We start from the raw sequence: 72089 nt of genomic DNA on the forward strand, positions 1-72089 counted from the left end.
TACATGCCATGTTTTTAAAAAGTATATGTAAAAAGATTCAGATAAGACCAACCAGGGTGCAAAATCATTAAAAAAAAAAAAAAAAGACTGGGGATGTTTAACTGAGAGTAGAAAAATATTAGGCAAGACATAATAATCTGTCTTCAAAGTTTGAAGAGCTGTCACATATGAAAGAGATTGAGACTTATCAGTGTGGTGCTATAGGGCAAAATTAGCATGCTTGACTGGAAGTAGGTAGTGCGAGAAGATTTATGTCATTATAAGGAAGGACTCTGTAACCATTTGAGCCAATCCACACTAAAGAAAGGACTGTTTTGGGAGACCATGAATTACCTAACTCTTGACAGGAATATTCCCAAGGAATATCATGTATTTGGGGTGGGAAGGTGGTTAACTAGATCAATGCTTTTCAAACTTGAATTGCATGTGAGTCACCAGGGACTTATTAAAAATTCAGATTCTCATTCAATAGTTCTGGGATGGAGGTTGAGAAACTGAATTTCTCACAAGCTCCAAAGCAATGCCTATCATGCTAATATATGGACCACACTCTGAGAACCAAGGAACTAGATAACTTTTAAGATCACTTTTCACTACTACCATTCTCATAGAAAATGTACTTCTGGAACCTAGAAAGCAGTTCTATCTTGGGCTTTCTATATGAAAGTTTCAGTGGTTGAGAGTATAAAGGAAGCAAAAGCTTGTTTGGAAATGGAACCAGGGATATTCCAAAACTCACTCAGTAATTGCATATTTTAAAAGAACCTACTCTAAAGAAAGAAAAATTGTTAATAAACACTTATATATGACTGTATTCAATTATCTACTTTTACTATAAATGACCCATCATTTTTAAGAATTGGAATCAATAGCATTTATTTCTTCAATGTTAATAATTCAATTCTGTATTAAAGTCAAGACTTTAAGTGTTTGTCTAGTTTCTTCAACAAAAGTCCTTCATAATTATTCATCCATCTCATAGCCTTCCAGTGTACAGTCTTTGCTCCATTATTTTCTTGCCTCCATTTCTATAGATCAGAACTTTCCAAATGGTGTCATTACAGATGTCCCTCAGGATATTTGGTCTTCTCAACTTTTGGGAAGGCCAGGGAAAAGAGCTCTATCCTGGGCTTCTGAGAACAAGACCCAACTGGATTGGCATTTAGGCAATCATAATTAGCACTCATTGGTCTAGTCTCAAGGCTGTGAGCTCAACCTAGCTATGAGTCTATCACCTTAATATCTATGTTAGCAACTTGCTGCAAGCATGTCCCTTTTCATCATGAAAAAGGGATCTGTGGATTTGCTGAAGGAGTGATTAACTAGCATAGCATACCTACCAAAATTTGGCCACAGGAGGACAGATAATGAGAAAGAAAGTTAAGAGTTCTTGTTAGGTGTATCTTTAGGCGTCTTCCCATACATTAAATACTTTTATCAATTTGTGGTAATGTAGGTGCATAGTAACATCTCTAAGGGACATATATTTTCTAATTTAGAACTTCAATATTAATTTTTCAATACTTGACATATAAATTAAGGTAAAATTTCAATCTATAGCACCCTCATGAAATTCCAAGGGTAAATTTGGAAAAGAAAAAAAAAGAGTTGCTATATTTAAAATAAAGTGTTGAAAAAAATAAATAAAATGTTGAAAAAATTTTAATAGCTATAAAAGTTGCTTCAAAATTTTTATTCTCTACTTGTGCAAGTAAAATTTTTTATAGACAGCAGCTATATATAAACTTGAAAAGATCACTGTTAAAATGTTTTGATTAGAAATGATATATAAGTTTTCAAGCACAAAAACTGAAACAAAAAGTAATATCAATGGAAGTATTTTTATATTTCTAAATTTAAACTTATCTACATTCAATTTTAATATCCTTCCTCAAATATTCTAATTTATTTTCTCATCAAAATTGCATCATATAAAGACAATGTAATGAATCTCTTTACTGTGTCCCATACATATGCTCCCAAATTTCTTTAGTGTACCCCAGTACTCCATATAAATGTTGCTATTTTCTATGTCGGGAAACACTGCAATAGGTAGATTTACTTCCACAATATGTTCTGTTACCAAATATTTTCTACTTTAATTGCAAACAAATTAATTGCATACTTATCTTAATATACAGTTACTGTTACTCAAAGGAAACAAGTAAGTTTGCATAACAACGGAAAAATGTTAAACCTAAGTTATTTCCTTACTCCTTCTATGCCCCTTGAAAATACTGGGATATTGTTTTGAAGAACTAGCAATGTTCTTTTTCTTGACCTGAATGGTTACACAGTGTTCACTTTTGATAAATCATAGAGCACATTGTTTTGTGCACTTTAGTGTACATATTTTATTTCACAGTAAAAAAAACACATTAAAAATTTGTTCTCTAAGACTGAAGAGATATGGTGACTATGGTTCTGAGTATATTTTTACTTCCTGCTTATACTAGCCTTGCTTTTATTACTGTCCAAGAAAAGTTAATAAATGATTAACCATATCAACAGGCAGTTGGGAGCAGTCATGAAAGGCATGACACTCACTTGATAATTCATAATAGACACACAGTTTTCTTTAGTTTCTGAATTATCCTGTTTTCTACATAAATTAATAAGATGAATCAAATGCTATTAAAACCAACTTAAGGGAAATAATTTGGTCTTTTAATTCATGGTATAAAATACAACATTGATAGGCCTGGAGGTTATTACCATGATGCACATAGCCGGATTGGGTTAGCACTTGATATGACAAAGATGAATTCTGCATCTATTTGCATGTTTAGCTTTGGCAAACATTCATTTCTTCTGCATCCCACAAATTGTGGCAAATAAGGTCCATGAGATAAAGTGACACAATTTCAAAATAAATTACTGATTATATATATATATATATATATATATATATATATATATATACACACACACACACACACACACACACACAGAGAGAGAGAGAGAGAGAGAGAGAGAGAGTTTGGATGGGGATATTCTGTTTTTGCTGTGAGAATTTAATTTACCGTATTAAGTATATCATCAAATGTTTACTTCAGATCTGTACAGTGCTCCATTTAAGACAAATTCCTCATTATTAGACACTCACTGCCAACACTCTGATTTACTAGATCAATAATAAGAAAGGGGCAAATATGTTCCTGTTCTAACCATACCTACCTTTATTGAATATGTGCCAGGGGTTTCTTTTGCCTTACTAGCACACAGTTAGCATCTGTCTGCTGTGAAAATGAAACACCCTAGAGAGCTTGAGGCCACTCAGGCTGAGATATGAAGGGGGAAAAAAAAGAAAGCTTACCCAGCCATCAACACTCACACATGTGAATTTACAGAACAGGTAGAAGGGCTATTAATCTGAGCCCATTCCACAACATCTTGTGTGAGGATTACACATTATTATTGTACACTTAACTGGATCACATGGCTTATTAACCTTGGCATTTGGCATTTTTGTTGAGAAGCTTTATGTTTAAAGAAATTATCAACTTAGTCTACATTTTTGCAAACATGAGCAAATGAAGAATTAGCACTACTCAGTCTCATCCTCCACCAAGTCTCATTTGCTTTCTGTATAGAGTATCTCTCACTTCCTTTTTCCTCAATCTCCTATGCCTTCTTTCCAATCTTATCCCTTTTCTTCTTCTCCATAATAAGCTGCGCCCCCCGGTGGTTGGGAGCTAAAAAAAAAAAAAAAAAAAAAAAAAAAAACCACACACACGAAAGAAAGAACGGAAAAGAAAAAAATAGAAGAAAAGAGAAGAAAAACCTTTCTCAGACAAGACTTTTAATCCTCCACAATTTTACTTTTGGGTTGAGTTCAACAAGCTTCCCGGAGCTCGACACAAGTAGTCACGATCATGAACCTAACCACGCTTCCCCCCTGCAGTCAATTTCCTATTGTTCTATTTAGAAGAGGGGAAAGATACAGATGAAATGAGAAATAGCTTGATCCTGGCTGGTTGCAAAACGACAGCAGTTTTTGAAGCTCTGAAGGAAGGGTAGCACTGACCACAGACGCGTGTGGCGCTGTCCATTCCTTGGTGCTGAATACTACACACCGGGTCATTTCCAGCCAGCTCAAGCCCTCAATATCAAAATAGGCTCAGCTACGGTAGACTGAATTCATTTCCGGGGGATAGGAGGTGGGGTGGGGTGCGAGGGGGTCATTTAGACTTTTGCTTTTTCTCTTTCCAGGAAAAAAACATTCTTCCACAAAGTGACACTGTGCATTTTATGGAAAAATAATGGCACAGCTTCAGTTCAACACCAAAGTGAAGACCTCTACTGAAGGAAGAAAAAAGGAAAGTTCAGAGTTAATAAACCTGCTTTTTCTCTTCCTGAGTTAACACAACAGGTTTTGGGTTCCTAGACCCCCTTGTTGTTGGATAAATGAAATAATTTTCTGTTAAAAAATCATGTCACTAATCATTTTCAGATAAGCACAGTAAAAAAGGGGTGATGCTAGGCTTTGCAATATCTGGAATAGAATTCTAGAATTCTAGATATTGTTTTACTGAGTTGAGAAACAGAGGAGAGGAGGAAGTAAACTTGCTTTTTAAGGTGGTTTCAATGGTTAAAAAAATATTTTTAAAAGTATCGCTTTAACAATGTCTTCCAGACATGCTCATTTTCTTAGGCAATTTAAATCAGAATCTGGGCAATAGAAGCTTTTCTCCTTTCTGCTCTACCAGCCTCTGTCCAATTTCGGATTTAAGACTGCTGTTCTTCCTAACAAGTGCTGATGTCCAGAGGGCTATTATAAGAATCCACCCCTTGCCCTCCTCCCAACCCATGAGATAATTAAGTAAATATAAAGAAAACGGACAGAAGGGAGGGAAAGTGTGCTTAACTCCCAGCCTTTGGTTCTTAGTAGTTACATTTAAATGGGGGCACTTCTCTTCGAGAAGTGAAGGTGTTTCTCATAGCTACAGAATTTACAGTCAGTCAGGGAGCCGACTTAACTGATCCCAGCAAACGGTTCCTTCCTTTTCTTAATCCTTCGCTGCTTATTTTAGCCGCTTCTCCACCCCGCCGGGAATACCATCCAGATCTTAGTCCAGGTAGATCTGACGTCAAGAGATGGCTTTCGTCGATTTGACGTGTAAACACTCATTTCCATTCCGGCTAGGAAGGGCTGGGGCTCCACTCAGCTGGGAGACCAAAGAGCGCTCGCCACCGCCCAGCCTCTACTCGCGCGCCTCCTATCTCCTAGCAGAGCAACCCCGAGCGAGAAGTGGTCTAGAGTCCGAGGGTGAAAAGGGCGAGTCTTTCTGGCTTTTCTTCTTTCTTGCTTCTTGTCTTGCTTCTTTTCCTCGTCTCCTTCGACTTGTGTGAGAGCGAGTGTGTGAGCCATGGAGCGAAGAGCCTGGACTCTGCAGTGTACTGCTTTCGCTCTCTTTTGCGCTTGGTATGCATTGAACAGTGTAAAAGCTAAGAGGCAGTTTGTGAATGAATGGGCAGCGGAGATCCCCGGGGGACCGGAGGCAGCTTCAGCCATAGCCGAGGAGCTGGGCTATGACCTTTTGGGTCAGGTAAGAGTTTGCACTTTCCAGAAACTTTCTGGGGCCCAAGGGGACTGGCGGGACTGAAGCGCGATCTCCCAAGTGGGAGCCCCAAGTCGCACTCTCCTGAACCCATTGGCAAAGAGCCGGAGCTTCTGCAGCTCTCGCCCCTGGCGCGCTTGGAGAAAGAAGGCTTGCATTATTTATTGTTTGGGCTGGAAGCAGCCAGGCAGAACGAAGCCGCTGCAGCTGGGTAGAGCCTATTCTTGCTGCCATCCGCTTTGGCATTTAAATCCATTCCCGCGTGGTTTGGGAGACAAATCCCTCCACACTTGTTCACCGAACTTGAGATGCACGCGGGCTCTTACCGACCAAGCGCCCCCGGGAGAGGCTTACTGCTCTGCCCCCTGGGACTCAGCTGGTCTCTGCGTCAGGATCCGGCTGTTTCCTTTTTTTCAATATGGCAGCATCAGATCCAAGTCCTGATGCATGGGGTCAAGCAAGCTTGGTGATATCCGCCGGCAGCCTTTCAGGCACGCTCAGGGAGTTGGGAGAGCGCCTGCGGCAGAGACTCGAGACCTAGAGGCTGGGGGCCTGCGGAATAGCCTGGGGAGCCGGTGGGAGAAGAGGTAGGTGAAAGACAGGGGACCAACTCTCCGCGCCTCTACTGGGAGGTCCGAGTCTTCACTGGGAACTTGTAAAGTCCGAGCTTCACAACTTTGCTGGGTCAGTCTCCCTGAAGGGTCAAGCTGCCAAAATGACTGTGGGGAAAGGTTATCTTTTTTTCTTGTTCCTCAGCCAAATGCCTAATAGCTTCCCTGAGGATTTCAGCCTGTGATAAAAACTTGCCTGTCCAAGTGAAAGCTGGTTTAATAGATAGCTGGGGGGAAGGGTAGGGCGTAAAGCATTAAGAGAGTGACAGTTTAGGTGTGGGATTTCCGGGGAATCCCAGGGAGCATGATTTCTAATCTAAGCTTTCATTTTCTTTGGCTTAGAATCAAGCCCTCTCCCCTTGCCTTGGAAGTGTGCTTTCAAAGCGGGGGAGGAGGGAGTTGTAAAACATTTTGGCGCGTTTTTTTTTTTTTTTTTTTTTTTTTTTTCTGGAGGTGGTTTTAGAGAGGCCGCTGAAGTCACGGATGAGTAATCGTAATCGGTGTAGGCGTTGGCGAATCCATAGATCAAATCTCCTGGGGAATACGACTGTCCTTGCCAGAGGCTTCATTCTCCAATTTTATGAGCTAAATTGTCTTTAAAATGCCCAGCAGAAAAGGCAATACGCAGATTGACTTCTCCATGTCCTAGTAGCAGACTAAGACTTTTTGCTTTTGCCCAGACTCTGTTCTAGGCTAGGCTCCATGTTAGGGGCTGAGGAATAATAGGAAAAGAAACTTTCAAAGAATCAAGAATCTAGAGGAGACCGTTTAGGAACAAATAATTGGAACTGCATGTAACTGATGGAGAAGTTACACCTGGATTCTTAACATTTGTTGATGGAGGGATTGAAGATGGAAGGAAATTGGGGAGGAGTGAAAAATGCCCAGTGGAGGAAACATTTTTGAACAGAGTTTAGGAAGACTCAAAAGTTGCCAGGAGAACATGTTGAGATCGGAGAGGCACTCAAGGCATAGAAACCAGATTGTGGCAAACCAAGAAGATACAAATAAAGCAGCTTAGAAGAAACTGCAGGGAATTGTTGGCATCTAAAACAGAGTGCAAGCAGTAGCTGGAATTGTACTGGTAGCTACTGTGGACATTATGGAAATCTTGTGCATCCTGTGGGGGGTAGCTGGGGACTTAATCCTATATCCTCTGGGCAGTTAAAGAGCACTGGTAACTGTGTGGAAAGAGATTGAATAAGAGTAAAAAAACAAAATCCCTTTTTTCTTTACTCACTGTTAGCTCCACACATACATCCTAACCTGGACCATTCATTATGGGAATTGCTTTCAAAATTATAAATCCCAAAACCAGACAACAACAAATCAGCATTCTTGGTAGGATCTCCAAAGAAAGGATGGAATAGTCACAAGAAGCTTTAAGAAATAGAGGGGGGAAGAAATCTACATTTACATATGATTTGCATATGCTATATTTTCTCTAGCCAATTCCAGATAAAATGGTATTACTAATAAACATTTTTAAAAAATAATTCTTTGTGAAAGACAGTGCTTTCTTGATTCTGTTTATTTCTCCCTTTGTTTACAGTAATTTAGCATCACTATCCTAAGCTCCTGAAGGCCTCAGGATAAAGCTAGAATTAAAGAGGTGACCAGAAGCAAAACCAGTTGATAGCAGAAAAAGAGCTAAGCATTGGTGATCTTTTTTTATGGCTACTCTTCCCTCTTCCCAACTCCATATATGGAAAGCCTTGAACTAGTGTAAAGTCAAATAGTCTCCACTAGTAGCTTATAACAATTATGGCTATAGATTCAATAGCTGTATTTTACAACAACAACAAATCATTTTAGCTGGATGTAACACTGACCATATATAGTACTCAAAGGGTTTACCAGATTTCCACAAATTATTCTTCTCTGACAGGATAAATTTGATAAAATGGGTATTTTTTTAAAAAGAAATGTCTATCTACACAATATTGTCTCACACCAAAATAAGTGTAGTTCCTCTGAAATCTGTGAAAAAGGAGTATCACCAGTGCCCAAATATACCATGAGCTCAAGCGATAATATTGTGAGCTCCTCTCACTCAACACAATGACAAGAGAGGGAAGGCTTCTATCAGTGTTTTCCTCATAAAGAAAAAAAAAAGTTAACTTCAAGCACAATGAATGAGCTTAATAAAAATTGCCTGTCTCTAAGTTACTTGGGTTACAAGCTAACCCATATGTACTTATTTTGGAAAGTGAATTTTTATTTTATTTTTCTTTCATAGATTGGATCACTTGAAAATCACTACTTATTCAAACATAAAAACCATCCCCGAAGGTCTCGAAGGAGTGCTTTTCATATTACTAAGAGATTATCTGATGATGATCGTGTAAGTGTTGTGCATTTGTCTTCAAACTGGTAACCTGACTTACCTGTTTTATGATTTCCGACAAGAGCAAAAAGCACTTTGCAAATATGAATATTTTTTATTGTGATCACAAATATTTATCTGTAGTGCTTCTTGTTGTTTCCATAGGGTTATGATTGCACATTATTAAAACTGGATTGGATAGACTGAGTTAAATAAAATTTATGTACTATATATATTTGATATATTACTATATTAAATCGTATTTAATTTTAATTTATTTTAATTTATTTAATTTAATTAATATATATGTTTAAAACACTAACTCACAAATCTAGTCTAAGAGTATGAAAATGAATGGTGAAAATAAGATGGCAGCTCTAATAAAAATGTTTGCCAATACAATTAACAACCTGTTATTATATGCCTATTATGTACCAAGCACTTTGATATCCAATGTGGGGATGCCAAAGAAATGTAATGCATGATCGTTGATTTTAATAACATTTCAGAATAACTGAAAACACATTCTGCCATGTCTTTGATTTCATTATATGGAGAACTAGTGTTTATGAGGGCACTTTAAATCCATGCCTTCATGAGCCAAATGTTTCCACAAGTATTGTATTGTTTCACTGAAAGCATTTGATTTCTTTTTATCCTGGTTTGTATATATATTCAATGATTAGGCAAGAGCAGGAAATGTCTAGAATGAGTCTAGGTAAATAGTGTGAGGATGATTTGAATGTATACCTAATATACCTAATGATTTTTGAAGTCTGTTTTCAAGGTCAGCAAACATATCAATAGAAATGTTGACTATATCAGGAGCATCGAAATTTGCATACAGTGTTGCATTTTCTCAAGAATGTGCCATACTGGTAGAAATGTAACCTGGCTGGCCTGTTTTCTGTTATTATGATATCTGTTGTCTAGGACACTCTAGAGAATTACGGAAGCTTTGTGAGAGATAGAATACATCCTTTCAACTTGCTAGAAAGAAAATATAAGTACAGAAAGGTGATAGAACTGTTGAAAGTACATGGAATTTATAAACCCTGTGAAATAATTTGCTATTTTATTTGTTTTGAAACTGATAGAATTTTAAAAGGAAGAATAAAAAGACAAATTATGAGGGTAAGGAATGACTGGGCCTGGGTTACCAGCAACCACACCTGGGCAAAGAATGCTGTATGAGTACATTGTATAGCGACCCACAGCTCCTATGCACCTAAGGCTAGCCTTTACTAAGGTTAATGGCTAGATGTGTGAGACCAATTCAAAGGCTCAACATTACTTGAAAAGGTTCTTGTCCAGTGAAGTCTTCCTTTTGCCATCCCAGAGCAGATGACTCATTGTATGGGCTCTGTAAAGTAGGACAACTTCCAAGACTCTGGCTAAGCTTAGTCCTTGAGCATAGCAAGAAAGAGATTTCCCTGTCTGCCTAAATGCATGCCTGACATTAATGCACAAGAAGTCAAACTAACTCCCTTCTCATATTCACAGAAGAAAATTGGACAGAGTGGAGCATACCTGTTATTATTACTGTAAATGTCTCACTAAAGTGAACAGATAGCCCAGTTCTATTCTTTAGATATTGTTTAATAGTTGTTTTGGAGGGGAATATCTCAGGAATAATGAAGAAAAGCTAAGAATTTAGTCTGCAATATAACTTCATAAAAAAGGGAGTGTATATAATATTATGAAAAATTATCCACAGAATAAATTTATTTTAGGAAAAATCCTAGAACCCATAGAAGCCAGTAGTGGAAAGTTGGACTAGATGATCTTTAATGCTCTTCCCATATCAAAAAGATTATTTATAATTAAGTACATGATACCTATTATGTAAATAATAGAAAGACACCACCAATTTCTTCTATTCCATTTGTGCTGTTCTTATAGAGATTAATATGGGATTTGGAGTTAATGACATTAATCATAACACTGTTTCCAACAATTGGATGTTTATCTGATCAGATGGCAGAGTACCTCTTCTTATATTCCATTTTTTAAAAATTGCTTTTGATTTTCATTTTATTGCCTTCTTTTTGATGGAGGATAATATTCTTTCAAATTAGCCCTCTGTAATGCAGCAATAGGCTATCGTTACAAGTCTTTTAATGAAATCTCCAACTGTAAGTGACTCTCTTCATCAAAGACTAGTACTTGTTCCCTAGCAGCCAGCTTCCAAAGACCAACTCAGATGACAGGCAGTATATTCCAAGCATTGAAGTATTTTAAACCAAAACAATTAAGCTTGAACATACAGACTCTTTAAAAATAAATCACAGTGACTAATTTCTAGCTTTCAAGTACCTCCCAATATTTATTATAGGTTTGCAGTAGATTTTTCTAATTACAAATTCAGGACAGTCTTAGTGGATAGTTTTATTCTTTAGCTGCAAATTATGGTTTAGTTTTTATTTTTGATTCTGACTCGTGTCAGATTGTTCTCACATTAAAAACATCCCACCAGACACTGGACTATCATCACGTGTATGACAGAGAGAATGTTTTGGGTAGGAAACAGTCATGTTGCCCAGCGAAATAAGAGCATGGTATTACTTCATAATGAATATAACCATAAGGCAGTCCCTCTCCCTCAGGATCTCAAGTATAACAGGATTATGCCATAAATGTGGGAAAGGTAATTTTTGTATTGTCAAATCTCTATGCATAATACATGAGACTAAATTAATGGTAAGTGTGCATGGTCAGTAGTACTCATTCATCACCCTGGATCTGTTTCTCATATTAAATACTCTTAAGCAGGAGGCAGAAGCACAGGGGAGCCAGAGTATCAGATTTGCAAAGACAAAGCACCTTTCTTGTCATGCATAACATTTGCAACTTCTACCTTTTGCATGTAAAGAAAAGAGAAATTAAGCTGTAAGAGCACCTTAACAGCAGTCGCTGGAATCTCTTAGCCTGTTGACTCATTCCATGAAAATGGACAAATTTTCAGCTACAAAACTCTGAGACCTCAATAAAAAATGGGTATTATGGTCCATTTGCTGATGAAAGCAGTCTGAACTTTTACTTCCACTGGAATCACAGCGTAAATAATTTGAGGGAATCATCACTTCACTGACTCCTTCTGACTCCACTGACTCCACTTCACTGACCTCCCCCTAGAGGTACAGTTTACTGTAATAGAGGAAATGTTCATCTCCTACTGCCCAGTGGGCAATCCCGTCTTCTCACTGAGCTGCCAGTGTTATCTGTAGTCAAATGAAAACATTTTAGAGCTGCCTCACCTCTGATGGGGAGGGTACTGTAACTAGTTAAAGGGAAGATGGTTACACAAAGGTGGGTATCTGAGTGCTGATTTTCTTGCTATGAATATTTATTTTACCTCCTTGTAGGTGTTATGGGCTGAACAACAATATGAAAAAGAGAGAACTAAGCGTTCAGTTCTAAGAGACTCAGCACTAAATCTCTTCAATGATCCGATGTGGAATCAGCAGTGGTACTTGGTAAGTACTTCCAAAAAGACTGTATAGGACCTGGGATACTTATTTTATTAAATCTGCACAATAGATTTTTTTGATGATGGAGAATTCATCAGAAGGCTATATTACCTGGAAATTAGGGCTGATGGGAACTTCCATCATCTGGATCTCCTGTTTTACTAGGTGAAAGTGTCTGAAACACAGATATTTAGCTGCTATGAAAGCTATGATCTTTGAAAGCTGCTATGAAAGAGAAGAAAGGTTGCTACTTTCTTCTCTTAAGCTTATCTGGAGTAAATGAAGAATTGTGTCTTGCAAGTTAAGGGTTCAAAAACAGTAATCGTGGCAAAAATCACATTTGGTCAAAGTTACTCTTGAGAACCTTTAAATCATCCAAAAGGTAGAGTGAACATGATTCATTATATATGGTCCTGAGTGGCAATTCTTACATGCTAACAAGTGAGAATTTCTGAGCTAAGCTAAAGGAAAGAATACAAGGAGACAAAAGACATCTACATGCAGATGTATAGACTTATAAACTGTTTTGCTTTTAAGATGCCAAATCTTCATTGGTATGTGAGTGTTGAGTAGAGAAATTTTAAGTGTTCTTTCTTACCTGCTGAATATTCTCCCTTCTGTTTTAATATTAAGATTCTATGGCAGTCATACATATTGATAGAAGTGTTCTTTTGTTGAGTATTATAAAATATAAGTTTTCATGACAACCATAAGCTAAGGTTACACATCCTTTTTGCATAAAAGTTGGGAGAAGGGATCAATTCTTCTTGACATTCTCTTAACCTAGGTAGTACTTGCTCATTGCATTAAAAGAAACTCATTAACATTTGTGTATTGACTATGCCAAATACTATCCTAAGTGTTTGACATGAATTAACTCCTTTAATTCTCACATTATATTGTAGATATGATGCTTATACCCATTTAGCAGATGAAGAAACAGAGACAAGGGCAAGTTGAGTAACTTGCCAAAATCATATGGTTACCAGTGGTGGGGCCATAATTCATGGCTCCAGAGGCCATACTCTTAACGACCACACCGTATGATTGTTCTTGCAATTGACACAGAGGTCTTCTTCTCTGGCTTTGTCCAAAAATCTATCTGTAGTTCCAACCTCCTGTGATTCAGCTTTGTATTGGCCTCGTAAGAGTTTTCCCCTACTTCTTTCTGAGGAGCATCAGCCAGGGCACAATTCATTCAGACATTTTTTGACTATTATTATTTATAAATTTTTTACTGTCCCCTTCACCAGAAACCTGGTACTTTTCTAAAACATCTCCCTTATATGCTTTCCCAAGCTCATATCTCTATTCCCTTGCTGTCCAGCTGTTCTCCCTTATAGTCCCATACACTGTAACGATCAGAAAATTTATCTGAAAAAAGAAAACTCCACATCTCCTCTCATAGATACTCACCCTCTAACTCACTCATACTTGGAAAGAGGCAATTAAATTGCAAGTCCTGGTGAGACAGCAGCCTCCTGGGCATTCCAGGTTCTGCTTTTTCTTTCAGAAAAGTTATTAAAACATCCGTGAATAACTGTCAACCAAACAATGTAAAGTAGGTTCAGTGTGGCAAGGGAAGCTCAGGATTTGGGGAGAGATGGAAATATGGGACATCACATAAAACTTTGGTAGATAAAAAACCTGAGCATATCATTATAAATGAATGAAACTTAGGGATCAACTTCTTAGAAGCCATGTAGCTCAGTGAGAAGGGGCACAGGGTGATTCATCCTTTTGAATGATTTTTCCATTAGAACAATTGGGAAAAGAACAGCACTCTGATGATTCACTTTGCCCTACCATCAACTTTATTTTTTTATTTCACCTAATTGCATTCTTTCTAAAAGTAGAGTGACCCTAGGAAAAAGAAAGATGGGTCTTCGGACTAGAGCTTCAGTTTTCATTTTGCAGTAAGCAAATCATGATTTTACCAATTCTTTGTTTTTCTTTACCAGCAAGATACTAGGATGACTGCAGCCCTGCCCAAGCTGGATCTCCATGTGATACCTGTTTGGCAAAAAGGCATCACAGGCAAAGGAGTTGTTATCACAGTACTGGATGATGGTTTGGAGTGGAATCACACAGACATCTATGCCAATTATGTGAGTCTGGGCCCTCCCATGACTGCAACTTAGGGAGCTGTCTACACAGACACATAGTTAAGGCTTTCCTTTCCTCAAGCGGAAGACTTCTCGGATACTGGCCCTAGGAATTATGGGCCAAGGTTTTGCTATTTCCCTCACCCTCCTGCCAGTACATATGAACTTTTTTTTGTATGAGTAGGCACTTAAAGAATTCAGTGGAGCCAAGGATTGTACAAAAGCTTGTGTGCTGGGTAAGGGGAAGGCACCTATACAAATTAAATTATTAAAAGCCATTCAGACTCTATATCACTCAGTATCTAGGGCATTAAAGCAATCAAAGAAAGAATAATGCCTTAGATCATTTTTCACAGTCTTCTTCCTCACTCACATCCTTTATAGGCGAATATCTCTAACATTGTACAATTATGTGAATGTGATTCCTTCCATGCAAATTCAAATAATGCAAAAATGGCTCTCAGAGAAGAGAAAAGTTTATCTTAAATGGAAAATAAGTAAATGAAAACTATTTACTTAATTGTTAAGTTCTAAGTGATATCTTAGGTCTTTAGATCAGTGTTTCATCTTTAAAATTGTCCCATGTGTTTCTCTCACCCTTTCCATTCATTCAAAATTCTCCAGCTAAAGAGCAAAGGAAAATTAAAGGAAAAGAAAGGAAGAAAAAGATTAGTAGAAAGTAGGAATTATTAAAAGATATGGAAAGTGTAGAGAAGAGGCTATAGTGGTAGAATTCCTCTATGGGAGATGTTTAAGTGTAGCAATCTGATTGGAAAAGGAGGTGGGACCTAGAAGCATGCCTTAAATTTCAAGCACACTTTATTTAAGTTAGATGCTTAGTGTAATTGGGAAGGCTGAAGAGATCACTGTGGACCTGAGCTCCACCCCACGGTCACCTATTTGTACCTGTAATCATAAGAAAGATGAGTATCCAAGTGTTGCTAATTAGCTCTATAGCTTAGTTGTCATTCAACTTCTCTGGGTCTCAATGTTCTCACTTAAAAAATGAGGCAGTTGAAATAAGTTAACTCTGATTCCTTCTGGTTGTAATATACTATGAGCTTAATGAGCTACAGGTTTGGTGACATTCAGTGCTAATTGTATGCTTGCTCACTCTTCTGTGTATATCATCTCTGCCTAGTTTATGGGTATAATGAATGATCAGAAACTGGGTCAGAAATTCTGAAATGCAGACTTTTGAGCTATCAGCCAGGATGGAAGGGGTAGGGGTAGAAGGCTTGGGCGGTGTTAACTTTTTTTAATGATGCTACAGGATTATTTTTTATTCTTTTTAGGATCCAGAGGCTAGTTATGATTTTAACGATAATGACCATGATCCATTTCCCCGTTATGATCCCACAAATGAGAACAAGTGAGTAAACGTGGATGGGGGGGGGGGGGTAGGAGGGGGAAAGTACTTTAAAATGCTTTTATCTCATTTGAGAAAATTATACAATAAATATGAACCATATTTCAGCTCTCAGAAAAGTTTTCATGCATACCAATCCATATCATAATATTTTGTTCCTCTTAAAACAGAAACCAATGCTTCTATTTTTATATTTCTTTTGGCTTACAGGACCATAGTTCAATTAAACTTTCTTCTTATGTTGCAAAATGCTCCCCTCAAATGGCACTGAATAGTTATGGCTTTAGAAAGAATGTTTGGGTCATAAAGAGTAAAATCCTCCAGCCCACCCTCCCTAACCCCATCAATGAATGCTTTACTATTTGCAACATGTTTGATGTTAGTTGTGAAAATAAAAATAGAAGACAAAGATAACAATTCCCCATGACTTCTTTTAGTGGCCACAGCCATGCTCGTCAGTTCCCTCAGAAAAGCATATCAGACAACAAAAGCCAGATATCAGACAACAGAAATACACTCTGAGGCCTGGCTCTCAAATCCAACACGTTTTCTGGGGCATTGGACTAGTCAGTAACCTTTCCCAGAGTTTCTGCTGCAGATTCTAAAGCTAAAGGGAAGAGAAAGACAATTACCTTCTGACTCCTAAAATAATTCTCTGTAGCAGTCACAATGTGATGAGGGAGTCCAAGAGCCAGACCTGCCAAAGCAAGAGGCCAGATAAAACCCAGAGCCAGGAGACTTTCTAACCTTCTTTCCTAGCTGCAAAGAAACTACACCCTCTAGCCACGTGGCCTCAAATGTCCATGCCCATGTGAGAACTCATCTTTGCACATGTTATCTTCATAACTTCAGGAAAACTTTCACACTTTCTTCTTCATTTGCTCCATGGAGAAGAGACTTGCACCAAAATAGATCAAAGCCAAGGCAAAATCAGGGCTTGTTGCTACAAATGGGATGGAAAGATGCTACATAAAGTGGTTCTTTTTTCTCTCTGTATGGCTTTCTTTCTCTCGGACTATTACCCAACTTGGGTCAATTGAGCTCTCTCTCACTTGCTCTCTTTCTCCCTCTTTCCCTCTTCCTTTAGCTCTTATTCTCACTCAGAATTCCTATGTGGCTGGTGCAGTAATGTTGATCTAAAGTTTTTCTTTGGATGATCCCCTTTCCAGAAGTTCAACAAACACCAGGAAGAGAGCTGAGGCTCATGGACTTGGCCTCAACTTCTGGGTGTATATTTCCTCCTTGGAGAAAAGGGGAAACTTGGGGAAGGTTCCAAGATATTGCTTCTTTCAGTACCATTTACTTCCAGAGTTTATTTCTTAAAGATGCTAACTGCAAATAATGCTGAAAAGTTAAAATATTCCCATATCAATACAACAGGAACCACAATGGGTGCCCTCGGAAGAAAGTGAGATATCTCAGGAATTTATGGCAGGGACCCCAGACAAACTCGGAGCTATATTTCTGAGCCAGGACAGTACAGGGCCAGGAGAAATATGTGATCTTTTGGAGCATGATCTTGTAATATTAGCCTGGCTGGTGGTCATTGCTTTGCCAATTATCAGTATAGAAAGTGACCTTTAGGAAATCACTTACCTCTCTCTGCCTCTATTTTGCACTTTTATCTCCCCAAATGGGTGATAATGCACTTGCTCTCCACTCTCCTGAAAGGAACTTCCTGAGGAAATGAACAATAGCTTCTTGGAAGAAAGGGGCACCCTTCTTAGAATGAAGTAAAAATGACAACTCTCCTTCCACCCCCTTGGTCAAGACCAAAAGAGAAATCTTCTCTCAGCCATATGGGTGCAGCTGAGGAGACTGTTAGCTGGAAGTGTCAGCCTTCTTCCTAGGCAGCATATTCTAGGTCTGGCCCCATGATCCAATATGGATGATAAATTGTGTAGTGGCTGCATGATAGCTGAATACTTGGTGAAATGATATTCTCTAGAGTTTCTCTACTCATGAGAAGAGGGACTCAGATTGCCCTTTCCCCTCCCCTACAAAGGAGGAGTCTCATATCCAGCATTTATAATAGCCACATTTCCCCTAATTCATGGAGGTCCAAAGCCTTCAAAGAAGTTGCCCATATGATGGTAATTATTTTATGCCTAAAAACCCGTGAGTTTCTAGAGCATAGCCTGCCATGGACCTCCCACACAGCATAGAGTTAGTGTGACATAGCCAAACAGTTAAGAGCATAGGCTTTGCAGCTGGATTTAGATTAAATATTAGATCTGCCACTTAGTAGTTGGATGGCTTTGAACAAATTACTTAACTTCTTTTGTGCCTCAGTTTTATCATCTATTAAAAAGGGATAATAATAGTATCTACTTTGTTGGGTTATTATGGTGTTTAAATGGGTTTATATAGGTAATTGGCTTGTATAATATCTGGTACATAGAAAAAGTTGTGTTTGTTTTGATGATGATGATGATCAAGTTTTCTCATTTAGCAACTAAGACCTCCTTCCAGTAAGAAATCAACATGACAAGAATAATATCCAAGAGGAGCAGAAGCAGAGACAAGTCAATTTTCTGAGCCAATTCAGGATCTGCTCTTTGAAAATGACACAATAAGTAACTATCTCTCAGGGTCCTCTTGACTATCAACCAAAAAGGTAGCATCCCTATCATTTATCAAGAGGTATAATAAAAAATAGAGTTACCCTTCTAGCATGTTGTCAGAAATAAATCCCTTAGGTTTAGAAAATGAATGGCTCCATTTTGCCTTGGACTTTATAGCATTTAGAGACCTATTATCTCCCAATTCCAAGGGCATTATCTCTCTAAACTATCTGTGTTGCTGCTCTTCTTTATTACTATGTAAATGAGATTAATAGAAGCTGCATTTGAATTCTCCTCTGCAAATCAAAAGAGGAATCACTAAATAATAAAATCCCCAAAGTACAGGTAACTCTTACTATTAAGCTGCCATGAATCTATATTCAGAATTTCAATACCAATTACATATTATTTTTCTAGTTAAATAACATGTGTGACAAGGATGTTTTAACCAGTATAATATTAGTCTTTAAACTATCTTGTGGAATAATTTTTTAAAAATCAATTTGTTTAAACGCCAGTTACTACCATTGTTCTAAGATAATAAAGGGTTCTTTTATCTCAGAGCCTAATTTAAGGAAAGAAAAAAAGCTGCAGGTCTACAAAGAATGACATAGTACCACTTTGATAAAGCCTTCCCTTTTTCTAAAAGTGTGGAGGTGGGAAGTGAGGGCAAGAGGAGGGAAAAACATCTACCCTTTTTGTACCATGATCCTACTGGACCTTTCAAGAAAATAATGTTCAGTACACAAGGAGAGAGAAATAATAGGTGGTGTCACAGTGTATCATTTTTAGGACAGAGGTGCTGTGCTGGGAATGTTTGCCAACAATTGGATTCTATTGGCTCAGGCGAGAGACTTTGCTATCCTGGCCTTATTCCCATTCTGTGTAAATGGAAACACAGGTGGTGGACTTCTAGGAACACACTTGTCAGAAGGTGACAACTCAGTTTCTCCTCCTACAAAAGCAAAGAGGGTTAATCCATCAAAGCATAAGCTTCCTTTTATATGTTCAGTGTGCACACATTTCTCAGAGCATGGGTGGTTGGTCAGGACACTTTCAGTTGCAAGTGAGAGAATCTTAACTCAAAGATTAAGTAAAATGGGCATTTAAAAAAAAAATTACTCAAGGGATGGTCTAGCTTCAGGCATTCCAAGATCTGGGAGCTCAAATAATATGCTGTCAGGACTTCAATCACTGTCTCCATCTCTTAGTCTCTTGCCTCCAATTAGATTCATTCTCAAAAAGTAAAAGAAATCTTGCCTGGCGGCAAGCTCCACATGGCTCACATGGAACTTAAAGCTGAAGAATTTAGAGAAAGACTAGAATTCTCTTCCCTGGAATGTGCAACAATCCTTGAAAGCTGTCTGGGAAGAGGAGCCTCATGAGAGAATCAAAAGGAGTGAGGGAGAGCTCCTTCCCAAAAAGGACAAAATGCTAGGAAAAAAAAAAAAAGTAGCAGATATCTGCTACATTAGGAAAGACCTTGAATTAAAGACAACTACAGGGGCACCAGGGTGGCTCAGTCGGTTAAGTGTGGGACTTTGGCTCAGGTCATGATCTCACGGTTTGTGAGTTTGAGCCCCAAGTTGGGCTCTGTGCTGACAGCTCAGAGCCTAGAGCTTGCTTTATATTCAGTGTCTCCCTCTCTTCTCCCTCTCTCTGCACCTTCCCACCTCACATTCTGTCTCTCTCTGTCTCAAAAATAAATAAAAGTTAAAAAAAAAGATAATTATATTGTTCTGACTTAGGATTCCTATCCAGTATTAACATGAAGAAGCAGAAATATCATTTAGTAAAAGGAGACCAAGAAATGAACTTTGGTACTTTAGAATAAAAGATACATGAAAGATAATTATTTTGGATAGTCAATTTCAAATTTTTATATTCCATGCTGAGCAAAATAGATGTCTACTATAATAGTGTCTAAAAGTAGCTGGTTGACAGAGTTGCTCAGAGCTAACTCTTCCCCTCTTTTCTGTTAGCTCCTCCAAAGTATCAACAGCCTTTACACTGCTTCCAAAATGCAGTAACGTCGTGAAATAAATTCACATTAAAGTTCTCTTGACTTATTGACCCTCCTGAGGTTAGGGTCATGGTGGGAAAGGACGATTATTATCCCCACATTTTCAGAATTGATGTTTTAATGCTAGAATCTGCTCTGTTTTAGAGATTGACATTTCCCTCCAAGTACTCTGAAATCACAAATTATCCTCTTTGCCTGATTACAAAACCAGTCTTCTTCAGGCTTCCAGCCCCAATCAGAGTTACAGGAGACCCCTGGTTTCCCAATTAGCCTGAAGTGTCCTATTAAAATCTCAAACTCCTCTTGGTACCAGAAAACCCTCAGTTGCTTTAGTTTGGTAGTATATGGTTAGAGGAAGGGAAGAGGGCTTAAGAGGAGAATTCTGTTCTACTTACCCTACTAGGACTGGTCAGAATAACCTAATCCAAGGAGGTCACTAGAGATGGAGTGAGGAGCTACTTCACCAAAAAGTATGGAATAGAAACCATGATTTCTAAAAGTGTCAGAATTGCTCACGATAGTATCCATAGCTAACACTTCCTGAATTCTTACATTATACCAGCCACTATTCTAAGTGCTATACATGCAATATCTCACATGTTTGCAACAATACTCTTGAGAACAAATGACTTACCTAAGGTCACACCACTAGTCACTGGTAGAAGCTGGAATTTGAATCACATACTTCAACTCCAGTACCCTTTCATCTGATACCTGCACTTCAACAAATACTGATGGGAAGGAGACCAGCAACAAAGGTTGACAAAAAAGTTAATATGACCATGTACCATGGATTCGTGTGCAAACAACAGTTTGCCCTCACTTTGTTTTATAATATCTATTTTTTAATCTTCAGACATGGGACCAGATGTGCAGGAGAAATTGCCATGCAAGCAAATAATCACAAGTGTGGGGTCGGAGTTGCATACAATTCCAAAGTCGGAGGTAAAGCAGAGGGTTGCTCCTGCAGTTCTGCACTTCAGTTTGACTCTTGCATCACTTGGTGTAAATGAGGTGGGAAGGGGGGCTTTCAACAACCAGAAGAAGAAATGAATTCCAAGTAGAATGTGCTGCAGGATTTGCAAACAAATCAATGGATCTGGATTCCTAAAAAATGATAGCCGAATACAGCCTGTACATCTTTGTGGGGAGAAAAATGGAAATGTTGAAAAGCTTTTGAACCAAATCTAATTTTCTCTGTGTGCTAATTTACAAGGGTTTGTTATTGAGTACTTGCTAAGGGAACAGAAAGAGGAGGTAAATTTAGGAAAAGACTTTCCCTGCCTCTCAATTCTGTAGTTCTTCATTTCAGAGCAAATAACAGTCTTAAAAAAATAAATGAATACGTGCTTGTTATATGAAGAAGCCAAAGGTTATCTTTGACAGCACGGATTTAGAGTCCCTAGCTGTTTCAGTCAGTGCCTCTATTGGGAAATACACAGTAAGTTCCATCGGGGCAGTTTAATAAAGGAATTATTTGTAAGACTTAAAGGAAGCCATTATTATATTATACACTTAATATACAATAATATATTGTATATTATAATATACATTATATTGTATATATTATAATATACAATATAACTAATAGGAATTAAAATAAAAACTTGAAAAAAAAGAGATAAGGGAAGCCAACAAGGGCTAATAAATGAGAGCAGATGTGATGACCTTTGGGCCTAAAGGAGCATGGGAAAGGAGAGGTCAGTGGCAACTGTAGAGAGAAAGTTGTGGCCACAGGAGAGAACCACTGTACAGGAGCTGTAGCCCTGAGTTACAACAGAGCTTCTTCTAGGCAAGGAGTGTTCCAGGGAATGAGTCGCCCATTCTCCTCCCACCCCCCATTCTCCTGCCTGTTGGTTGAACCCAGTGAGAAGGCAAGAGAACTCATTGGTGAGGTCCATATCCCTGTGAAGAAGGGTGGACAGTAGACCTACACTGGCTCACATTCTCTCTCCTCTTCTCACTGTCCTTACCTTGGTCTTTCACAGGCTACAAACTTTGAGTTTAGTTTGTTTTCTAAAACTGCTATAAAAAAAAAGATCAACTGTAGAACATGCCAATGATAGTAAAATTGCTTTAAACTCGACCTAAGGATGTCTTGAATTTGATTATGATTTCCTGTTTAGAAATCAAATAAATACACATCCTGGCATGGATAATGAATCACTAATACAAAATACTATTAAACTTTGCGTCATTCCTGATTTCTTTGATACTAACATAGTCAAAATGCCGTGGGATTTTTTTTTCCTTTTTAAGTGCCATGTTAATTTAAAGAAAATGAAGACAGGGGCACAAATTAGGTAATCACTTAGAGAAAGAATTCATTTTTTAAGATGATGTACTATCTAGCTATAGTTTGTGAGAGAATTTTCTGATCCCTTCATTTTATTGAGGAGTAATCAGAAACAAGTTTCTCAAGGTAACAGCTATTTGTGGCAGTGTGGAACCAAAACACGACTTCCGATTACAAGTCTACTGAGATTTTTTTTCATTATTCCACCCTTTGGTGATCTAGTCCCAAATGCATTTTTTAATAATACTTTTCATTTTTTAGGGACTTACTGTATGTCCATCACTGATCCTATAATACATTGTAGGTTGTGTATTCTGTTAGTTAACAGGTTGATTTTAGGTGCCAAATTTCTGGGATTCAGGTCTCAGCTCCCCAATATCAAGTTGTATGATCCTGAGCAAGCCATTGTGCCTCTCTTACAGTCCACCTATAAAATTGGGAAAATTATAGCATCTACATTAAATGGTTGTCAAAAGGATAGAAGAGAGTCCATATGTTCAAGGCCTGTAGAATGTTAGCTGCGTATAGTACATCCTCAATGCATGTAAGCTGCTATCTGTTATCATTCCCATTTTAAAACTGAAAAAAAAACAAACTGAGGCACAAGAGGTTGAGTGGCTTGCACAAGATCACAAAGCTAGTAAGTACAGCTGGGATTTTTCTTTTTCCAAAATAAATTTTCAAATAACTTTGTTTTAATCAATGTGACTTTAGCTAATTATGTTAATTACATATTCTTTTACCTATGCTCCATAGTGAATAATAGGGTACAAATCTAAGGCTGTGCAGTTAACTACATTATCAGCCTGAAGCCAGGAATAACCAGGTAGCTGCTCATATTTGTCTCAATTGCTTTTGCCTTCCTGGCTCTTGAATACATGAGTCTGATAATGCATGACAGCCTGTTAGAAAGCACAAAGAACTACCATGTCTGCCTTCTCCTGATGAAAAATGATTCCCCCTTAGGAGCAAAATCCATGGCAATGATTTCATCCTTGAGATTATTTAGAAGAAAAGGAAGCATGTTCCTTGAGAATATTTCTTAGCAAACATAAAAGAATGGCCTCTGGGTTATTTTTAATCAGTGCTTAGAAACAAGAGTTCTTTCCCTATTTGTTAGTTTCCTATTGTGGGTAGATCTTTTCAAGCTGCACAGTGTTCCATACAAAATCCTTCATACAGCACAGGATGGGCAACAGTTATTTGTGGTATAGTCATGAACAGACATGTCAAGGTAGGGCTGTTTGTTGGCTCCTTCTGAAAGCTATCCTGTCATTTTCAGGTTATTGAGGTAGTGAAGGGAGGGGAGGTATTTTGTAATCAATAACAATCATGGCCACTGCTTAGTGCATATAGTTATTTCCAAAGGGAAGATAACAAAGTTTATGGACGCTGTGACTTGTATCTTCCTTCTGTGCTCATAGTAGCCTGGTCATGGGCACCTGAGACATGCAGTGGTTACCTTCTTTTTAACTCTTTTGCGAGTCTCTTATAAAATGAATATTAAGGCCACTATGCCATTCTACATGTTCATGCTGACATCCACTTATGTGTTTTTTGTTTGACTTTCTGTTTAGGCATAAGAATGCTGGATGGCATTGTGACTGACGCTATTGAAGCCAGTTCAATTGGATTCAATCCCGGACATGTGGATATTTACAGTGCCAGTTGGGGCCCTAATGATGATGGGAAAACTGTGGAAGGGCCTGGCCGACTAGCCCAGAAGGCTTTTGAATTTGGTGTTAAGCAGGTGAGATACTTAATATAGATCTACCTGAAATGAAACCTGGCCACTTGGATATGAAGGAAAGGGAAGAACACTTAGATTATATCAAAAGAAATGGCTTTGAATTTCTTATTGTTGCTTATAATTTGAAATGCATTTAGAGAGCCAAATCATTCTTCAGAGGGTTGGAACTTAAGGGTTAGGGGAGTTTTCCCTAATTGGGTCTGACATTCAATAGAGATTCATTACTCTTAGAGTATTTACTTAAAAAATACTATGGATATGTCCTTTCTCATTTTTCTGCTGCTTTTAGATTTTTACACTAGGTAAACTACTACCCAGACTTCTTTCAAATCTCTAGGGACATATCCTTAAATATAGCTACATGCTACTTCCTCTTTTGTATGTGCCTGGTACATACTTGTGCCTTGATTGTGTTGCTCCATTTACCGCATTCTTACCAGGATTCTAAGGCCTTGTTCTGCACAGGATAAAACAAAAGTAGAAACTTTGGAGAGCACAAATTGAGAAGTCATAGAAAGAGTAGCCTTGACGAGTTTCATTCAACTGAAGAGTCCCTTTTAATGCAGCTGCAAAACAGATCTGAATAATGTCTGATTTTGTCATTCTATCAGTCAGCCAGAAGATTTAAGCAGAAAGAGAGGAAGTTCAAAGATTCAAACGCAGCAACATAAGCCAAGGAAAGAGTGAGAGAATACAAGCGAGTGCTAAAGGCCAGATTGTGAATCCTTACAATAAGGAAAAGAAAGAAAGAAAGAAAGAAAGAAAGAAAGAAAGAAAGAAAGAAAGAAAGAAAGAGAAAAGCACTCACTGACTCATCCCAGAGAGGGCCCAGATGAAGGAGGAATAGCAGAGCCATAGGCCAGTGGCTTGTAATATGAAGTCTTGTGAGATTTCCAGCACGGATGCTGGAGCACCTGGCATTGAAACAGACTCCAAATAAATGTCTCTGGGAACTTCATGCATGTATTTGTTGGGGATTTTATGGGGATGTGACAGTGATCCCAACAGATGATAGCTGTGATATAGTCTGGCTTTTCTTTTAGGGAAGACAAGGAAAGGGCTCCATCTTCGTCTGGGCTTCTGGGAACGGGGGACGTCAGGGAGATAACTGTGATTGTGATGGCTACACAGACAGCATCTACACCATCTCCATCAGCAGCGCCTCCCAGCAAGGCCTGTCTCCCTGGTATGCTGAGAAGTGCTCCTCCACCCTGGCCACGTCATACAGCAGTGGCGATTACACCGACCAGCGAATCGTATGTTGCTTTTGTCTAACTCCTCTGCTTAGGTAGGGGAGCAGGGCTTGCATTCGACAAGATCCTTTGGTCAGTACCTTTGGTAAAATTGCTTGGCTTAAGCTTGATGACTCAGCTGGGGAGATTCACACTTTGCTCACCTGAAAGGCTGGCATCTATTGGGGAGTTTTCTCTCTCAAGGATAATGATGCCTCTGCCAAGATGATGTTGCCTCTCTGTCATCTTTAAACCCAGCCCTGGGAAGCCACTAAGTTGTCATTACATACAGCCAAGAATCAAAATATCTATTCTGCTTGTGTGATGCCTCCCTGAGAACAGCCTTAAAGGAGATTACAGGGTTGTAGGGGCTTCACCGCCCTTGTACTTATTGATCCTTTAATAGCAGGGATATGGTCTAACATGCCCTTTAGCAGATGATAAAAATACAGAACATACAATAGCTATGTTTCCTATGAATGGATAACCTGCAGGAAAATAACGGTCTAAATTTCCCCCGAGATGAACTTCTCAGCATCTGAATAAACAGCTCAGGAAGGTTATATGCTCAGAGAGCATCTCCAGCCCACACTTGGCTGTGGCTTCACTTCCATGAGTCAGACTGCCAAGGGCAATTATTGGATTTCCCTTCAAGGGCACAGTGATGAAGGGCCATTCGGGGGCTTTGCAAACAAAGGGAAGTACTTTTAATTTTAAACTGTATGGTCCCAAATTTAACTCCTGATACAGAAAGAACCATCTAGCTAAAGTATCTAAATTCTAATCTCTATGAAATAATAGGTCATGATTCAATTAGATTGTAGGTGAACCCCATAATAATTAGACACTAGAATGTGTGTAAGATTCATATTAATGGTGTCTCAAAAAAAATTGCTAGTTCTCTTTTCCATACAGGATCACTGTTCTGGAACTCTGCCTGCTTCTGCAACTTACTCTAGTTTACACAGTAAACCTCTAGCCTCAACTTGAAACATTGGCCTCCCTCTCATGCCCTTATATTCAACTACTCAAATAATAGATGGTGATATTCTACCCAGAAAATCTTTATGACAGGTATATTTTATAGCCTTTGAAAGAGGCATAGCAGACATGTATCCCACTTATATTCAGAGTCCCTATTGTTGTCCCTAGGGGTATCTAAAGTTGCTTATCAGAAAGTGGCCTGTTACACATTTCAGTCACCATTTCATAGACTGTCCCTCATCTGAGCTATTATGCTGTGAAGTAGGAGGAAGAGTTTCCATCTTTGTAAAGTTCTCTCCTTAGGTAAATCAGCCATAGGAGAGACAGCTGGTGGATTCTATTTGAGATGGTTGCAATAACATAGCCTTTGTCTTACGCAAACCTTTTCCTCAGCACAGTCATCTCTGGGGGCTTACTTGCGTCAATAGGGAAAAAGGACAACCTTGCTTCCGCAGCCCTCTAAGGAGCAGAGCCACCATAACTTGAGAAATTCAGCGACTCAAAGTGGGAAGCCAAAGGAGGTGATAATAGAACAAATTATTTTTTTACACCTCCCTCCCACACATTGAAATCTCTAGCTAAAAACGATAGTGCAGGAGCCTGGGTGGGTGTCTTGTTAGTAATCCTTTGGCCCAACTACTTGCTCAACCAGCAATGCTATGGTCCTTAAGGCAGACTGATTGGAAGTCTTTCTGGTTTCTTCCCTTCAGTCTTGGCAACCTCTTCATTAAGATAAAATTAGCCTGGGTAATTCCTTACGTGCAGTAATATTGTGTAAGAATGCTTTCACAGACAGGATCTCATTTCATCCTCAGAATATGAGTCAGGAAATGTCAACCTCATTCTACAGATGGGGAAACCACATGGGGAAACCATGTGCCCATGGGACACATCTACTGAATAGCAGTTTTACAATTTGTAACCATATCAGAGTCTGACACACCTTTCATTTATTTGAAAAACACCATTTTCATCATAGTGCAAATATGGACACTAACTCATGGCCATCAGATGATATCAACAGTGAGTGCACACTACATACATACTAAGCAAATTTGTGCAAGTAGTTCAAGTGGCCAAAATCAGAATGGCTCTACATCCTCGTGCTGAAGAGACAGTCAGATGTCAATCTGAAGGCAAATGGGAATTTTGCATGAAGCAGAATTTCTAAATATGCCAGACTAAACACAATGGACCTGATGATTAATGGGCCAGCATGATTCACAGTGATTTTGAAACTGTCCCTTCTTTACAGACAGTATTTCGTTTGGGAATCTCAGAAAATATTCATAGTGGGAGTACTTCATCCCCAGAAAAGGCATCTTGATGCCAGAATTATACACAAGTTGTATATAGAGGAGAGTGAACTAAAATATCAGCAGATGGCAAACATCCGCCTATGGTTTAACAGAGGAAGTAGGGAATCGAATCAGCTGAGTTTCCTGATCGTAGCAGATGCAGCCTTAGGTATGGTTAACCCCCAGGGATGGAGAACACTCCTCACATGCTCTCCTGCATTTCTTCCCTTCCGGATGCCACCCAGACCAGTGCCGACCTGCACAATGACTGCACAGAGACCCACACGGGCACCTCAGCCTCAGCACCCCTGGCTGCTGGCATCTTCGCTCTGGCGCTGGAAGCCAAGTAAGGCCCAGAAAACTTCTAATCACCTTTATTGCCTCTCCTTCTTTTTAATAACATATATTGCTTTCTCAATTATGCTTACAATAGGAAACTTAGAAAACTATTAAAATATAAGTCCTCTTCCTGTTAACATCTCCATGTAGATTTAACACACACACACACTTACAAAATTGGGAACTTAGTATACACGTAATTTTGTAATTTTTAAAATCTACCCTATAATATATTAAGAGCACTTTCTCATGGCTAAATCAATGTTCTTTGACCTTTAAAAATTCATGCTTTCCTCCCAATTTTTCTTCCACTTAGCTGCAAGGCCTTCTCACTTCTGTTTGTTCCCACCAGGAAAGACTTTGTCCAGATAATTTCCTGTGGGCAGTATTAGGAACAATAAGCTTATAAAACATCCCTCTTTTTTCAGATTATATAAACCAATCCTAGAGCTGATCTAACATATCAGGAAACATGAAAATTAAAAACAGAATTATCTGTTTGTAGTATCCCATTATATAAATGCGAATTATATTAAAGTCATCTAATCATGTTTAGATACACACTGTGGTCCATAAATATTGGTTGTTATCTCTGATAATTTCCTCAGGATAAACACCCCTGATTGGAATTTCTGGGTCAAAGGGCATGCATGTTTTAATGATTTGGCTACATACTGACAAGTTACTATCTAGAAAGACCATATCATTTTACATTACCGTCAATACTGTGTCCAAGTGCAAGTTTCCTTACCAAAGTTACTTTTATTATCTTTTAAAATGTTTGCTATTTTAATAGGGCAAAATGGTATCTCAACTTTATATGCTTTTATTTCACTAGTGATGAAGCTCAATATCTTATATTCTTTGGCCATTTATCACCTGTGATTGCTTGTTTATGCCCTTCATTTTGTTTTATGACCTTAGTTTAGAAAAGCTATTAATGCTTGGTTAGCTTGACATTTACCTTTTAATTTTACTTATATGTAATTTTTATTGCAATGAAATGAGTATATATACACCTATATTTGTCAGTATCTTTAAGACTTTTTCCTTTGCTTTCATGCTCAGAAAAATATTTACGACCTCAAATTAGATTAACATTTATTTATATGTCTTTTATTATGATTCCTTTGCCATATCTAAATTCTAAATTCCCCTGGAATTTTACTGTATGATGTTAAAAAAGGATTTGGCATTATTTTTTTCCTCATATTGGTTACCCAATAGTACAACTCTTAATACAAAGGAAAAAATCTAACTGTGGCACACTGTGTATCTACAGCTTTTTATCTGTCCTTGTTTCTGCTTTCTGGTGGCAAGAAAACTTTCAATATCAAGTCAGGTGCTCTGGTTGCATGATAGAGGAGGTGGTTAAATTTGCAAGTTACTGTTATCCTTCCTAATAAGAAGGTTATCATAGAAGAACATCTGTATTCTCTAGAGAAAGAACAAAGCATTCCCCTCACATCATATTCAGTAGACGAGGTTCATAATAGCAGAAAAATAGAACACCTTGGCCTGTGCCATGGCTGGAAAAACTCTGAAGTTGCTAAGTATTTGTTCTGGAAAGTCCAACGTAGATCCAGGAGCCCTGGGGCCACCTGTGAAGTTGTGGTTTTGTCGTGGTATCTCAGCAATGAGATGGCCACAGTGGCTAAGCAAGACAGGCCTAGGAAGTTTTGCACAAGAATTTACCTAGTTGGAGAGACTGGGAAGATGTCTGGTAAGGGAAGAGAAAATCCAGGGGCTCAGTCAGAAACAGGGAAACTTGAAGCTCTGGGGCCCAGCAGAAGAGCTGCATTGAGAATCTGAGTTCACTTGTAACAGGAGAGGAATGGACAGAAGGCAGAGTCTATGAACACAAGGTCAGACTCGCATCAGCAGATTCAACCCAAATTCAAGGAAAAATAATCTAAGCACTCAAAAGTTCAAGGAACACATGGCTTCAAGTTCTAGGCATATCCCTACCTCAGGCAAGTTAATCTCCAGTTGAGGGCTCAATTTACTATCTCTAAAAGGGAAGAGTTAGATCAGATCTTTTTTTTTTTTTTCCAAATTTCTTCCTTTTTGAAAATTGAAGGTGTCATCCAACACGAATTACTGAAGTTGGTGGCGGAACATCCAGAGTCGAAGAAAATAAGGTCAAATGAAAGCAAGCTGTTTCACACAGATGGTGAAATAGGCTGATGATAGTTGTGATTTGAGAATATAAGCTGTTAGTTCCAGGAAGCTGTAAAAAAATTATCCTTAAAATTTTAAGTCTTTTCTACCCAACACTTATCAGATGCATGTAAATAGAAGTATCCAGACCTAACCCATCCTTGTCTAGTGACCAGTATAGTAGAAACACCTATCTCAATGAACAGATGTAATATTAATTTCATGTAAGAACTGAAAATTAAAATTATAACCTCTGATTTCTAAAATTTCAAACTTTTTTCTGTGCAAGAAGAAAATGATCTAAGAATGATCTAGCCTCATTAACTTCAGTTAATTTTTAATAGAATATTTTTTAAAGCAGGAGCTTCATGGGTTGCTATGAAATAACATAAATAAGTTACCAGCAGTTCATGAACTTCATTGAAACTAGATGCAGAATTGCTTATAAGTATGTGTATGGCACTTTCCTGAAGGAATGGTTTGTGGGTTCCATGAGCTTCTCACACCGTTCATAATATAAGAGATACTAGGAATCCATGGTGCATATAATAAGAATTTAATTCCTTTCATTTTGATTCAATTGTCAATAAGATAGACATACTCTAGCTTACATTTTATATACATCCTGACAAAGTACATGGAAATTAGTGAGACATCTGTTCTCAAATAGACAGGTTTCTGAACTCTATTCAATTGTCTACACCAAGATGATTATTTCAGAAACTCTGAATGGCAGAATTTCTTTTTTTTAAATATGAAATTTATTGTCAAATTGGTTTCCATACAACACCCAGTGCGCATCCCAACAGGTGCCCTCCTCAATACCCATCACCCACCCACCCCTCCCACCCCCCATAAACCTTCAGTTTGTTCTCAGTTTTTAGGAGTCTCTTATGTTTTGGCTCCCTCCCTCTCTAACCATTTTTTTTTCCTTCCCCTCCCCCATGGCCTTCCGCTAAGTTTCTCAGGATCCACATAGGAGTGAAAACATATGGAATCTGTCCTTCTCTGTATGACTTATTTCACTTAGCATAACACTCTCCAGTTCCATCCACGTTCCTACAAAAAGCCATATTTCATTCTTTCTCATTGCCACGTAGTATTCCATTGTATATATAAACCACAATTTCTTTATCCATTCGTCAGTTGATGGACATTTAGGCTCTTTCCATAATTTAGCTATTGTTGAGAGTGCTGCTATGAACATTGGGGTACAAGTGCCCCTATGCATCAGTACTCCCGTATCCCTTGGGTAAATTCCTACCAGTGCTACTGCTGGGTTATAGGGTATGTCTATTTTTACTTTTTGAGGAACCTCCACATTGTTTTCCAGAGCAGCTGCACCAGTTTGCATTCCCACCAACAGTGCAAGAGGGTTCCCATTTCTCCACATCCTCTCCAGCATCTATAGTCTACTGATTTGTTCATTTTGGCCACTCTGACTGGCATGATGTAGTATCTGAGTGTGGTTTTGATTTGTATTTCCCTGATGAGAAGTGACATTGAGCATCTTTTCGTGTGCCTGTTGGCCATCTGGATGTCTTCTTTAGAGAAGTTTCTATTCATGTTTTCTGCCCATTTCTTCACTGGGTTATTTGTTTCTCAGGTGTGGAGTTTGTTGAGCTCTTTATAGATTTTGGATACTAGCCCTTTGACTGATATGTCATTTGCAAATATCTTTTCCCATTCCATTGGTTGCCTTTTAGTTTTGTTGGTTGTTTCCTTTGCTGTGCAGAAGCTTTTTATCTTCATGAGGTCCCAATAGTTCATTTTTGCTTTTAATTCCCTTGACTTGGAAGTTGTGTCAAGTAAGAAATTGCTGCGGCTGAGGTCAGAGAGGTCTTTCCCTGCTTTCTCCTCTAGGGTTTTGATGGTTTCCTGTCTCACATTCAGGTCCTTTATCCATTTTGAGTTTGTTTTTGTGAATGCTGTAAGAAAGTGGTCTAGTTTCATCCTTCTGCATGTTGCTGTCCAGTTCTCCCAGCACCATTTGTTAAAGAGACTGTCTTTTTTCCATTGGATATTCTTTCCTGCTTTGTCAAAGATTAGTTGGCCATACTTTTGTGGCTCTAGTTCTGTGGTTTCTATTCTATTCCATTAGTCTATGTGTCTGTTTTTGTTGAATGGCAGAATTTCTAAAAGTGCCTCTAGACAATCAAGATTGGGATAAATCATTTAACCAAGGGTCACTCCTCAAGGATCAACTATGGAGAACAACTGTGAGCTAAATTTATCAAGAATAATAACCTTCAGTATTTGTCAGGTTCTTACTATGAGCTGGACACTGTGCTAACCTCTTTGTATACAATACTAATTCTAGCCCTTACAACAGCCTTCTGAAAAAGAAATTATTACTTGCATTTTATAAAAGAAGAACTTGAGGCTTAGAGAGGTTGAGAAATGTAACCAAGATCCCAAAAGCAGATTCAAAATCAGATCTGTCTGACCACAAAGCCTGTGCTATCTGCTACTACATATTACACTGCCTCCCACAGGCCTGCAAGGGAGAGGAAATGTTGCATGGCAGTCCATCAGACCCTCAAAGAAAGAGGTGTTAAGAAGATTGATGCTGATAAAGGACTGTCATAACTCATGTGCTTGTGAGTTTATCATAAAAGACTCCTTGCCACAAGAGGATTACCTATTATACTACATTAAACATTAAACATGACATAGCTGGAATGCCAGGGAATGGGAAGAGGAGAACGGAGGAGAAAGAATAGGTATTGGCTCAAATATGTGTAGAGGAATGTTTTTCTTTCCTAGAAGAGTGTTTCTTGAACAGCAGCATAATCCTTTGGGATTTATTTAATAGGCAGATTCCCAAGTCCTAATGCCAGTGCTCAGATTCAAAAATATCTGGTATTTGGCCTGGGAATCCCCATTTTTAACAAGGATCCCAGCTAGTTTTAGTGCTGGGAGTACCTTAACTAAATTTCAAGAAACAACTTCTGTAAAGAGTTACTTTACAATTGCACTTTCCTACAATCTCATCTAGGTATGGTTGTAAAGATGCTCAATAGGGTACTTAATTGGCATAGCCTCAGTTATTCTGAGGAGAGAGCAGAGGAATCAGAATAATTTTTAATAAAGAACAAAAATTCTGAAGTAAAATACTGACTCCTTTTATACCTCTGGAGGTATTAAACATCCAGATGAACTAATCTGTTTTCATTAAAGGCTAGAGAAAGGGAAATAGGATTCGATTTCGATGCTGCAATGGAACTTTTGGTTAAAACACATCAAAGAAATCCTTGACTCAGTGGGTTGTGAAATGTTGGAAAGTGTCCAGGTTAGAAAATCTTTAATATCTAGGTTTGCTTACATGTGATTAGAGGCTGAACCAGGTAGCCTGTAAGATTTTTCACTTTAGAATTTTGTCTCTAGATTACTTTACCTACACTAATTAGAAGCAATGCTTAATTTCAATGTTTAATTCCATATTCCTTGTTTTCTATAAACATATCCTTGATTAGCAACCTAATGCAGTTTTTAAAAATTTAATTATTGTGGATGCTGTTGAGCACTAATTAACAAAGGAAGGCTGTCAGTAATGAGATGCACTATTGTTAGCAGTTTCTTTTCATTTATGAAATGCGATCACATAAATGGAGAATAACCCTTTAGGAAAACAAGCTTAATTTTCCTAACTGCATGACAGTGAAGTTCCCCTGAATCTTTTGCAAAGATTAGGTTAAAAATTTTTTAAAAATAAAGCCTGCACCTAAATAGAAAATAAATTACCTGCTACAGAAAGTCTATGCTTTATGTTTGATTTCATAACCCTGCCTTATATCTCCTTAGTAAACTTCCTCACCCCAACCTCCATATACATACCTGCTTGCACTGATGGTCCAAATGAGAAATTGATGTGTTTCCCACTGACAACAAAGGTTAGAAGCTTTTACCTAAAACTTCCTTTCAAAAACTGGAAGGAGGTGCTTGGATGGCTCAGTCAGTTGGGCATCCAACTCTGATATCAGCTCAGGTCATGATCTCATGGTTTGTGAGATCAAGCCCTGAGTCTGGCTCTGCACTGACAATGCAGAGCCTGTTTGGGATTCTCTCCCTCTCTCTCTCTCTCTGCCCCTCCCCTGGTTTATCTGTTTCTCTGTTTCAAAATAAATATATAAGCTTAAAAAAAACTGGAAGGAAGCAAGAATTTCAATAAAATGCTTAATAGAACGGAATTGGTTCCTATACTGAGAAAATAGCCATTTCTGCTAAGATAATTAATTTTTATTAGTTAATTAGTCAATTAATATTCCTTAGTGTGGGTTGGCCAACTTGGAAACACTACCTAAATAAGGTATTTATGATACTGGGCAGATAGGAGGTATGAATAGGAAAGAATTCTGGAGATTATCATACTCAACCCTCTCATCTTACAGATGAGTCACCTCAGGCTCAGGGAAATGAGGTGACTTGCTTGAGACAGCACAGGTCTTTTTGGTATAAAATATGGTTTGATGTGCTTTCTATTACTCCCTATTCCAACCCCATGATTTGAAAAGACTTTCAATTGTCTTAATTGGTTATACGCTTGTATGCTTTCTTCCAGTTCCTATTATTTTAGCTATGACATAGAATTAACTAGACAGTTTTTTGAAATATAAATATCAAAATCATGTCCTACCCTCAGATATTTTGATTCAATAGGTTTAGGTGGAATTCAGGAATTTTCACTATTCACAAGTATAACAGGTAACTATGATGCAAGCAGTCTGGGGCCCATAAGAATCAATGAACTGGAGTCTTTCTAAGCACTCCATCAGTCACTCACTAGAGTTAGGTGTTATGTTTGTCAGGAGCTGAAATGAGAGAGAGAACTAAGCTGCTGGGTGTCAGAATAGCAGATTAAAGCAATAAATACAAAATGAAAGAGTTAAGCCTTTAACTGCTTACTACAATGTTTTAAACAAGAGTCTAAAATCAGAAAAAAATGCTAACTCCTCCTCCTATTCCATTTTCCTCCATGGAAAAGTGTGCCAGTTGAATGGCAGGTAAAGTAGCACAGACATGGGGAGTCATGTTACTGTTGAGGGAGCCCAAACATAAGGCCCTGCTAGTTTTATTGACTGGGGTGGGGATGGGGCAGGAATGAAGGCTGAGAGTATGGTACTGGGTACTGAGTCAGAATGGGCAGAAGTATCTTAAGGTGTCCTCCTTTCTCCCCATAAGGAGGCCTTGGGTAGAGTCCAGAGGTCTGAAGAAGACCTCTACCCTTGGCCTCAGATAAGAAGACCTAGGAATGAAGGCAAAAGGGGTGGTAAAGTAAATATACCTAACCAGGTAGGGGCCTGAGTCCTTGATGGCAACTCCTTTTAGAGACCACATCTAGGCTGGTGTGGGGAGGGAAGTTTCTCCATAAAGCCTGCCAGGTAGAGCCTTTGTCATGCCTCTAAAAAACCTGAAAATCACATGTGGAATTTTAACCAAGAACCAGACTCTTCAGTGTTTAAGGATGTGTGTTACCTCTTTCTTGTCACCAGGGGACTGTTTAACCAGTACATTTTGGGCTCTGAGGAAAAAGATAGCAAATTAAGCCAGATTCCCCTGATGGTTGTTTCACAACCTAGTGCTAAGATATAAAACTTGAGGACAAAACTCTTGGGTATTTATTTATTAAATAATGCTTGATTGGCTTGATAGAAACAATGCAGGTCTCAAAGCTAAGGAAAAGCTTCCGATCCTAAAAGAATCTAATGACAAAATGCCACAAGTTTAAAAATTATTAGGGCTACTTAATACTTAGGCACATTCAGTCATCCAACCAACAAATATTTAACTCAGCATATCGCCTGTGCCTGGCATTCTTCTGAATGGTATACATCAGAGAACTAGGTAGATAAAAATGTCAACCCTTCCTACATAGCTATAGCAGGGGAGACAGACATTAAAATATACAAAACAAATGAATTACGCAGTATGTTAGAAGAGTACTATTAAAGGTGGGGGGGGGGAGAAGGATAAAGGAGTTCAGGAGCATGTGAGGAGAATTGAAATGTTAAAAAGAAAGATCTGGGAAGGCTACATCTTTATTATAATAGATCCAAAAATCCCAAGTATCTCTGATGTATCTTTATATTGCTGATAAATTAATCTTATCAAGACTTCTAATTATGCCGTTTCCTTGCTCAAAAATCCTTGATTCCCGGTTGCCCAACGGATAAAGCATAAGCTCCTTTTCCTGGCATCCAAGGTCCTCACCATCCAGCTCAGTACCCTATCACCTCTTCCCTGTTCTAGAAAACCAACACCTCACTGTATTCTGGTCACATCCTATATTTTCACCCTTGTAGGTTTTGTTCTGTTGCCTCATCCCTTTTCTATCTCTTCACTTCTTGACATTCTACCCAAACTTCAAAGTTCAGATAAAATATTTCCTCCTAGCAAAGCTTTCCTAGATCTTCCCATCCCCAGAGCTCTTCCTTCTCTAAATTCCTATAACACATGATGCCATGAATAAAGTATTCAACAGGTACATTACAGTTATAGAAAAGCTTACTTCTTTTGCTGGATTGTGTACTTCTTAAAGATAAGAATCACCTCCTTTGATATCTCCACAGTATTCAGCATAGTGTCTTGCAAGAGTAATGTTAAGTAGCTAAGAGTTTGACAATTTGTTTTAAATTTTAATTCCAGTGTAGTTAACATACAGTGTTAGATGAGTTCCAGGTGTAAAATATAGTGAATCAACAAACCCACATACGACTCAGTGCTCATCAAGATAAGTGTATTCTTAACATTGATATATAAAGAAAAGAGGCAAGATATTTAAGACTATGGAGCCAAGCTATGTCTTTAAAATCTGAGTCTTCCTAAGAAGGAAGTCAAAGCCTCATCTGTGAGTGCATAATGTGGAAAGTGCCAAGGCTGTGAATAGACAGCAGAAAACAGAGACACAAAGGAAGTTTTGTCATTTAAAATTTTTGTTCCAGTAAAAATCGGGGACAAAATTACATATTTCTACAATATTGAAACCCAAATTTTACTTATAATAGGAGCTTAATTTATATGGTATGGAGAGAAACTTTCAGTACTGTATTTTAAATTCCAAATGAAAAGATACACCAAAAGAAATACAACAATAAAAGTATAGTTGCAAAAAGGACTTCATTATCTATAAATAGAAGATGCTTGTTTTTACTTTTTTTACTTGTTTTACTTACAAGTAAAACAAGAAGATACAAGTAAAACAAGTAAAACTTTACTTACTTTGCTTACAAGTAAAACAAGAAGATACTTGTTTTACTTTTTCAAGGATACATCATTTTTTGTCCCTGAAAAATATTTTGGGTCATTTCCCCTTCAGTCCAAATCTTACATGGCGAGACATGCAGCACTTGGTTGTCTGGACCTCTGAGTATGACCCACTGGCCAATAACCCTGGATGGAAAAAGAATGGAGCAGGCCTGATGGTGAATAGTCGATTTGGATTTGGGTTGCTAAATGCCAAAGCTCTGGTGGATTTATCTGATCCCAGGACCTGGACCAGTGTGCCTGAGAAGAAAGAGTGTGTTGTAAAGGACAATGAATTTGAGCCCAGGTAAGTATCTGCAGGAATTTTAAACAAATGTGTGCCCATGGCACTATTTGATTATGATGTTTGTCACTCTGCCCAATGTTTTTCTCACCTACCCTCTGAAGTAGATGGAGGGAGCATTTGCCATAGTTCCCTGTGGGCCCATGGGAATCATCGAAAGATCAGAAATCTGCAAGTCAACTTAGCATATTTCCATTTTCCTTTCCTAGCCTATCTATATTCATTGTTTTATATATCACTAAGAAAACTCATTGCCAATTAAACTATTACTAGCTATTAGTTTTAAGATTAATCCCAAAGTCAAAGATGTTAAAGTATTTTTAAAAAATGTATCATAGAATTGATTATATGTAATACTTACCAACCAATATTATCCAAAACCCATTTCCAGAAGAGCCTCTCTTCACACTATAGTCCTATGTGATTCATGATTTTTTTTTTTTTTTCCATGAATGATCGTTTACCATGCTGCTTTTACATAAGAACACATCCAGCCTACCAGATCTGGCCAGAGAAGCAGAATCTGGTATAACTATTTTGTTGATTCTTTCAAGGAAACCATGATTATATTAAAGATCTGCTCATTGGGGTGGCTGGGTAGCTCAGGCAGTTAAGCATCTGACTTGAGCCCAGGTCATGATCTCACGGCCTGTGAGTTCGAGTCCCACACCAGGTGAGTTCTAGCCCCACTTCCGGGTGAGCTTGAGCCCTGCCTCAGGCTCCGTGTAGCCTGTGTAGGATTCTCTCTCTTTCCCTCTCTCTCTGCCCTTCACTCACTCGTGCTCTCTCTCTCTCAAAAATAAACTTTAAAAAAATAAGTAAATCATACATTTCAAAACTAAAAAAAAAAAAAAGACCCACTCACAGAAAAAAATCCGAGAGTGGGAGCCTTGGGGAACATTCATTATGGAGATAATATCATTTCTTAAGAGGGCCCATTTCAGTAATGGACCACTTTTTGATGGGTCCAAGGCAAACCTGCCTAAATTCTATTCCACAGCAAATAGCACTATATTCTTGTATCTCTGTTCCTCACCAAATGTTTTCTTTTCTTTTCTATTTTGTTTTATTGTAGTAAGAACTCTTACCATGAGACCTACCCTCTTTAACTTTTAAGTATACAATACATTATTGTTGATTCTAAGTACAATTGTTGCACAACTGATCTCTAGAACTTATGCATCTTGTGTAACTTACATGCCCATTGATTAGCAACTCCATTTTCCCCTAGCCCCAGGCAACCACAATTCCACTTTTTGAATCTATGAATTTGACTATTTTAGATACTTCATTTAAGTAGAATTTTATGCAGTATTTATTTCTCTGTGACTTCTTTATTTCGCTTACCATAATATCTTCAGTGCTTATCCATATTGTTGCATATAGCAGAATATCTTTTCTTTTTAAAGATTATATGTGTTTTACCACATTTTATTTAACCTTCCATCTGTTGATAGACATCTAGGTTGTTTCCACATCTTGGTTATTAGGAATAGTGCTAAAAAGAACATGAGATATCTTCAAGATCCTGTTTTCAGTTATTTTGGATAAATATCCAGAAGTGGGATTGCTGGATCAGTTGATAGTTCTATTTTTAATGTTTTGAGAAAACTTTATGCTGTTTTCCATAGTGACTGCACTGTTTGTATTCCCACCAATTATGCAAGGGTTCACATTTCTCCACACCTTCTTCAATACTTGTTGTCTTTTGCTTTTTTGTTAACAGCCATCCTGACAGGTGTCTGGATTTGCATTTTCCTGATGATTAGCAAAGGTGAAATTTTTTTCATATGCCTGCTGGTCATTTATAGGTCTTTTTTGAAAAATATCTATATAAGTACTTGGCTCACTTTTTAATCAGCTTATTAATTATTATTATTATTTTTTGGTTATTGAGCTGTAGGAGTTTCCTTATATTTTTTATAGGTTAACCCTTTATCAGATATACGGTTTGCAATATTTTCTCCCATTTTTTAGGTTGTATTTTCATTTCGTTGATGGTTCCCTTTGCTATGCAGAAGATTTTTAGCTTGATGTATTCCCACTTGCTTACTTTTGTTTTGGTTGCCTGTGCTTTAGGTGTCATAACCATTAAATCACTGCCAAGACCAATGTCATGAAGTTTCTTCCTATGTTTTCTTCCAGACTTACAATTGCACATCTTATGGTGTTTACTACATTTGGAGTTGATTTTTGTGTATGATGTTAGATATGGGTCCAATTTTATTACTTTGCCTATGGATATCCAGTTCTCCCAGCACACTTTGCTGAACAGACTGCTCTTTCCTCATTGACTATTCTTGGCATCCTTGTTGAAGATCAGTTGACCATATAATCTTGGGTTTATTTCTAAGTTCTCTATTCTGTTATACTGGTCTATATGTCTGTCTTTATGCCAGTACCATACTATTTTCATTACTATAGTTTTGAAATATATTTTGAAATGAGGAAGTGGAATGCCTTCAGCTTTGTTCTTTCTCAGGGTTACTTTAGCTATTTGTGGTCTTTTATGATGCATAAAAATTGTAGAATTTTTTTTACATTTCTGTAAAAACCTTACCATTTTCTACACATTATTTCTAGCTACTCCTGAATTTTGTTCTACTCATAACAGGGAGAGACAACAAGCTTAGCTGAGTATCTAGTCAAGACTGATGTGTATGTATTTGCATAAAATACAAAGAAGAAGAGATGTACTTTATCCAGTGATTTTGTTCAAAATGTATTTAGAGCCCTGAAAGGTAATGGAGAAGTTATCATTGAAATTCCAACAAGAGCTTGTGAAGAACAAGAAAATGCCATCAAGTCCCTGGAACATGTGCAATTTGAAGCAACTATTGAATATTCCCGAAGAGGAGACCTTCATGTTACACTCACTTCTGCTGCTGGTAAACTTTTTAAAAATTTCAAAATTCTATTCTAAATCATTTAGTTAAATTTTAAAGAGTATATTGAATGATTTTAAATCAATGATCTTTTATAGGGCTGAGTTTCCCAATAGATGTTTTCAAGACTTAAGAAAATATGCTTATTTTTTAATTTTTTTGGCATCAGAACTCTGCCAACTCATTCCTACTGGTTCTTAGATAAGCAGAGAATGAGGTCTATTCAAATAATACCAATTAATAAAACTTTATGGAGTTACACATTTTCAAACTGTGCTCATTTTCCCAGGTCACTGATCTATCATTCATTTCTCTTAGGCAACATATTAGTGAAAGTTACTCTGATAATTAATAAAGCTGACAAATATATCAGACACATATAAGGAATCAACCAAAAAACTAGGACTTGTGACCCATGAAAGAATATTGAGAAGACTAACAAATATTCCATGATGGCATTGCAAAGGCCATATGATAGAATATACAGGCAATTGCCCTTTCCTGAGAAAGTACTAACTCAGATGAGATCATGGATAGGGAAGAGGTTGTAAACCATAAACTTTAATCCAACCAGGAAATGCTATCCTAATACTCTTTCATTTTTTAGTAGGATTCACTAGACTAAATTCAATTTCTATAGGTGAGTTATGAGGAAAGATGAGCTCCCTCTGTCATCTCCTTCCAGGATATAAACTTCTTAGACTATAGACACTGTTGATTTGGAGTCATGCTTTCTAGCTATCTTGGAGTTGGCCTGAATATGAGTGGAATGCTTTCTCATTGATGGCCCTACAGATCACTTGACCCTTTCATCTAGATCTACAAAGAACTTGGATTTCAAATTTTAGAGTTAAATCCCACTACTAGTTTTTAGATGACAAGACATTATGAAATTAATATAGCTTTATTTTTTTATGCCTACACTAGATTATAGGCACAGGCACCAAATAAATTTTCAAGACTTCCTCTTAAATTTCAAAATGATAGTTCCACTAAAATGTATTTTAGGTCTCTGAATCCATAGTTTGTAAATGTAGTTCTATGAGTTCTCCTTATTCAAAAAAAAAAAAAAAAAAAAAAAAACCTTAATCAATATACTCATTATTATTTTACCAAAATATTTACTGAGAACTTATTATATGCCAGGCAATATGCTAATTTCTATGGGTAAAAACATTTTTTTATAATGTTTCTATCCTGATCTTATACAAAAAAGGGAAAATTAGGAGGGCAACTCTCTCCCAGTTTTCATTTTCATTTATTAGTTGCTAAAGTGTATCCTACTCTCAGCACATTTAGAACATTCATTAATTTGAATTTGTCCCTTGAAAATAGGCACCAGCACTGTACTGTTGGCTGAAAGAGAACGGGATACATCTCCTAATGGTTTTAAGAATTGGGACTTCATGTCTGTTCACACATGGGGAGAGAATCCCATAGGCACCTGGACCTTGCGAATTACGGATATGGTAAGTATGAATGAAAAGATATAGAAACACAGGCTCACTTTTAAACATTTTCAAGTACTTTGAAGATTGGTATCATCATTAATCAAGGTCCTAAGGCGTTCAGGTCACTCTCTAGTAAAAGTAAAGAAAAGGTGTAATGTTTCAATCCCTGCCCACTTGGCTTTATAGACTGACTGACTAAATAAATAATTAAATAAGCCATACCATAATAAAGAAAAAAAAAGATGTATTAATAATGTTACAGACTACGTGACAAATCCAAGTGTTCCAATGTCAGAATGCAGCCAGCCATATGACCTACTCAGACACCAGAATTACCTCTATTTACAAAGACAGTTAAATGCTATACCAGCCTTGCTATGACATTCTGCTGGGGTCACATGAAGAAACTCTTACCACTTCTTACTATAGTGGCTATTGACTTGTTACACAAGAAATCTTATTTAATATGACTTTTTTGTTTTGTTTTGCTTCAGTTATGAAACAAACTGAAAAGCATTTCTCACTTCTCTTTCACTCTGTTTACTAACACTCTTTGATATCTTTCTAAAATTGTAACTCATGGTAACAAAAATAGAGTAAGGAGTGTCTGAGCAAAAAGCTAAATACAGCTGAATTATCTACTTTTGCATCATTTCTCCAGCATTTTCTACAGGTTGAGCACATATACAAACAGTGTTTCAGGTCTGAGTTCTCCCAAGATAGAACTGTTCAGCAGCATCAGATTTCAAAGTCTAGATAACTCTTTTAAAAGAAATTATTTTAAATTCCTAAGGATTTCCATTAAATTAATACAAATTCTATAGTCATTGTTACATTTTTCTCTCTGAGAATAGCTTTCTCCTACAGACTGCAAAAATTATGATTTAGAACCAGAATCTGTAAAAATTCCTGCTCTCATAGGGAGAGCAAGAAAATGTTCTTAGGAAGTAGTTCTATTCTTGAACTTGTCCTCCGTTCTTTAACTCAATTTCATCTTTAAAAAACTAAGAAAAATCTGTTTACCAAGATAAGACTATTTTATCTCAAGTCTGTAAAATCTGAGCCTACACTTTCATATTCTTTTTAGATATTTTTAGATTTCAGCACATTATTTTTGGCATAACTGTTGAGCCTCAGAAAATTATTACTCTTCCCATAAATCTACAGTTTTTAAGTGCTGATTAATACTGAAGTCTATTTATAATACTCCAAAGAGGCTTTTTCTCCATTGGAATGTTTCTACAAGCTGATAATTACTAAATATAATTCTATTTATGGAAAGTACAGTCAACTTTCCAAGAAAAGAATAGAAAAGAACATTCATATAAAGAGTTTTGCTTTTTTAATTAAATGAAGCAAATAATCAGTCTTTAAATCCTCGAACCTATAAACTGTCCATTTTCATGACAACAGTGAATCCAATGATTTACTTCTTTGTACATAGTGCTCTACACATGGCATGTACAGAATTTTTAATAGATTTTACAGATACTTTTAAGGAGTTTGAAATTTCTCAGAATACACCCTAAACTTATGTGTATGCTTATTCGTAGTCTGGAAGAATGCAAAATGAAGGAAGAATTGTCAACTGGAAGTTGATTTTTCATGGGACCTCTTCTCAGCCAGAACACATGAAACAGCCTCGTGTGTACACATCCTACAACACTGTTCAGAATGACAGAAGAGGGGTGGAGAAGATGGTGGATCCGGGGGAGGTCTGTGTGGCTCTGTTCTCTTGAGCATTCTTGGCACATCTTTCTTTGAACTGTAGTAGACAATGTAGTGAGTAGAGCTGTATCTAATTTTCAGACAGAGAGAAAGTCAAACGTGAGTGGGGAGAAAAGGGAGTGAGAGTGCCAAACTGTTTGCCATTAAATAAAACCCTCATATTATTTAAGTTTATTCTTTTGTCCAGAATTTAGAGATTAAAGTTGATGAATTCAAAGGTATGAAATTCTCTAACATGAGAATTTATAACATATCAACTTACATGTATCAAAATGTATGACATATCAAATTATAAAGAGAGCTATCTTTTTAAAAATTAAAAAAAAATAAAGCTTATTTATTTTTGATAGAGAGTCAGTGAGTGAGTATGAACAGGGGAGGGGCAGAGATAGAGGGAGACACAGAATCCAAAGCAGGATCCAGGCTCTGAGCTGTCAGCACAAAGCCCAACGCAGGGCTGGAACCCACGAACTGCAAGATCATGATTTGACCCAATGTTGGACGCTTAAGTGACTGAGCCACCTAGGCACCCCTAAAAAAAGAGCTATCTTTATGCATGATCACATATGCCTAATGTCTGTATCACACATACTTTTCAAGTATTTTTTACATTGTCTCATTCAACCAATAATCCCTGTAACCTAGAGAAGACAGACATTTAGCATGTCCATTTTCCAGAAAGAAAACTAAGGCTCAAGTGACCAAATCCTGTAGGCTTCTCTTTACTAATTCCTTAACTGACACTTTTTTGGCAGCTCTAAGGGAAGCCACTGAATCACAGTCTCAATTTCTCTGAGAAAATTTCATAGGATAGCTAGTCAGTCATTCCTGTTCCTACTGAGACTCAGCCTACTGAGGCTGCTGGCTTCTCTCTTATCAGACAGAGGGCATACACCACATTTTGTTTATCTCTTAATCCCCCAGCATCTAGCACAGTGCCTCAGATGTAGTAGGTAGGTAATCAGAATTTCCAGAATGACCTTTCATGAAGTCTGGCTCAGTGATGGGTATTTTGGGAGATATAAAGATGTAATTATGTAAGAAACTTATAAACTAGTTGTATGAAGTCCTCAGCTCAGATTCTGGTTCCATTTACATTCTGCAAAGCAGCTTACCCCCGCCCCCTTGGGGGCCCCCACCCCAGAGGCCTTTTCTTCACAGTCCCAGAGGCAAGTTGACTTTATGGGTATTTCTCCCTCCAAGATTCCTTAAGGGGTATGAATCAGACCCTACAGTTGTTAAAAAGTTGAGTTACTTCCACACTGGTTGACAAAGAGCTGCTTCTCTGATATCTCCAGTTCCACCCCACGTGGCTTATCACCCTGGCCTCTCCCAAGACCCCTTTATAAAACTCAGGGGCTGAGGGGCACATGGGTGGCTCAGTTTGTTAACTGAGCCACCCATCCAACTCTTGCTTTCCACTCAGGTCATGATCCAAGGTTCATAGGATAGAGCCCTGCGTTGGATTCTGTGCTAACACCTTGGGACCTGCTTGGGATTCTCTCACTCCCTCTCTCTCTGTAACCACCCCCCTCAAAATAAAAAATAAAAAATGAAATAAAATGAAATGAAATAAAACAGAACAAAACAAAACAAACTCAGTGGCTGAAAGGGTACCTGATGACAGAACAAGGGGCCTCCAGGAAACTTCATTCACACGAAGCATTGCTGGTGTCTTCTGTATGAGTTATTAAATATTTTAATATCAATTTCTTCCCAAAACATGGGCAGGGAGGAAAGGCAGTGGGAATGGTAAACTGTTTACTTTCCATAGGATGAAACTGTATTATTTTAAAAAATATTTTCTTTCATTAGAATTAAAATTAAAATTAAGGAATTCAAAATTATTAAATTCCCTAAAATGAATTCTACTATAGAAGGCTGACAAGTACAGCAGGCCAATAAGGTATGAATACATATACATGATCCCATTCAGTCTTCAGAACCACCAGAAATGAAAGACTCTTGTTCTCATTTTACAAGTGAAGTTCAGGGAAATTAAACAGGTGCCAGGAGAACATGAGTAAATGCAAAAATGAGGACTGAAGCCCAAGTTAGTATGTCTCTAAGCCTCATGCTGTCTCTGCTTCTCAAAGGGTTTCTTAAAAAGTGTGCAGTGAAAAAAACAAACAAACAAAAAAAAGTGTGCAGTGGACATGTGTTGCAGCTGGCTTGCCAGGTTCTAAATAATGAATCTTCTTCCTTTTGTTGGTGGCGTTCTGTGTTTTAGGAGCAGCCCACACAAGAGAACCCGAAAAAGGACCCCCTCATGTCAAAAAGCCCTAGTGGCGACAGTACAGGGGACAGGAGGAATGAGCTGGCAGAGGCAGCCCCATCCGAGGCGATGCTGAGACTCCTTCAAAGTGCTTTCAACAAAAACTCACCCCCAAAGCAATCACCAAAGAAGCCTCCAAGTGCAAAGCTCAACATCCCTTATGAAACTTTCTATGAAGCCCTGGAAAAGTTGAACAAGCCTTCCCAGCTTAAAGAGTCCGAGGACAGTCTATATAACGACTATGTTGATGTTTTCTATAACACGAAACCTTATAAGCACAGAGATGACCGGCTGTTGCAAGCTCTGGTGGACATTCTGAGGGAAGAAAATTAAAATAAGTGTGGAGTCCTGAGTTGGAAATATTCATGCTTCTTCCTTCCCCTTAGATTTTGCCTGTGTCTGAAGTGGTTGTTTTTGCCATTGATTCTTATGCTTATGATATCCTTTGTGGTACTTTTGCTTTTGCTCGCCCGACTGGGCGTTTGAAAGGGATGAGCTCAAGTAGAAAATCCAACTTTCTGAATTGATAATGACTCTTTCAAAACACATATTCCCTGCTTGCACAAGTGAGATGCTTTGTTCTTTCTGGAGCTACAGTTCATTTCATTTGTGGTCCTCATACCACATTAGAATGCCTCCTTGAGCCACGATTTCATTTCTCAAAAGAAATGCCATCGCCTGGGTAACATATTAATTTGAAGAAGTAAATCTGCAAAGAATGAGAGGGAAGAAAACTGTTCCTACAACTTGTCCCTTGTCTTTGCCACACGGTTCTTTGAACTGTGATGCCATAGGTAGGTTTGGAAAGTTTCTAATGAAAGAGTTCCCGATTAGACCCATACCCTTGGCTTTTCTACCCCAAAGTACGACTCATTCAGGAAATGACGATTTCGTCATTTGGGAGAGAAACTGAGTAATTTAGATCCAGAAACAATTCTCAAAATTTGTGTTATCTGGTTTGAGCAGTTTTAGAACATTTTTCTTTGTTTGGTGTGCTACGCAGAGGCCTCTGTGGACCTAAAGGTGACTAGGACTTAAGGTGTGTGCTCTGGCCTTTCCCTATTTCCCCTTATATTTTCATTACCTATCTCATTCCTCAGCCACAATCTGAATACTGAGAGAAGTAATTATACTACTTAGAATAAACTTATACTCGGGATTTGGCAAATCCCTTGTCATATTTTTTCACAATAATCACAGGAAACCCCTCATAACACCAGGAACCAATGAAAATAGGAAAATATTTATAATGGGGAGAGCCAAAGGTAGGTTTTGTTTGTTTTTAAATTGTATTCATTAGAACAGGTTTTTCTGGATCCTTAAAACTGAGTGTTCATTCCTTGCCACTAAAGGCTCTTCCCCAGTCTTACAGCTGATAGTATCCAAAATCTTACCAAATTGCTTCCAATATTCAGCTCAAGAGGCCACAAGCTGGCAGTCCATGGGCCACATTTGTCCCTGAGGTAGATTTCCTTTGGCACATCAAATGATTTAAACATATGAGTGGTTATTAAAAATATGAAATTTCACATAAAGCTTGATTCTCAGAAGCATTTCCCCTCCTGGCAACAGTTGGCTAGAGCTGAACAGCAGCTGCCCAGAGAGTACCAGGTCCCTGAGGTGCCCTGCTCCATGTTGCTTAAAGTGGCTACCTTACTGGTCAACACCCAAAAAGCATTTGATTTTTCCCACTGCTGCATTAAACAAACTTACATAAAGTATAAATGCATTAAGGAAAAAAAAAATCCTCTACTTCTTCCAGGTAGGATCTGTGTGATAATCATAATGAGAACTTGCCATGATCTAGTTAATTTATAGGTGAGGGGAAATGATATTTTAGACCCCTGAAAGTACCTCTGAAATCCAGTTTGACATATTCATTTAATCTCACCTTCCCTGGATTCTCATTTACACTAACTCATTAATGGACAACCTCTAGATTCCCATTCTCTATGTGCTCACAAAAGCTCCAGTCACCTACGATGCAGGCATTCTCCCACTGAGTCTGCTGTTTGTAATTCTTTCTTAAAGTTTGAACTTCATAATGTCACACATGAACTGGACCAGGAGCTTAACTACATTGAACTAGACTGGGAAGAGAACACTAGAGTCTGTCACTTGCTATGGTTTGAAGTGTAGTGAATAAGACGATGTTTCACCTCCTCGTCTACAGTTTGCATTTGTGCAGAATAAAAGTATGTGCAGAGCAATCACCATGATGCTTCAAGGATGTTCTCCTAAAAGAACTCCAGTATCACACTATCCTTGGAAGTTTCACATGTTATTCAATATAGAGTATTGGACAGACTTTGAAAATTGAAGTAGATCAAAAAGTATTAAAGCCAAAAAGGACCAACGAGTTATTAGATAAGTTTTCAACTAAAAAACAAAGCTAAGGCCCAGAGAGGCCAATACATAGTCATAAACAAAACCTCATCCTTTCCCCTTTCCTACTCTCATGCTAATTGTATTAAGCTTTTTTTTTTTTTTTAATCCTTCTAATAATATCTTTTCCTGGTTGAAACCCCCAACCCACTCATTGGATTGTAGCCAAAGGTTCACTCTAGAGAAGCTTTAATATTTAAATAAAGTCATGTTTGAATGTTTCCAACCTGGAATATATTGTTCAGACATAGAATATTTTTGTCAGTCTTTCTTAGTGCCTGTGTGGATTTTTGTGAAAACGTAAAAGAGGAAACTTATATAATATTTCCCTCAGAATTTTAAACTATATTTTCTTTACAGGTATTTATAATGTACCAATGCTTTTATCAGAATTTTAAAAAGCATAATAAATTATATTAAAGAACCAAAACTTTCCTGAGAATAAGAAAGTTTCATCCAATAAAATATTTTTGAAAGGCATGTTCCTCTGTCAGTGAAAATAAACGTATAATATGTATGTGTTATGATATTAAAAGTGACATTTGTCTAATAGCCTAATACAATGTGTTTAACATGTGTGGTCTTAGCATTTTTAAGAAAACTCCCAAATTATACACTTGTATTAACCAGAATATGTAAAATATGCTTATACATCTGAAGAATAAATGATTTCTCACTAAGTTAAAAAGGAAAAAAAGCTCATGTTTCCAACAAAAACAAAATCTCCTTCTCTATGTTTCTAAAATGAACTATAAAAAAGAAAAATTGAAGATGTACATTAAGAAGATAATACCTTTTAGAAAAAAAAAGCTAATTCCTTTTGAGACAAATGGACTTTCTCAAAGTCAATTTAAGAATTTACTTCAACAGGTAAGTTTCATTTTCCTTCATAGCTCAGTTTCTTACTATTTTTTCATTAAAAATTTTTTTTTAACACTTATTCATTTTTGAGATACAGAGAGAGACAGAGCACGAGCATGGGAGGGGCAGAGAGGGTCACAGAATCCGAAGCAGGCTCCAGTCTCTGAGCTATCAGCACAGAGCCCGTCGCAGGCTCAAACCCACAAGCAGTGAGATCATGACCTAAGCCCAAGTCGGACACCCAACTGACTGAGCCACCCAGGTACCTCTCTTACTTGTTTTGACAACATCCCAAGTTATTTGACTGAGTCTTCACTGAAGTGTTGAGGAAAAAAAGCAAAGCACAAACCAAAGGGACTTACTATGTGTGAGAGAAAGGACTTCAACACTTCATCAAAAATGACTTTTTTATAGGCCAGATACAGTAGCTCCACATTAACCACCCCCCCTCTGCCAGAGGCCAAGGCCACTTATCAGAAGTTCCCAACTTCCAAGTTTAATCTCCCATCTTCAGGCCCACATTCCTCTCTTGCTTCAAACCTCCATCCCTGGAATGGCCACCCAGCCACTTCAGAATCTGTCTTCTTTCCAGGGGGTGGTTTTCCCCCAGATTCCATTCCTTTCTTCTGAGTTACAAATATTAACTCAAAATAAAATAATTTTTCCAGAATTCCAGAAGAACTGTTCTAACTGGCTTTTGTCCTCAAAGTCCAGCAATCTTTAAAGTCTACCCACCAGGAGGGCTGAAGATAGCTCTCTGGTTACTTTTCAATGCTCATTTGGTAACTATTAGATTAGCCATGTATAGGCTACAAATCCAAATCCAAATCCAAATACACACTGAGATAAACATTAATTCTTAAATACAATTTCAATCCCTAAGAAAGAAGAGTAATGTTTTCCTAACTGCCTCATAATTTTGTAAGGCTACAGTACTAATACACATGATGATGATGACGATGACAGTTTTTGGTCCAGCATTCTCAAGGCATGTGGAGGGAAGCAGAAATCACTTTCCTGGTTTCTATGCCAAACTTCTGCCATGTGTGTTGCTCCATCCCCTTGCCCCTGTGGGCCAAGGGTAGTTTCCTGGGCCATCTATGTTAAGCTTGACCCTGTGATTTGTTTTGGCCAGTGGACATGATACAAACAAAGACCTTCAGCGTGCTTATACCATTTGGCCTGGCTTTTGCTTTTCGGTCATCTAGTGCAATGAGAAGAGTGTGCCCCAGGGAACTACTGCCTCTTCAACCTGTTTCCAGAACAAATATATATGGAGCAGGTCTACATTCTGGATCCAAATCGAGCCAACTCACAGCATGAAACAGAGCTGACCAGATGAGGACTACCTAAAGAAGCTGAACTGTTACCATGGCAGTTAGGAGAATGAGAATAAATACTTGTAAGCAAATGAGTCCTGAGATAGTTTGTTATGCAGCCTTACGTGCAACAAAACTGACTAATACAATAAAAATTACATTTATTCATTCCGCTATCAGTACCATCCCTTTCAAATTGTGCCTTCTTGAGCCTAGAGCACACACACACACACAAAAAGAGGCAGTATTAAATCATACACCTCTTAATGCTGATTCCATAGCTGAAAAAGGCCTTGCCCAAGCTTTGAAAGTTTCATTTTTAAAGGTAAGTCTCAGCTTAGTTCCTCCTGAAATCAGAGCTGAGATCATGAATGACTTTTGTACAGGTAATTTATTTTGCAGGTAATAGTGGAGAGCAGAAGTGACTCACACATACTTGAGAGTAGCATGGAATAATACTGATCAGCTCAGGGCTTCCCAAAGACTAGAACTGATGTTTCAGCTGATAATGGCATTGGCAGAAGATAACTCAGAACAGACACATAGGCTCCCCTTACTCCCCCATCCCTACCCAATCCAGTGCCTCAATACTTAATATTATCTTCTCTCCAAAGTTAGATGCAACCCTAGGACAAGAGAAGAAAACTTGATTGGCTTACATCAAGTTCACACTATTTATTAGAAAGGGAACTCTTAATAGAACACAGTTCTGTTACAAAAAAAAAAAAAAGAAGTAATTTTTGCTCACCTGAGTTTTGGCTTGCAGTCTGTATTTATACAAACAGTTTATATTGCCTGTCCATTGCTACACATAGATATTATGAAAGCATTACTCTATCCTCAAAGTAGGACAAGGAAGTGACTATAATTTTTGTGTCTACCATTCTCAAGGCATGTAGAGAGAAGCAGAAATCACTTTCCTAGTTTCTATGCCCAACTTCTACAGTGTGTGTTATTTCCACACAATCTGCAGCCTGGAACTCCACAAAGCACTTTTACTCTCCTCTATACCCACATACCCACCACCTCCACCTAAGCCCATATTGTAAGTATCTTCGTGAATATTTACCTGGGGAGGGGGCCATAAGTTCAGAAGGAGTTCTTATTCATAGAAGAAGGCAGGGGAAACATTCCCAGATTTGTTCCTGCAGCGTGGTCGTGATTGTTCCCTTCCACCTTTGGTTCCTTTATCCCTGTCCGTAGGTGTCCCCGTGACAGGCGTTCTAAACATCTAGATGATGTTTAGAAGTGAGCAAAATAACCTCCAGGCTTTGCCTTAAATCCTTTACAGTTACTTCCTGTATCACCATTTCTCCTTGTCCGGATACCACCAGGACCCAGCCCAAAACTTGTACTTGGAGAGGGTCTAGTGCTCTCCCTATTTCATGCACAATTTTCAGTTTACAGCAATGAGTGTCACTTGGATATTCCACAGTAGTGTGCCAGTTTGTTTGGAAGTTTATTTTGGAATGCTTCTTGGATAGTACAATTTTTGGGCTGAAATTTTTAAGAGGGACTTGCAGTGAAAGAGAAATTCATGGGCTTTTTCAAGTTGTCATGTCAGAGGGAACCAGAATGAAGAAAACCCACATGTAAGACGTTATCTTTTCCCACAGAGTTCTCACAGGTGGGTCAAGCTCATTTTGTTTATCTGAACATTCACTCCCTGGCTCCGGTCATTCTGTATCTACTAAACATGCATGAATGGCCCCAAATATGCTGCCACTTTGTTATGATGTGATTTGCACTTACACAAAGCAAAAAGCCATAAGCCTTAAGGTTATCAATTAGTTGCCGTAAACGATGTTGTTCCAATCATTAAAGGGCAAAAAAAAAAAAAAAAAAAGTCTGACAATGTAACAACACAAAGTGGCTAGGGGTGTGGGCTCTGCAGTCAGCCACAACTCAGGCTGAATCCTGGTTCTACCATCTCCTACGTGTGTACCTTTGAGCAGGTTATTTCACATCTTTAGGCCTTATTTCCTCATCTATAACAATGAAGTCTACCACATACAGGCTTGGTATTAGGATTAAATAAAATAATGCAGATAATTTAGTGCAGTTGCTGTACTAGTAAATGTTCAATAAATGTTCATTTTTATTATTAGTGAAAATACTGCTCTTATTAGTATTGTGGTGTCATGAAAAGAAAATGGACTTTAGAGCCAAATAGATTCAAATTTGTAGCTCTTATCTATAAATTCAATAAAGAAGACAATATTACACAAAATTAGAATGAAAAAGAGAGGAATACCATAAATTGTCACTGGTCAAGATGGTGTTGCCTGGGGAACTGCCATTCCAATGTGAACTTTCTGCTCCTAAGGTCACAATGAAAACCATTTAATTGTAGTCAATGTAGACCAGACTGCAATGACAAGGGAGTTCTCAAAGTGACAGCTGAGACTAAAAGAGTAGTCATGAGGGGCCACGGAAAGCCAAAAGTGACAAGAGAAAGGAGGTATCAGGAAAAGGAAATCATTTGTTTAATTTTGTCTTATGCCCAATCTTCTTTTGTGTATCAATTGGAGTACTAGTTTTCGAATATAAAAATTTAAAAATCATTGAGAAGTACGGATATTAACAAAAATGAAAATCAATGAGTCCTTAACTATATTCACAGTACAGTGAGTGCATTTTCTAACTGCACTCTCTTAGAATTATAAAACAAATAGAAGATAAATAATTGTCCTTATTTTGTAGAGAGAAAGTTGAGGCAGTAAGAGGTGATGTAGTTTGTTCAAGATCACACAGATACTGAGGGATGGAGTTGAAATTTTAATCTAGCAGTTATTCCAGAATCCAGGTTATATACCTAATATTAGCAAGATGAAAAGGTGACTTAACATTTTAAAAGATATTTATAGTATGAAAATCAAATGAGTACTGTGTATCTTATACTACTGACTTTTCTCTACTATTTGAAATGAGAAATAGCTTTTATTATTACTACATTATTACTACAATATATTAAATACATATATCTTATGTTTTCAGAGGCATGAGTTAATTCATGAGAATAGGATATATTATTTCTAAAGTTTGCATTATTCTGCAAGTGAAATATTTTTACTTGAATCTCTTGAAACTGAGATTCAGAGAGGTTAAGTCACCTGCCCAAAGTCACACAACTAGGCCAGGATTTTAAAACTGATCGGTCTGACCCTATATTTTCACTATGCCAAACTGTTTCACTTTTTAACTTTAAATCTAAATTGTTTAAAAATATATTTTTTTAAGTTGATGCCTTAAAAGACAATCTCATGGTTCCAGAAACAACTAGATAGATTTTATATTGCTTCTTCCCTTCAAATTTTGGAAACTCTAATAAATTTAAAAGTGATAGAAGGAGTTGTCCTTGTCAGTCATCACTCTGTGACCTATCTTGAAATAAACCAAAACTCTTCTTAGGGGAGCAATAGGCCAGCTCGACAGCTCAGACATCCTTTGAATAAAAAATCAACCTCATATGAATTTATACAGACCCAGAGCTGCCAAACCATATTGAGAATTGGGACATTATATTCTGGGCACAAAGTCTGAGTTTCTACTATGTTGAACCATTTTATTTCTCTTCCCATTCCTTGGCCTTTCTGTGCTGATTCCAATTTGCCCTTTTTTTCCCCAAAGGGGAAAACATATTGATCAGTGGAGTATGCATGTGTGTATGTGTGAGTGTGTGTATTGAAAAAGGATTCCCTAGTCACGTACATTTGTAAAACACTGACTTAAAAATTGATATTTTCATATTTCTTCATTATATTTTCCAGATGTCCTTTTAGTATACTAGTATGAATTGTGACTGTCCAAGATGTGGATGAATTTCTCCAAACAGAATCTTTTTTTCTGGGGAGGCATTATTTTCCAGCTCTCTCCAGTTAATCATTTCCCAACTTGATTCTGGGTTTTATCACAAGTTAGGCTTATGATCACCTCGTGCCTGATCTTTTCTGAAAGCTTACAGCTCATGCCTTCTCCTCCCTCAGTGCAAAGTGCTGCAGTGCCAGTCAGCTGACAGAAAACAGGTGCCAACTGTTGGCAAAGAAATGAGTCAGAGTCTATCAACCGATACAAGAGGATAGCTGGAACCCATCTTTTTGAGGGAAGACTACTGAGATGTGGGGAAAAAGAGGGAATCTACCAGTCACTCGTGTCCATAGTAGATAGAGTGGCCACTGTCCCAATTAAGCTCAGTTTATCTCTGTGTCTGAGCATAAATTAGTATTTCAAAATATCTTTTAGGACAATAGTTATAACAAGTTAGTAGTTCATACATATGGCTTTCCTTCTTGACTTGCAGATGACAATGAATTTACCTAAATTGTTTTCTTGCTAGCACAGAGAGTCTCTGAATTAGAAAGTAGTTATCTATTTTTGTACCTAATTTCCTACATTTGAGAGTGAGTGCTGGGGAAGATTCTAGAAGAAGTATTGCTCCTTTTTAAAAAGAGATGCAAAGAAGGAAGTCTCTCTTCTTCATGCAGACCTCATTGTCCTGGATCTAACCAGCTATCCAGACACCTTCCCTTACGTAGTAAATCGATTTCTGGAGGAGCTCCCTGGTTCCATAAGCTTCAGGTCTCATAACACCTGGATCTGCCTCCTCTTCATCTTCCTAATCTAAGTCACCAAGTATATAAACTCTAGTTTTAATCTACCCACTTGTCTCCATCACTAATGTCACTATCCTGGTCCACACTACCATCTTCTTTCAACAAAGTTCTCACTTTCATACTGTGATGTTTCTAAATTGTGTCCTATCACATCACTCTCTTCTTTAAAAACCACTATACTCAGGAAAAGACCAAAATTAGCCTGGCTTGAAAGCCCTAGAAGTTTTAGCTCTAACCTGCCTCTGTAGCTTCATGCCATTTTGCTGCCTAATTCACTCTTTGGCTTTTTTCTTTTACTGCAATGTCCCAAATGAGTCTTGGGGACAAACTATTCTGCAAGAAATGCTCTTTCTCCATACCTTTTCTAGTTAATTCTTTTATATTTCCCATTCAGAGCTCAATTTACAAATCCCTTTACTGGGGAAGCCTTCCTGACCAGTGTGCCAGATTAAGTCAGAACCTCTGCCAAATGCTCCCATATAACATTCATCACAAGGGTGATCACATATCTAATTGTTTAGGGTCTGTCCCTGTGGATGGAATGTGATTTCCACTGACATCTCTCATGTTAACTATTATATCCTCAAATATTAAAATAATGTCTTAAAGAAGAGGTGGATACTCAATCAATACTTAGGAAATGTTATATTGAGCATTTGGTGTATCTACAGGGCAATGTTATGCTTTGAAAATTAGAAACTCGGGAGCTAGATTCACGCTTCCCAAGCAGCATGGATAGCTAGTGTTAGCGTTTCCTTCCTAGAGATGCAGCATAGGTACTGGCTCCAAGGTGAGCCAAGCCGAGGTGTTTTCAATTCTGATTCTGTGACTTACTACCTGGGTGATACTGAATGACTCTTCCTTTCCAAGTCTCAGTTTATTCATCTATAAAATGGTGAGAGCAATTACACTTACTTCATAAGGTTAGTTGTTTGCTCATTGGCACATATTTATTAAACACCTACTGTATGTCAAGTGCTCTGACAGAGACCAGAAATAGAATAATCTGCTACATGGACATAGCCTCCCCCCTCATGGACATAGCCTCCCCCCTCATGGACACTGTTTTTATCCATCTCTGTATCCGAAGACCTAGCACAATGCCTGGTATATAATAGTTTAATATGAGTTTGTTGAATTCTCTGAGTTTATTTTCCCATCCATTTAATGTATATTTGAAATGAAATTGCCAAGGAGTAAAAGTAGAGAACAGTCAAGCTGATATTCATGGAGGACTCAATGGGTGGCAGGCAGAATGTCGAGCATGGCTCATGTGTTGTTTCACTTAATCTTCATTCAGTGATGTAGATAAACTTATCCTCATTTTACAGAAAGGGAAGTGGAGTACAAACAGCTCAAGTCGCTTGATCAAGGTCAAGTAAATGGTGAAGATGCATCCAAGTACAGGTAACTTCACTATATTGATTGCATCCTTAAGTTATATGAAACTCTAGGTGAGAATCCAAAGTCCCAGGGAGAGAAGAAATGGGAATAGAAATTTAAAGCTCACAAAGGGAAACACTGACATCAGAAAAGCAGCAGGAAAATATCTTTCTTTTCTTTCTCTGGCTATTTGCATCCAGCTGCTTAGTTATCAAGATCTTGTATAACCTTTTCCCTCTTCTGTTTTTAAGTTTTACATTAAGTAATAATAGACTTAACTATGTTAGACTATATTGTTTTAACCAACTTTACATAATAGGATTCAGTGCTTCAACTGATAACATAAGAATGCTGCATAATTCTAAGTATTTTAATAAGGAAATGCACTTAAAACCAAATTATAGTCAGCTGATCATTTCCCAAACTGATTTCAAAGTACCCTGATGAAAAAACATACTATAAGGTAGACAAAGAAACCAGTCATATGTCAAATGTATTAAATACAAGGAAGCCAGACAGATGATGAGTATCTGAGATTTGAAAAGCACACATGTGACATGGCAAAGCAAACAGCCTCCCTAGGAGACCAAGGGCTGCAGTCAATGTCATATGTCAGCAGCCAAATCTAGCAGTCATCTGTGCACATGAACCAAGTATTAAACAGGCTTTTAAAGTTTTGGTTTTCTTTTCGACTTCTCTTAATTATTTATTTGACTGTCATTGGTCATTACGCCCAATTTTACATTCAAATCAGAAGGTCATCCTAATCTATTGTTGAATGTATTTTTTGCTTGGTATAGCCTCATGGTATTCACATGCAAAATTCCCCAGCAATAATTTATTAGGGTAGCAGTTTTTAAGGTTTTTTGAAATTAAGTCCCCTTTACATTCAATATTATTAAGGATCCCACAGAATTTTTGTTGATGTGGGTTATACCTATTGAAAAAATTAAAATGGAAAAAATCTATTTATTAATTCAAAAATTATAATAACAAGCCCATTGAATATTAATGTAAATAACATTTACATAACATATTTTTATGAAAATAAATATTTTCAAAACAAAAAGTTACAACAATGGCATTGTTTTATATTTTTGCAAACCTCTTTAATGTCTGGCTTCATAAAAGAAAGTTTGATTGTGTTATCTACTTCAGCATTCAACCTACTACAAAATGATGTTTTCGTTGAAGTTTATTAAGAAAATGTAACCTCACATAGACATAACTGGAAAAGGAAGGAGTATAGTTGTAGATATTCTTGTTTGATACTACACCAAGACTCAAAAAGTAGCTTCTTAAAATGTAAATATAATGAAGACTCTAAAATCCTATCAAGCTTTTTGCACTCTCTTAAACTAAAATCTGATGGTCTATCCTGAACTTTGAATAGAAGTTTTGCCCACGCATAATTTCATAACACTGTTCATTGTTATTTGGAAAACAGTGATTCCATGAGTAATCCAGATATTCCATGTGTTGGCACATTTCCTCACACTATGATATTTTTTAAAAAACACATTAGTTAATATCATCAACAATCTCATATAAGTCTTTAAGTATTAAGGAGTAGTCAAGCTCGCTTTATTCATTTGCCTGAAAACTTCTGTGAAATATCCAGGCCAGAGTAACCATAGTTTGTCTGTCAGTCATGTTTTTCAAGTAAAAATAGTATGCCATGAAAACAAATGAAAACAAAAACCCAATTAGTTCAAACTGCAATTCAAACAGTTGCACAATTGCTTTTCTTCAAGACAACCATGAAAACTTGGTATATAGCAAAGTGCTTTATATAGATTTCCCATTTTGTCAACTAAATTACTAAAAAGGTACATATTCAAGGGTCAGTGTTTTAGTGCTTCACCAGGGTATTCTTGAGTGCCATTGTTTTTTTGTTTTTTGTTTTGTTTTTAATCTATGAGTGTGTGATAGTGAGGCAGGCAATGACTACTAGTACAGTTTGGTGCCACTGCCTTGATTCTTGCTATCCTGCTGACCATCAATGCAAATGAAAACAAAGTGAAAAAGGCAACTAGTATTATGATTACAATGAAATAGTTTTGGCTTTGCAGAAACCCTTAAAGGGTGTCAAGAGTTTGGGGACTATAAGGTGTCTATAGACTATACTTTGAGAGGACTCCAGGATTTTCAGTACTATGAGATTGGGCACCCTTGTCTTGTTCCTGATCCTAAAAAAAAACAAAAAAACTTTCAATCTTTCACTGCTGAGTATGCTGTTAGCTGCGGACTTGTTACAGTTGGTCTTTCTTATGTTGAGGTATAGTCCTTCTATATTCAACTTGAGGGCTTTTTTTTCATGAAAGGATATTGAATTTTGTTAAAAGCTTTTCCTGCATCTATTGAGATCATTTAATTTTGATCTTTTGATCTTTCAGTCTATTGGTGAGATGTACCATATTTATTGATTTGCATATGTTTAACCATCCTTGCATCCCAAGGATGAATACCACTTGATCATGGTACATCATATCTTGACAAGACAGGACTCAAAATGTGGAAACTATTAAGACCAAGAGTGTTTTCAAAAGATGTTGAGCAGCCATGGGTGCCTACTGTATTCACTGACACAAAGATTATTCAGATTAAAGTAGATAATATGGTGAGCCACAAAGAAGGCTTGGGACAGTATTCTCATTGTCTGGTATTCTCCTCACCTGAAAAGGGCAAATCAGAAATTATTTCAGTGCATGGTTCTTTCCATTATACCTTCTCTATGTCAAAAATTCCAGAATAGATTTAATATCCATAGGCATATAAAAGATTTTTCTAGGATATCCTTTTCAAAAGGACTGGCTTATTTTCTGGAAATAGATCTGTGTTATGTGGTCCTAAACATTTCCTACTGTTTTCTCACTTGTCATATCAGCAAAAATCAGATAAATATAGGGGGAGAACATTCTGAATCCAAAAAACTCTGCATTTGGATTGCAAAACATATGGCTCAGACAGACATTGCTTTGGTACCATGGAAACTCATATTTTTTCCACCAAGTACATTTGAATAGCAGGCAATTATCCAATTTTGAGTAGAGTGTAATAGGTTCTCTACACGAGGTGCCTGGTCTTACTGTTTTCACTAAAGTTTTACTGAAGTTATATATCAACTTGATTTGCTAAATTGAATAGCATATCCTACTATGCACACTCTGATTAGACAAAATATCAACTCTTTCTAGCAAAAATAACCAGTTCAAGAAGATAACACACAGAGTCGAAATTTTCTAGAATCGTGAAAGATTGAAAGTTCTCATTCAGGCTTCTTCCTACTACTAAAATAGGAAAAGAATCTCTCAAGGTACTTCCTCCAGTCAATCAAAGAATGAGAAGACTCCAACAACTCATTCCATAAATATGAAATCACATGTTCCATGTCCAGCACAACCAGCCTCACAGATGACTAAACTGCTATTGTGCTTTGAAATATTACAATTCCTTTCTTAAATGTGAAGTTATTCACGAGTCTGTCTTCAAAAGGACTAGCTGTTCCTATTCTCTATGGAAATGTCCACAGGGCCAGAAATCTTCCAGTATATTAAACAATTTTCTGAAAGCCTTAGTAAGAGAGAAAAAAACTTTCTATACCTCAGTAAGAAAGAAAAACCTGCTGTTCCTGAAAAAGACAAATAGCTATACTCTCTATGGAATATTTTTGGCAAAAACTGAGAAGATTAAGTTGATCTGCCAACATTAGAGAGTTCTACTGCCTTTGTCTACCGATTTTGGCAGAGGAAAACACACCTTGCTACAGAATCTGAGATATTTCATGTCCTACCCTGCACTTTACCTAAAGAGCCTGTTATCCATTATAAATTGTTCCTTAGTGTTCTCTGCCATCTCATTCCCGTATCACAAGTAGAAATGATCCTGAAGCCTTAATTGGTTTTCATAGGTCATCATCACTGTCATCCAGTACTCTTTGAGAAGCAAAATTTTAAAAGGCAAGTAACGTAATCAGCTGACAGTGCTCGGCTTTTCCTTGTAAGACAATCCTGCCTGGCAAATGGAAAGTATTATAGTGGAAAGATATGCATGCCTGAATTCAACCAGATGTTAAGAATTTTTTTCATTAGAAAGAAAGCAAACAAAAATTGAGGATTAGCTCAAAAGAGAGAGGGTTCATGTCCCAATTATCAAACAATTTCCTTTTTAGCTATGCCTGGACATTGCACTAAATAAATTCAAAATGAAATGCCAAAGCCAATGAGCAAAGAACTACTGAAGTTCAACTTAGGAACTGATCATAAAGAACAAAGAGAAGGATGGGCTCAAAGTGGGGTTTCAGAGATGTGGGGAACTGAGAATAACTGTAAGCTTACAGGAAGCCTCATGTAGTGACTCCATTCTTGTTTCGCAAGAGCTGGGTAAAGACATAGATTGTCAGGAAATCAGTGAAGTTCTATTTTGTGGGATTGAGTATGAATTTGTGAGACATCCAGGAGTTAATTTTCTAAAAGGATGATGCAGAAGGTGCTTTCTTTAGTGTGCACTGAAATTAAAATTGAAAAAGAAACTTAAACAAGGGCAATTTCTTGAAAGGAAAAATCAGAAAGTGAGTTAGAGGAATTTATAGCAGTGATAACAAAGGCAACCAAGTATAATCCTGCTGTGTTTAAGGATTTTTTCTACTTATCTTCATTTTTATTATATTTTCAGCCCATATATCTGCTGTGTTATTAAAAGACTAATACAGATTGGCCATTTAGGCTTATGACCAAAATTCCTCCCAATGCATGTATATAATTTATTCATAATCTCAGCCAAAGGGTATTTATTGAGTACCTACTGTGTGCTAAATGCTATCATATGCAATAAAGACCCAATACTCAAAATGGTTCCTTCCTTCCTGGAAAGTATAGGTCAGTAGATGAAAGAGAGACAGCCTCTTTAAGATAATTGAAGGGACATGCTATTTCACACCCTGAGAATATGGTCACCTTATAGAATACTTTATCAGAATGTTACTGGAAAAATTGTTTCTGAAAGAAAAAAGAAGGGATAGAGAGGAGCAGTGTACCATCAGAAAAAAAATAAAAGTGAATATGCTAAGCCTCTGACTCATACCTCATTGACATTTGACAGCAATCTGAGTGGACCTACCCTCTCCCACAGGATTATTCAAGTATCTACAGGCAGTGGGGATTTTATTGAACAACCTTGTTAATGATGACCTTCCTGGAAACTTTGCCATAATCTCAGAGGGTTTTCTCCCCCTCTACCTTTTGAAGCAATCATGTTTTATCAGCTTTTCTACATAACGACCTATGGAAATGAGCCAACCACGGAAAAATTACTCCATTTACTTAGCTCTGAGCTACAGATGGCCTGGTGAACACTATGAGCTAATGGAAAACTAACACATGCTGGTCCAGGTCAACAGCTGTTTTCATTGTACCTGCAGCCTGGGAGACACAGGTGTATTTCATGGGCCTTATGTAGATTGCCATCTGCTCAATAAATGTTTTACATTTCCTTTAAATATGAAGATAAATACCAGGAATTGGAAGTGTAAGTGACTGTATTATGAACATCAACTTTGTTTCTTTTAGTCCTACATGGGTGGAGAGCCCTCCAATTTGATTTACATTATGAACAGGTAAATCTATAACTTAGTACCTCAAGCTTTCTCATTCTTCGATGGGAGAAGTAGGGATATGTGCTTCCTTCTATCACTTTGCTTGAAGGTTTTTATTTATGTACTCAAAGTTTCACTACAACAAACCTCTCTAGATTAACAGTTTTGCCATATAGTAGAAGCAATCTGGGTGGGCACTTATAATCCAAACTCTTTACCATATCCTCAACCCAAATATGGAGACAGCACAGACAAAGCAGCATTACCCTCTGTTCCTAGGCCTACCCATTACTGTGAATCAGTGCCCTTCTCCCTATGAATTTCAGTAGTCAGCATATATAGACTGGATGTAGTTGTAGGGGTGTGAGTTGAAGAACAAGGCTGGCCCTGGAGGGGAGGTTTGGCATTTCCAAGTTGTTCTTTTCAGTTTATGAGGGTTCATATTGCCTATTGACCCAAGTTTGTAGCCTTTAGCTGAAACTGCAAGATAATAAAAACAATTTCATTCAATGCCCTGTTATTTGTGTTTGCTTGTTTCTTCTCGCTCTTGCTTCAGAAACACCCAACAGAGACCATAGACTAAAATAGATACAGGTTTATCTTCAGATCATCAGGTTTACACAAGATTCTGGTCCTGGTTCTCTGACTGCCTAACACAGTCTGTTCTTGGGAAGTCATTTAAGCTCTCTAGGCTTGAGTTTCCTCACTATTAGGTTACTTTTATAAAATAAACTATAAGAGATACTCAATACCTCCTAAAATCACTTCCATTTCACTAGGAACATGATGATAATCCCTAGCTGTTTGGATTTTCTTTTATTTAGTTTGAACTATATGAAGTTGTATTTTGAAGGTCAAAAAACAGTTGAATAGCACAAGTTTCCTATGATTTAACCTAACTTATCACATACTTTTTTATTGATCACCTTCTATTTACAAGGCATTATCAGACACTGGGGATACGGGAGTGAACAAAAAGGGATAAAGCCATGTTTTCATTGACCTTACATTCTAACTGGAGAAGACAAAGAATAAACAAATTAACAGCTGAAAATATGATGGCGGTGCAGTAAACAGTGCTAAGAAGGAAAATAAAGCAGGGTAAAGAGACAATCACTTGACAGAAGGAGTACCAAACTGAAAAAAGGGGAATTGAGTGAAATTTACCTACTGTGTGTTGACTAGTTGAGACTCTCAGCTATCTTCCCTTACTCCCAGATTTCTGACAGTGGTGTGACTAGACATCATAAAGGAGATTAAAAGGAGATCCTTCTCTGAAGAAAATGATTGCTACAAGAAAAAAGATCTGAAGAGATGCACGTTGTGTATTCATTAACAAAATAGCTCAGCCAAGTTATATTAGAATGAAGCTCAGTCCCACAGCTTCCAAAAGAGCTTTCTGGTGTCCAGTTTAAATATGAACAGGCATCCAGGACTGACACATATTTGAGGACAGCCATTAATTTCAAGGTTCATAGAGAAAACTGAAAAGCAGAAAGAGTAATTACAAGAAACAAAGTCTTCATAAGGAGAAAAAAATGTCAACAAGTTTCAATGTTCTGGGAGAAGAAACAGATATTTAAATGTTTAAAAAACACACAAAGCAAAGATGAAAAATCAAAAATAGAAAAAATAGGGGCACCTGGGTGGCTCAGCCAGTGAAGCATCGGACTCTTGATTTCAGCTCAGGTCATGATCTCACTGTTCGTGAGACGGAGTCCCACGTCAGCCTCTGAGCTGACAGCAAGAAGCCTGCTTGGGTTCTCTGTCTCCCTCTCTCTCTCTGCCCCTTCCTCGCTGTTTCTCTCTTTCTCTCTCTCAAAATAAATAAACTTTAATGAAAAAAGAAATAGAAAAAATTATAAAATATATATGTCAAAAAAGACAACAATCCACAAGATCAATATACAAAATAATAAAAATTTAAGAAGAGAGAGAAGAGAATATGGGAGGAGAATAGGGGGAGATGAAATCAATTAAATAATTCAAAGAACTACTGACAAGTCATTGTAAAGTTTCAGAGTTTCTGGCCACAAGGAAATGAGCATTTTCAAAAAAGTGAGAAAACAGGGTTCACAGAGCAGCTATGCTGGATTTTAGGGGGGAAAATGGAGCAATATTTTCTAAACATTAAGAGAAATTCTCAAGCTTGAAATTTCATACCCAGGCAACTAAATGTAGGGAAGATTAAATTGTTCTTAGACAAGCAAGTTTTCAAAACATTACTTTGAAACTTTCCCATAAAAATAACACAATGAACATTCTATACAAAGAAATAAATCAAGAAAGAATATGTAAGATCCAAGGAACAGGGGTTGTTGAGAGAGAGAACAAGAATCCAGGAAGATGGTGAAAAGAAATGCCAAGCTCACAGTTCTGAAGCATGCTTAGAGATCAGTCGCTCCTGACTAGAGTGCAGCATAAGGCTTTGAAAGGAAGAACTGAATGTTTCTAAGATTTGTACATAGGGGAGTGAGTTTGAGAATAATTATATAGAAACTCAAGCAATTAAGAAAAAGATAATTAGTAACTCTAGGAAAAAAAAAAAAACAGAAAGAAAGGGAAGAAAAGGAAGTGACAACATATACAATTAAAGAATATCATATGATCCAGCTCTGAAAATGTTTATACAGTCATACTATGAAAGCATAGGATATTAGTATAATAAAAAATGCATTATATGTGGATGAGGGGGACAGTGGGAGAGTGTATAAAAGCATTATAAACCTTCACCTCTCATAGTGGAAGTCAATGTTTAATGCCTAAACCTAAGACTATACACACACACACACACACTATATATATATATATATATATATGTGTATATATATATACATATGTATATAAATATATAACTACATATATATATATAAATTTATATAAAATCATATTATTCAAAGGAATGAAAGTGCCACATTTCTTCAATTCTGAGTCACCTTATTTTTCCACATTTATTTCAACATCTCCATAATTAGGATATGTCTCAATCATTGGTGGTCTTGGTGTAACTGGCAACATTTGTTGCCTCATCTAAACATGCGCATTGTCATTTAATGAAATGTGATCATTACCAAATGAATCAGATAAAAGAGATCAAAGTGGCCACCTCTGGGAAGCTGTAAATGGGAGGAAGGGTGGTGATGTTAAGGGACTGTTGTTTTAGTAACAACCTGAAATTATTTGACCTTTAAATTGTGTATATATATTTTTTAAAAAATATTAGAAATATTTTAAAACACAAATATTAAAAATTCCTAATGGTTGCTTTTCAGAGACGTGTCTTTAAAAGAACAAGTTTGGAAGAAGGAGAGGAGTAGGGGCTCTTGCTTTATCTAGAAGGGGAATGGTGATGGCATCCACCAGATTGAGAACAATGGAGGCCATGATAAGTTGTCAGATTCTGAATACAGATTTAAAATAAAGCTGACCAAATGTACCAATGCATGGAATACAGAATATGGGAAAAAAGAGGAGAGTCAAGCCTGACACCTAAGTTGTTGCCTGAGCAGCTGGAAGAATGAAATTTCAGTTTCCTGAGATGGGGCAGACTATAGGAAAGCAGGTTAAAGAAGGGGGCACATCAAGAATGCGATGGGACATATAAATTTGGATGCCTGTTAAGATATGTGAATCGAAGTGAGGCACCTGGGTGGCTCAGTCAGTTAAGCATTTGACTTGACTTCTTTCAGGTCATGATCTCAGGGTTCATGAATTAAAGCCTTGCATTAGGCTCTTTGTTTCAGTGCAGAGCCTGCTTCAGATCCTTGGTCTCTCTCTGCCCCTCCCCTATTCATGCCCTCTCTCTTTCTCTCTCAAAAAATCAAGAAACATTAACAAAAAGATACCTGGGTGGATGTGGTTAGCAGGCAGATTACACACACACACAAATCCAGAGCTTTGCTCTAGTGAGGCTGAAGATACAATCTGGGTTTGTTTCTTCACTTCCCTTTCTATCCCTTTTAACAGTATAGTCACTTTACCTGTTTTTGTAAATAGTAATAAACTAAGTCTTAGTTTTTGTTTATGTACTTACTCAGAGAAGAGTATTCAGGCTTTTAATCAATATTTGCAAGAGTTTGCTTCTTTCTGTATTTCAGTAAATGCTGGCCACAGCCACAGTAAGGCTGCACACCTGTCTAAAAACCTAAGTACTCCTTACCTAAATTTTGGTTCTTTTAGGAAGAATTAATTCTATTCTAGGTATTGCATTAAAAAAGATGTTTTAACCTTGTTGGTGAAAACACATACTTCCTACTTGGAGAAAAGGTTTAACACCAGGTCTGCTATTGCAATGAACTTTGGAGGCCACATTTCTCATGTAACACAGTTCAATAAGCCTCATCAACCCCCTGGAAACAGTAGACTTGTACATTACTAGTCAATGACATTAGGTCTAATTCCTTGGAGCTCCTCCACACATACACATACATGCACCCAAAAGGAATTTAAGAAAAATGTATTTGAGTCACATGAAGCAACTCATGCTACTTTCTTCAAAATAACACTAAAATCAGACCCGGATTTTAACCTCTCATCAGACTTTTTTATAAATGATATAACTGAATTCTATACCTGACTAGTATTATAGAGTATGTTAACTGAAATTTAAACAAAAAACTTGAAAGAAAAGAAAGAAGGGATCATTTAAATATATATGTGTATATTTTACGAATATATGTTTGCTTTAAGCAGAAAGAAATACAGAAGGGAAAAATTGTAAGCCAATACAATATTTTATATATGGGACAGGTAAGAAGTGGGTAGAGGCATATAGATAGGAAGGCGACTTCTCTGAGTCTACCTACTTGTATGATTTTGACTTTTGTGTTATGGGTATTGTTACATATTGAAAAGAAAAATTAAATGAACGGATAAAAAATGAGATATAATTGTCATATAACACTGTGTAAGTTTTAGGTATACAATGTGTTGACTTGATACATTTATATATGATTATAGTGACCAGTACTGTATTATAAACTTCAAAATTGTTAAGAGAACTAGATTCTTAATTGTTCTTAACACACACATACACACACACAAAGGAAAGGATTGTTATGTGACATAAGAGGCTAGTTAATGCTACAATGGTAATCATATTGCAGTATATACATGTACCTCATCAAATTTTTTAATCCACATTTACACATTTCTCTTTGAAGAACACTTCAAGCGACACAGAGGAAATCCTTTCTAACCAAGAAAACATCTATCAACCTGATAAAGTCTTAAGCCCCTTAGAGAAAAAGAGACTTCTTTCTTCATTTCTACCTAGTCTTCAGGTATCACACTTTGTGTACCTCATGGGTGATGAGCAGGTCTGATAGACCCCACCAGTATTCCAAGTGTGGAAATGATCCTCTAAGATTTGAGTGGCAATGTAGGGAACACAGACAAAGGCTAATCTCAGATGACAGGTTAGGAAAGCACTCAGCCAACAGTTGTTTTGGTCTGTGGTTAGAGGCATTTCTGTTCACTCTGCTTTGATCCTTTTACTAAATCTGGAGAACTTTCCATTTCTTTATACATTTATTATTTTGAAGTTCCAATTCCTCCACCTCCTTCTTTACCCCTAAGCACTTAAAACATTTGATCAGTTTTATAGCAATATGTAGTTAAACATAAAAGAACAAGTGTGTTATTTTCACCTATTTCCAGTGACAATTTAAAGACTATTTTCTACCAATTTTTTCTTGTTACACCCACACTACCTCTGCCCCCCCCACAGTGTTTCTTTCTTTTAAAAATGACTCCAGATACATAATACAGATGTGCAATAGAAATATACACCCTTTATCAGTCAAGATAGGTTGACTACGTTGTAGCACCAGCTCCAAACCTCATTGGCTTAAAACAAGAAGGTTTGTATCTTAGTCATAATACATTTTCCTCAAATGCCAGCTGAAGGCTCTGCTTCACATCACTTTGTCCTCACCCAGGGACCCAGCATGAGAAAGCAGCCACTGGCTACATTGCCACTTGCCAAAGGAGAGGGTGAAAGCAGCACTGCCAGAATGCACAGGTCCTTAAACTTCTACCTGGAAAGGATACATGTGTCACTGCCTTACATTTCTTTGGCCAAAGCAAGGTGTATGACCAAACCTAACTTCAAAGGGGCAGATAAGTACAATATTTTGCAAGTGGGGCACTATTAGTAAACAGTTATACAGTCTATTATACACACTCAACTGAAGAGTGGTAACACATCTACTCTTCTCTCAAAATCCCTAGTGATGGAGGTAATTCCTGTACATTTTGGCCAGATGCTGTTTAGAAAAACATCTCAACCCTGAGATTCAGTTTCAAGTCATTGTCTCAACTTCACTCTGTATGTTTGGCTAACAGCTAATGGGGTCACATTTTGTGGATAAATAAAGGTCGTCGTCTCATTAAATGAATGTGTTTCAGACCACAGGAAAATGTGTGACATGGTTACCAAGGTTCTTCACTTATAATGAAGGTCTGAAAATGTCACCAGGGGAAACCAGGAGCCAATTTCAGGCTGGAAGAATTGGCTCCAATTGTGATTGTGCAACAGTGATTATGCAGTTGTTTTCCATCCCTCCTCCCTAATGTTATGCATGCCAGGAAACATGCTGTTCCTTTTGAACACAAATTCTATAGGGCTCAGAAAGCTATTTGGGGGAAGACCAGGAAAGAAGAAGTTGGAATGGGAATAGTGAAGAAAATAGAAGGTCAGGAATCCTGAGCTTCCCTGTATAAAGTGACCTCAGCTTACTCAGTTGCCAATCAAGTGTGGATTTATATATCTGCAGTTTATCCATCCCCATCAGTGAAACCATGATATAATAATATGCATTTTGGTTTTTGTCCCCAGTTTCTAGCACAAAGCTTCCAAAGCCATGGGAGTTTCTTTCTTTTTTTTTTTAATGTTTATTTATTTTAAGAGAAATAGAGAGAGTGGGGAGGGCAGAGATGGGGGGGGGGGGCTTGAACACAATGTGGGGCTCAAACCCATGAGATTGTGACCTGAGCCAAAACTGCAAGAGGGACATTTAAGTGACTGAGCCAGCCAGATGCCCCCTTAGGAAATTCCTCAGTAACAAGGGTGAGAGGAGCATCTTTCAGCCACACCTGACTTTATGCTAATAAGGTGACCGGGCCTGGTTTCCAGAGGAACCAAGGGTGAGATGAAAGGGTTGGAAATTTCATCCCCACTCCCTGACCTCCAGGGAGGTAAGAAGGGTTGGGAGTGGAGACAAACACTAATGACCAATAATCTAATCAAGTGTGTGGATGAAATGAAGCCTCCGTGAAAAGCCTCCCCAAAGGGGTTTAGAGAGCTTTGGGGTTGGTTAACACCTGGAGGTGCTGGGAAGGCATAGAAGTTCCACATCCCTTCTCCCATATCTTGCCTTGTGCACCTCTTCCATCTACCTGTTCCTCAGTTGTATGCTTTTATAATAAACCAATACTCTATGTAAGTACATTCTTTTCCTGAGTTCTGTGAGCTGTTCTTTCAAATTATCAAACCTGAGGCAGGGAATTACAGGAACCTCTGATTACAGCTGGTCAGTCAGAACCCCAGGTGACAACCTAGACTTGTGACTGGCCTTCTAGGGTTGAGCAAAGGACAGTCTTGTGGGACTGAGTTCTTAAACTGTGAGGTCTGAGCTAACTCCAGGTCATTAGTGCCATAAGTGAATTATAGGACATTTAGCTGGTGTCCAGAGAAGTGAAAAATTGGTTAGTGTGGGAAAAACCCTATATATATACTTGGTACCAGAGGTGTTGAAGCTAGAGGAGAAAAGAGGAATTTTTTCGTTCACCATTTTTGTAGTCCTGGTCATGTGTGTAGATTAGACTCATGCTATTTTTCACCTAGACTATGACAGCAGTTTCCTACTTTTCTTTCCCCTCCAATCTCTCCCTTTCCACCCCACTTTCCCTGCAGCAGTGAGAATATTCTTACCAAAGCCCAGTTCTCATGGTGTCAGTCACTAAGTTTCAACAACTTAAAGCTAACCTACTTTTCTGTCTGTATTGTTTCAATCTACCTTCTCAGGTTTAATGAAGTATACAATTAAGAATTATGAAAGGAGCACCTGGGTGGCTCAGTCAGTTAACTGTAGGTATCTTGGTTTCAGCTCAGGTCATGATTTCATGGTTCATCAGTTCAAGTCCTGTGTCAGCTCTGTGCTGTCAGTACAGAGCCTGCTTGGGATCTTCTCTCTCCCTCTCTCTCTGCCCCTTTCCTGCTTGCATGCTCTCTCTCTCTCTCTCAAAACAAATAAACATAAAAACAAAAACAAAACACACTGTGAACCTAAAAACAAGGCGGCCAGAAAAAAAAATGATGAAAATTTCTCATCTGCAGACATGCCCTTACTTTGCAAGATATAGGTATACCTACTCTTCTCCTCAAGTTTATAGGTCTCTCTGACCCAACTGGTTTTTGAAGGACTGATAGTAACAGGCCTTCTAATAGAATTGGGAGACAAATACATCTTTAGCCAATTCTTGATTAATAGTTGCATATGCTGCATTTAAAAACAAATGTAGGGGTGTCTGGGTGGCTGTCAGTTAAGCAACCAGCTTCAGCTCACGTCATGATCTTGTGGTTTGTGGGTTTGAACCCTGCATTGGGCTCTTTGCTGACACCTCAGAGCCTGCTTCGGATTCTGTGTCTCCCTCTCTCTGCCCCTCCCCAATTAGCACTCTGTCTCTTTCTCTCTCAAAATTAAACAGACATTAAAAAAATTTTAATTAAAAAATAAAAATAAATGTAGATCACTTAAAAATTACAGCAAAACATTCAACCATGTCAGGGTGAGGTCAAAGAAAAAGAAGAGAGATGATCATATTAAGTTATAATCACAGCAAAATGGTGAACTGTATTAATGACCAAACACAAATGTATCTTTAAAAACAACACCTCAGTTTAGACTTGAGTAGCCAATAAATGTCAATTCTAGTTAGGCTTTATTTTAATTAAATTTTGTAATCCATCCCAATTGACTTGCCTTGGGTAAGGAACAGTTTGTAATAATAAATAGAAAAGAATGGTGTCTTTACTGGTTTGAAGAGAAAAAGAAAGAGAGAGAGTGAGAGAGCAAGAGAGAGAGCAAGTGAGAGAGAAGACAAGAAAAAGAAATCAGAGCAGTTTTTGTTTGTTTGAGTAATGCTCTGTATTTTCTCCTCTATGACCTAATCCCTGTTTCAATCTTTGTTCCCAAACTCTTCAGTTTACTCTCCAGAAACTTCATCTCCATGATAAACAATTCTATATTCTCATTTTTATCTTTGCTATACTTTGTGCTCATTATTAAACCTAAATTCCTTTATAGTCCTTTCTAACAGAATTTGTTTATTTCTTAATGTTCCTAGTACTTTAGGTGGGAAGTGAGTCCAAGTTCCAGACAACTATTTTCAACTTTCTTCAAACCCTGGAGCTGCTGAGCCTCATGTTTGTTACTCAGCCTTACCACTGTCTATCCCTCTCACAGCTGTTGTCATTCACCCACCTTTTGTGTACTAACTGAGCTTTCCTTCAGACACTGTCCTCTATCCTCAAACTTCTTACTTTCTCTAACCCATAAACTCTTAGCAAATGGCCTTAACTCCTACTCAGGGAAAATAAGCCATCATATTGGAACATCATACCCTCAACTTCCCACCACCAAATCCCTAAACCCTCCCTTTCTCCTCCCTCCTGTTTCAGTGTGGAGATTGTCTTTTACCATAAAAAACCATCTCTCCATCTTGGCTTAGATTCTTCTCAGAGATCAATTCCTCTCCCTAGTATCAATTCCTCTCCCTTTTATCTCTCTCTCACACACACACTTCTTCTTCTTCTCCCCACATTTCCCTCTTACCTACTAGCATTAAGCTATATGCTCACTCTCCAAACTTAAATAAACAATGAAAAAAAATCGTCCCTAACTCCATAGCCTCCCCATCCATCATCTTATTTCCTTGCTTCCACTGTTATGTTTTTTATT

The 72089-nt window shown here is 37.6% G+C and overlaps 1 protein-coding gene across 1 annotated transcript; it reads left to right on the top strand.

The window, feature by feature from the left end:
• The first annotated feature begins 5008 nt into the window (after nucleotides 1–5008).
• On the top strand, nucleotides 5009–48934 carry PCSK1 (proprotein convertase subtilisin/kexin type 1). The gene is made up of 14 exons (XM_019428839.2): nucleotides 5009–5549; nucleotides 8412–8516; nucleotides 11864–11974; nucleotides 13930–14076; nucleotides 15369–15445; nucleotides 20886–20974; nucleotides 23903–24075; nucleotides 25119–25331; nucleotides 27835–27935; nucleotides 37404–37637; nucleotides 40365–40522; nucleotides 41855–41988; nucleotides 43524–43685; nucleotides 45929–48934. Exons 1-14 carry the CDS (start codon nucleotides 5370–5372, stop codon nucleotides 46304–46306), a joined length of 2262 nt encoding a protein of 753 aa, XP_019284384.2. The 5' UTR covers nucleotides 5009–5369; the 3' UTR covers nucleotides 46307–48934.
• Nucleotides 48935–72089: the final 23155 nt, after the last annotated feature.

Source organism: Panthera pardus, unplaced genomic scaffold (assembly GCF_024362965.1).
Source record: "Panthera pardus isolate Hobbes unplaced genomic scaffold, ASM2436296v1 HiC_scaffold_2, whole genome shotgun sequence".
Taxonomy (NCBI): domain Eukaryota; kingdom Metazoa; phylum Chordata; class Mammalia; order Carnivora; family Felidae; genus Panthera; species Panthera pardus.

Bases quoted from the DNA above. Each gene is read 5' to 3' on its own strand.
- PCSK1 (XM_019428839.2), top strand. From the start codon at position 5,370: ATGGAGCGAAGAGCCTGGACTCTGCAGTGTACTGCTTTCGCTCTCTTT. The intron at 20,975-23,902 runs GTAAAGCAGAGG...CTTTCTGTTTAG, and splicing joins ATACAATTCCAAAGTCGGAG to GCATAAGAATGCTGGATGGC. The intron at 24,076-25,118 runs GTGAGATACTTA...CTTTTCTTTTAG, and splicing joins TTGAATTTGGTGTTAAGCAG to GGAAGACAAGGAAAGGGCTC.